The sequence below is a fragment of the Trachypithecus francoisi genome, unplaced genomic scaffold (genome assembly GCF_009764315.1).
Source record: "Trachypithecus francoisi isolate TF-2019V2 unplaced genomic scaffold, Tfra_2.0 Lachesis_group4, whole genome shotgun sequence".
NCBI lineage: Eukaryota > Metazoa > Chordata > Mammalia > Primates > Cercopithecidae > Trachypithecus > Trachypithecus francoisi.
Window position 1 is genome coordinate 70,551,482 of NW_022681469.1, and position 72,063 is coordinate 70,623,544.

The following is a 72,063-nucleotide window of genomic DNA, read 5'->3' on the forward strand; positions in this document are numbered from 1 at the left end:
TTATGCCATCATAAAAATCAATCCCATGCATATTATTAATTTAAATATGAAAAGCAAAGCATTTGTACTTTAAAAAGAACATCAGAAGAATATCTTTCTGATCTTGGGGTTGAGAAGGACTTCTTACACTAGACACAAATAGTGCTGACCATAAAAGAATAATTAATACATTTGACTACATTAAAATTAATGTCCTGTTAATCACAAGACACTATAAAGATAAAAAATAATTATATTCTGAGAGAAGATATGTTCAGCACTTATAATCACAAATGAATTGAGAGTCAAGATAGAAGACCCATCGAATCAACAAGAAAAAGATAAACACAATAATAGAAATCTCAGCAATAACCATAAAGAGGCATTTCACAGATTAGGAAACATAAATTATGAATAAATACATACACACATTCATTATTTAATTGCAAGCAGGAAAGTGCAACAGCGTTAATGAAAATGTGACTCTAAGGGTTATATGGTAAAGCAAAAGCCTAAGATAGCTAAAATTCTCCAAAAGAAGGCCAGACTCAGTGGCTCATGCCTGTAATCCCAACATTGGGGAGGCTGAAGCAAGAGGATTGTATGAGCTCAGGAGTTCAAGAACAATCTGGGCAACATAGTGGGGCCATGAGATGTGAACTTGTACCTATCAGGTCAAACATTAAGAAGTCTGACAATTTCAAGTGTTGGGGCCTGGGTGTGGTCGCTCACGCCTGTAATCCTAGTGCTTTGGGAGACTGAGGCAGGAAGATCACTTGAGGCTAGGAGTTCAAGACCAGCCTGGGAAAGGCCCCTACTCCACAATTTTTTCTTTTTAACTGGGCTGAGTATGGTGCCATGTGCCTGTAGTTCCAGCTACTTGGGAGGCTGAAGTGGGTAGATCACTTGAGCTCAGGAGTTTGAGGTTACAGTGAGCTATGATCCCACCACTGCACTCCAGCCTGGGTGATGTGAGACCCCAACTCAAAAAATATCAAGTGTCAAGTGTTGTTGAACGTATGAAGAATATTAGTCAGGGTTCTCCAAAGAAACAGAACCAATAGGATCTGGCTAGCATATGTATATATTATATTTTATATAAAGATATATATATGAAGAGATGTATTATAAAAAATTGGTTCAAGTGATTATGGAGGCTGAGAAGCCCCACAATCTGCCATCTGCAAGCTAGAGACTTAGGAAAGTCAGTGGTATAGTTCCAGCCTGAGTCCAAAGCCCTTAAAATGAGGAAAGCTGACAGTGTAAGTTCAAGTCTGGGCCTAAAAGCTTGAGAACCCGGACAGCCAATGGTGTAAGTTCAGTGTGAGAGCTGAAGAAGACTGATGTCACAGCTCAATCAGCCAGGGAGAATCAGTAAATTCTTCCTTCCTCCACCTTTTTGTTCTATTCACATCCTGAGTGAAACGGATGATGCCTATACAATGAATTGGCTGATGGGGAGGGCAATCTGCTTTATTCAGCCTGCCAATTCAAATGCTAGTATCATCCAGAAACACACTCATAGACACACCCAGAAATAATATTTAAACAAATATCTGGGTAACCCATGGCCAGTCAAGTTGATACATATAACTAACCATCACATGAGGCAGTAGGACTCTTGCAGAGTGCTAGGAGGAGCATAAATTGGTACAATTCAACTAGAACACAAACTGGCACCATATTCTAAGTCTGAACAAGTATGTAACTTGCAATAAGTTTTTCAATCCCAGGAATATATCTTGAAGAAATTCTTGCAAATAGGTGACAAGCGACATACCCTAAAGTGGCATATTCATGGTAGCATTGTTCACAAAAGCAAAAACATGGAAAAAATAAAAATGATCACTAACATAATAGATAAATTAAGTGTGATATATCCAACATTGCAAGATGTTATTTGGCAGTGAAAAGGAATAGAGTACAGCTATATGAGTTACAGATTTTAAATAAATGAATTGCTGAAGATATCATTTTTATAAAGTTAAAAGACAAGCAGAATTAAACCATATATTCTTTACAAATACATACATTTGATAAAGCAGTTTTAATAGTAAAGAAGTAATTCACACAAATTCGGGAGAGTGGTTGTTTGGATGCACAAGGAAACAAGATCTGAAAAGAATTCATAGAGAGCCTCTACAGATAGTGATTTCATTAGTCTTCTTATGCCTATGGTTTCTAACTATATATGTTAGAATATTTAGAATATGTATAACATGTATAGGATCTATCTGTTAGAATATATTTTTTCTATTATCAAATAATGCATAATAAAACATTTAGAACAATGACAGAAATGACATATTTCAAAGATAGAAAGATAAAACACGGGCCGGGTGTGGTGGCTCACACCTGTAATCCCAGCACTTTGGGAGGCCGAGGCGGGCGGATCACAAGGTCAAGAGATCAAGACCATCCTGGCCAACATGGTGAAACCCCGTCTCTACCAAAAATACAAAAATTAGCTGGGCGTGGTGGTGCGTGCCTGTAGTCCTAGCTACTTGGCAGGCTGAGGCAGGAGAATTGCTTGAACCTGGGAGGCGGAGGTTGCAGTGAGCCGAAATTGCGTCACTGCACTCCAGCATGGGGACAGAGTGAGACTTTGTCTCAAAAAAAAAAAAAAAAGAGAAAAGAAAGAAAGATAAAACATGGTGATTTATCGCATCGATATGAGATGGAGCTAAAACAAAACAGAATGAATGCTTTCAACATACCTGCTTATGGAGTGACATTGACAAATATGAAAGATTGAAAGGAAGATGATTAGTAGGGAGAATGAATTTGATTTAGGATGTGTTGTATTAGAGTTAATTCTGGATCTTCTGGAGTATGTAAAATTTATCTAGAAATATAACTAGCTTGAGAGGTCTCTGTTTTGACAGAAAATTAGTGCCGCAGTTCGAGACCAGCCTGGCCAACATGGTGAAACCCCATCTCTACTAAAAATACAAAAATTACCCGGGCATGATGGTGTGCGCCCGTAATCCCATCTACTCAGGAGGCTGAGGCAAGAGAATTGCTTGAACCTGGGAGGCAGAGTGCAGTGAGCTGAGATTGTGCCACTGCACTACAGCCTGGGCAACAGAGTGTGACTCTGTCTCAAAAAAAAAGAAAAAGAAAAAGAAAAAAGAAGATTAGTGCCACCATGACAGTATACGTTGATAAAAGAAAGTTGAGATGAATATGAGAACTTATGCCCAAATTTAGGGGCTCATAAACTATAAATGGAATCAATGAAGGAAGAAGGGAAAGAATAATCAGCCTATGCAAACTCCAGGGTGATATAATGTCACAGAACCAAAGAGAGGATGTAGTTGAAGAACCAGAAGACTGCTGTAGGGCCAAACACTTTTGAGAGGGGTAGGAGAATTGGATTTGATATAGATTTTTCATTTGGCAAAATGGAAGAGAAGCAGCAAAACTCAGAAGCATACAACACGTTAAAAGAGTCATGATAAATTTATGTAAATGTTTAGATTTTACAGTTGGTTATTTATAAAGTCAAGTGTATTATCTAACAAATCCACCTAATTTATCATCATGGTCCAAACAAGGCATCTAACTAAGCAAGTATGTTTTCCAAGCCATGCATTTTTTTAATTAGAATCGCCTTCACAAGCAGCAAAGTATTCACCATCATCCCATTCCTAGAATATTTCTATTATCCTCAGACATCATCTATGAGTTATATCATAGAGCATCTCTCTCTTTATCTCTGTCACCTGACCCAACTCTGAAGCTCGTTCTACATAATTCAGATTTACCTCTGCAATTGAGTGTCTATATTCACTATATTACTTGACATCAATTTTTGAATGACTATAATATGTTGTCTTTCTTCCATGAGAGCATATAATGCTCTCCTACAAGCTTATAAAAATAATGTCTTTATTTCACGTTTTTAATGACTGGTATATAGTACAAAGGGCACAATAAATATTTTTAGCTGATTTCTATTTCATATCCATGCTATTGCCCCCTCTGATGGAGTTTTGTCAGCTTTCCACCAGCCACACCCCTTAATTCTTTCAGAACTCCAGTGTTGCCTGAGATTTCCAGGTTTAATCAGACCAGTAGCCTATTCATTTGTCCACATGCTTCCTACTTTCCAATCACTTAGTGCAGTTTTGTCACATTTGTGTTAATCCAACTTCTCCTTTATTGAGCATGCTTCTCCAGGAAATATTGCCATCATCACTCCCCACAAACTCTAGAAGGTCACTCCACACACCATCAGAACATGTTGACTGACTAATGCTGCTGAATACCTACAAAAAGAATAATTTTTCAATTCATTAACTTTTTGACTCAGTATAATGAAAGACATTAATTTGAAACATCTACAATTGCAATTGCCTCTAGTAAACTTTAATAACAATGCATTTATCAAAGTGTGATTCAATCACCTTGGGGAGAAAGAAAGCAGGAAATGAAGTTGAAACAAGTAAGTACCCTTCAGAGAAAACAAGCACTTATTGACAGCTGACTAATTGAAGAGAAAGAGGGCATTCTTTTTTCAGGAACACAGGAGACAAAGATGAACAAAAGACTGTCTCAGAGACAGGAAAAAAATAGTTCAGGAGGGAAGTGAAAAAGAGATCACTAGTCCTTACCTCTTCCAAAAAGGATGATTAGTAGAAAATATTTTGTCATTGTTTAAGAACAAGAAATAAAAGTTTATCCTAGGACATAAAAACAAACACAAAAGATTGTATATTCTAGGATCATCATTTTCCTTATTTACATAATTTTTAGCGGTTGTTCTAAGGATTGCAATATATATCCTTAATATTTCAGACTACTTAGAGTTAATATTGAATCAATTCATTTAAAATGTAGAAATTTTGCAAGGTATGAGTTCATTTACTCACCTTTTCATCCTTTTTGCTATAGTTGTCAAATGCATTACATTTGTACACATTATAAATCCCATGATGCAATGTTATCATTTTCAGTGTTCTTTATTTTTTGTTCCTGGACCTGATTTTCCATCTGGTTGTATTTCTCTTCAACCTGAAGAACTTCTTTGGTATTTCTTGTAGTACGTGTCCACTGGCTACATATACTTTTAGTTTTCTTTGTCTGGAAATGTATTTTACTTCACCATCATTCTTTTAGAATTATTTTCACTGGATATAGAATTTAATGTAGTTTTTGGTTTTGTTTCATTCTTTAAAGGTGCTGTTCCACTGTCTTCTGGTCTTCATTATTTCTCTGATGAGAAGACATCAATCGTTCAAATCACAATTTCCTTATATGTAATGTGTCATTTTACTCTGACAGCTTTCAAAATATCTTTAGTTTTCTGCAATTGCTGACAATGTGCCAGTTGTGTGCAATGAAATTCTGACATTACCTAGAGTTAGGTCAAATTTCACAAGTTAAGGGTACAGTTTTCCATAAGAGCTCCCTTATTTTGTTACAGGTAGTTAGATAGGCATGAGCAGGGCAGGTGAGGGCTCTTCCCTAGCCACTAAGAATGTCAGGTGATGGTTCAGCAATTATCACATTGACTCTCTAAAAGCCAAACATTGGTAGCCAGTGCAAGGGAGAGGCCATTTCCTGATGTTCCACAGCTACGTCACTGAAGTATTCACTGAATATAGATGCCAGAGAGAAGGAACTTCCTGGGCATGCACATTAAGAGACAAAATGGCAGAGTATGATCTTCCAAGGGCACAGCACCAGAAAAGGGAAGAAAGCCTTAGATGAGCATGTGTACAACTAAACACACTGCACACGCTCACTTCCCAAGCATAAGGAGTGCACTGCACATGCAGGCAGCTCACTCTAAAGGAGAGGTGACAGACAATGTGCTAGCAGCCCTCACTCTTGGCACCTCCTAGGCCTCAGTGTCCATTCTGCCGGGGCTTAAGGAGCCCTTCAGCCCACCACTGCACTGGGGGAGCCCCTCTCTGGGCTGGCCGAGGCCAAAGCCGACACCCTCTGCTTGCGGGGAGGTGTGGAGGGTGAGGCGCGGGTGGGAACTGGGGCTGCACGCCACAGCTAACTGGCCAGTGTGAGTTCAGGCGGGTGCAGGATGTGGGCTCGGTGGGCCCTACACTTGGAGTGGCCAGCGGGCACCACTGGCCCAGGGCAGTGAAGGGCTTAGCACCCGGGCCAGCAGCTGCGGAGGTTGCCCAGGGTCCCCGAGCACTGCCAGCCTGCATGCACTGCGCTGCAATTCTCCCCGGGCCTCAGCCACCTCTCCGCGAGGCAGGACTCAGGACCTGCAGCCCACCATGTCTCAGCGCCCCCCCCAACCGCCCCCGCCTCCACAGTGGGCTCCCACGCGGCTCTAGCCTCCCCGATGGGCGCCACCCTCTGCTCCCTGGTGCCCAGTCCCATGGACTGCCCAAGGGCTGAGGAGTGCAGGTGCAGCTTGGACTGGCAGGCAGCTCCACCTGCAGCCCTGGTGCCGGATCCACTAGGTGAAGCCAGCTGGGCTCCTGAGTCTAATGGGGACTTGGGAGAACTTTTATGTCTAGCTAAGGGATTGTAAATGCACCAATCAGCACTCTGTGTCTAGCTCAGGGTTTGTAAATACACCAATTAGTACTCTGTATCTAGCTAACCTAGTGGGGACTTGGAGAACTTTTCTGCCTAGCACTCTGTGTTTAACTCAGGGATTGTAAACACACCAATCAGCACTCTGTCAAAATGGACTAATCAGCTGCTCTGTAAAATGGCCCAATCAGCTCTCTATAAAATGGACCAATCAGCAGGATCTGGGTGGGGTTAGATAAGTAAAAGCAAGTGGCCCTAGCCAGCCCAGGGCAACATGCTCAGGCCCCCTTCCACGCTGTGGAAGCTTTGTTCTTTTGCTCTTTGCAATAAATCTTGCTTCTGCTCTGTCTTTGGGTACACACTGCCTTTATGAGCTGTAACACTTACCGCGAAGGTCTGCAGCTTCACTCCTGAGGCCAGCGAGACCACAAACACCCCCGGGAAGAATGAACAACTCCAGACGTGCCGCCTTAAGAGCTGTAACACTCACCATGAAGGTCTGAGGCTTCACTCCTGAAGCCAGCCAGACCGTGAACCCACCAGAAGGAAGAAACTCTGAACACATCTGAACATCTGAAGGAACAGACCTTGGACATACCATCTTGAAGAACTGTAACATTCACCGCAAGGGTCCCTGGCTTCATTCTTGAAGTCAGTGAAACCAAGAACCCACCAATTCCGGACACAATGGGAAAGGGACCAGCCTATAGAGGAAGCAACTCAGATAAAAGACAGGTACGTTTCCAGCTTTAAGACTAGAAGGGTCAATTTCTATATTTAATCAAATAAAACCATCTGGGGATCTGTTGCATCAGTTTGAGAATCATTGGTCACATGACTGAACTGAATCCCCAGCCCTCCCCACACCCACCACCCTACAGCTTATATCACATGTAATAACATAGTTGGTCATTCTGATACGGTCAGCCCCCAGCCTGAGTCATCTCATTTGCATAAACTCAAGTGTGATCCCAAGGGCCCATCAAGGATAAAAGACAATTCTATCACTCCAAAAAATTCTAAGGATTTAGAGGTCATCTCCCAGGAACCAGGGACAGAGGTCAAATTCTTTACAACAATGTGGTTTTCTTTGTATTTATCCAACTTCTTGGGGTTTGCTGAGCTTCTTGTTATTTTATTTTTTTTAAGACAGGGTTTACTCTGTTGCCAGGTGGGACTGCAGTGGCATAATCAGAGCTCACTGTAGCCTCGAACTCCTGGGCTCAAGCAATCCTCCTGCCATAGACTTCCAAGTAGCTGGGCGTACAGGCGTGCACCACTACACCTAATTATTTTTAATTTTTTGTAGAAACAGGGTCTTGCTTTGTTGCTCAGGCTTGTTGCGAACCCCCATTGTATCTTGGAAGTAACTAACTTGTTTTGTATTTTACTTAGGTGGAAGAGACTTGCCTTGTCTCAGATAAGAGTTTGGACTTGGACTTTTGAGTTAATGAGAGAATGAGTTAAGACTTTGGGGGACTGTTGGGAAGGCATGATTGTGTTACAAACGTGAGAAGGACATGAGATTTGGAAGGGGCCAGGGACAGAATGAGATTTGGAAGGGGCTGGGGCGGAATAATATGGTTTGGTTCTGTGTCCCCAAGTAAATCTCATGTTGAATTATAGTCCTCAGTGTTGAAGGAGGGGCCTCGTCGGAGATAACTGGATCATGGGGCAGACTTCTCCCTTACTGTTCTTGTAATAGTGAGTGAATTCTCATGAGATCTGGTTGTTTAAGGTGTGTAGCACTTCCTCCTTTGCTGGCTCTCTCTCCTGCTCCACGATGTGAAGATTTGTCTGTTTCCCTTCACCTTCCACCGTGATTGTCAGTTTCCTGAGACCTCCACAGCCATGCTTTCTATACAGCCTATGGAACTATAAGTCAATTAAATCTTTTTATTCCTAACTTACCCAATTTCAGGTAGTTCTTTACAGCAATGTGAAAATGGACTAATAAAGGAAGGAAATTCTGGGGAGCACAGTTGCAGTTGAATTGGAACGGTACAAAATTGCCACAGTCCTGATCTTTACCAAACATACCATGATAAAAAAGAGAGTGAGTAACCCTGACGCCACCATGGACCTATTTAAAAAGATACGAAGTGAGGTTTCAGGAATTTAAGACCTACAGAATGTAATAGAACAAAATAATTCAATAAACTCAATTTTCTGGTTCTGACCACTTAACTCCACCTGAAATTCTCAGACATTATGACTAGTACTAGCACGGCAGATGTCTTTTTTTTTTTTTTTTTTTGGTGGGGCAGGGTGACTACTGTTTTTAATAAAATGCTAGGCTGGATGGCTTTGACTCTGGTAATTCCTATGTGACTTCGTAAATAAAATGGGCAAGATTGCTCAATTTTATGTCTTAATTCTGCTGTAGCCTTTTATATTTAGCCTCATAGTAATATTCTCTAAGTAACCTTTGTTTGCTTTCTGTTGCAACACTTTAATATCTTAGAAGGAAGGGATATGAAATTGATGTAATTATTGGTTTTTCTGCTGTGTGAACTGTAAGTTAATTTCAGTACGTTGTTTTAATGTCGCTTTCTTTTAACAAAAGAGTTGAGCTTCAAGTCAGTGACAAGTAAATATAGAACATAAAATTTTAAAAAATAACAAAAAGAGTGTTCATCAGCTAATAAGACACTTTTTTTCTTTGTTAAAAGATAAAACTGTATTTCATCTATGAAAGAATTTTCTATCAGAAATCTTACATGGCAAGATTGACAACAATAATATTTTTTCTAAGATGAAAAACATTTTCAAATGAGAGATGAACTCCTTAATAAAGACGCAATCAGTCTTGTCAGGGAGAAGATTTACACAGTAAGTAAAGAGAAGTTCAAATTTGAAATTAATGGCACACAAGAGAACAGTTCTCATAGTCCAAGAGCAGTCCTCAGACATTTACGTGAAGAATTAATATTTCCTTTACATTTTGGAAGAAAAAAGTATAGAAGAAGTAGGAATAAATATCAGTTATTATAATAGAAAGGTTATAAAGAGAAAAAAATTCATACTAACATCTTCTCCAGCTCACCTATACTAAATTGTTAACTAAAAAGAGAAATGACGAGTTTCAGATCATGCAGAGAAGCAAGAAAGAACAGAAAATAATGTATCACATTCAATTTCAGCCTCTAATTTCGTTTTTCCCCTAAAAGGAAATATCTCAGGATACTGAATTACAAGTTCTAGCTAACACATCAAGATGAAGCAGATGCTTTATACCAAGTAAGGTGCCAGACCCAAACTCAAATTTTTGAAGGAAATAATCACAGAATTCTTAGACCTCTTACATTTTCCACTCAGTGAAAATGGAATGGAGGGTGCCTGATCTCTTTCTTCATGCTCATTTGGATGGGCTGGGACCTCCACCAAGTCTACTGATACTGCTTATTATGTTATTCCTGCAGTGGTAAGGCATAATAACTGCATTCTGATTCATATCCAGGGAAATCAAGAGATGGAGAAATTGGTCCACCAATCACTTTGGTGGTAAAGGAGGAGAGTTTCCTTTGTGATTGGCCCGCACTCCTAAATTTGCCCAAGTAAAATCTACATGAGTGTTTCCCATGACTTGGAGGTGGATTGCGTATGAGGGTGAGTTCACCTTGGATTCAGTCCAATAGTGCTACTGAAAGAGATCAAGTGGGCCCCATTCACAAGGATGAAATTTAGGTGTATGCCGGATTGCTGGAGGTAGTAAGAGTGGAGAGATTCTAAAGCCACCACTCAAATAGAGACCTGTCTACTAGGGAACCAGAGGTGAGAGACTTCAGTGATGGAACTTAAGTGCCCACAAAAGCAGTATGAGAGAGTTAGCCCTAAATATCTGCCAGTTCCAGGAACTCAAATCTGGCCCACCAAAGACAAGTTAAAGTAAGCATTTCCATATTACCTTTCTCTTCTTCCCTCCAGTGCTCCAAATCTAGAGTCCCCTGAAGCTATGGTAAGCTGGCATCTAAAATCAGCACTAGCTGAAGAAATGACATAACTTTAAATTGAGAATTTCAATTATTAAACAGAAACCAACACTCTGATTTCTGAATCTAGACAGTGTTTTGGGCCTTAAAAGGTCCTTAGGACTGCTCATTATCTAAATGTGAGCAGAAAATCTTGGAACTCAAATTTAATGATGGGTAAAACCTTCCACCACTGAAAAGATTTAAGACGCAATGATAGACCAAAAAAAAAAAAAAAGTTTTATTAGGATTTATGCTTAGGGCTTCTTCAATGTAAAAGTAATATAAAAATCACCTTCACATAAACCTTCTACCAACTCCATCCTATCAGGCTCCCTAGAGAAAACAACTTGTTATTTACTTTCTCTAAATAAGGACTTATCCTCTCCTTTGTTCATCAGAAACCTTATGGACATTTTGTTAGACCTCGGTGGTGATTGGGAGGTGATGCTTAGGTATAGGCATTTGTATAGGAATACATGCTTGGTGGCCTTTTTCCTCCCAACATTTGTTACATACTGAGGTTTTGGTCTATTTTTTTTCTTACCAAGAATTAGACTTAAAATTTATATAAACTCAAAAGTTACAGGGATTATACTATCTTTTGATATCTTCATTTTTTCTCCTTTGTTAGCATTTAGGGCATACCCTATCACTCCAATTGCCTCACAAATAGACATTTCCCAGTCAAATAAGATATGGCCGGAGGAAATGGCACAGTAAGTATAATTTTAGTGAAATAAGAACAGAAACAAAGTTCTAGTGGGTTGAAGAATAAATGGGAAATATGGAAATGGATATAAGAAATGAATACCAAAATTTCTGGAAGCTCCACAGTAAACAAATGAGGAATTCAGTGCTGTTGCAAGAACTAGATTGAATGAAAAAAATAAAGTTAAAGGCCAAATATAATTATTACAGACCTAATTTTTAAAAATTATGACTCTTTTTAGCACTTATGATGCTTAAAAAATATTTTTAAAATCTGTATTTTTATGTTCTATGTAACTCACGTAAAATGAGTTCTCATTGAACTTCATTTTTACTTATACAACCATGTCTTCCAATAAGTATATGTTCTATACCTTCTCAGAGTATACTCTCTGTTATGTGTTGTATGTAGAATATACAGTGGGAATAATTGTGCTCAATTACTATTCTGTCCAAAGCTGTAGTTTTCTGTCCAACGCTGTAGTTTACCATATATAGAGTGATAGTCTATAATATATGCATAGGACAATGACTAACATATTCTTACAATATCTCCTTTGAAGGGGAATATTTTGATTAATTTATGATGTGGTAGTAATGAATACTTAAAATAACACATGAACACACTAATATCAGCACTGATTTCATTATTTTATTTTATTTATTTATTTAAAGACAGAGTCTCACTCTGTCACCCAGACTGGAATACATTGGCATCATCATGGCTTGCTGCAACCTCAGCCTCCTGGGCTCAGGTGATCTTCCCATCGCAGCCTTACAGGTAGCTTAGACTACAAGTGTGTGCCACCATGCCCAGCTAATTTGTTGTGATTTTTGTAGAGACAGAGTTTTGCCATGTTGCCCAGGCTGGTCTCAAACTCCTGGACTCAAGAGATCCACCTGCCTTGGCCTCCCAACGTGCTGGGATTACAGCTGTGAGCCACTATGCCTGGCTTTTGTTTCTTATTCATAATATCTAAGAATTCTAATTTACTGTCAATGGTTATTGCTTTATGAAATCTCAGTAACAAGAAGCAAAGAAAATGAGTTTGGTAAATGAGAATCCTGAATACATTACCAGCTCTTCTGCTCATAAGTCCTCTTGTTTGAACAAACAGGAAGCATTATCATGAAAGTCTCTTCTGATGATAATTCCACTGTCATTCTAACATCTATCAATGATTGAAATAAAGTATAAAAAATGAGAGTAACCGATGACTTAATAAGATAGTAGAAGACCCTTAAAATATTTTTATTCCTCTAGCACAGGTGGTTGACAATGGTGGTCTTAAAAAAATGATTCTACTAATTCTCAAGATTTCTAGAAATGCTTCTTAAGAAGTAACCTTTACGTTATATCCTTCAAATTAAAAGCAAAGTGCCTTAAGAACGAAGCAAAATCGTGTTCCATAGGAATAAGTTTCCTCCACTCACCTGTATGAATACAGGTATCAGAAAGATTAAAATTTGCTTCTTTCTGTCGTTGACACAACTACTCTGCTTATTCTTGCTTAGTTATTTCAGTACCCATGACGGTGTTCCAGCACATAGCTGAGTATGTGGGACAAATCAAGAACACAGAAATTACTATATTAATGAATGAATAAATGATGAAAAGTTGAGGTGCAAGTTCCTAGGAAGAAAGGCAATAAGATAAATCGCGGTGGCTCAAGCCTGTAATCCCAGCACTTTGGGAGGCCGAGACGGGCGGATCACGAGGTCAGGAGATCGAGACCATCCTGGCTAACCTGGTGAAACCCCGTCTCTACTAAAAAATACAAAAAACTAGCCGGGCGTGGTGGTGGGCGCCTGTAGTCCCAGCTGCTCGGGAGGCTGAGGCAGGAGAATGGTGTAAACCTGGGAGGCGGAGCTTGCAGTGAGCTGAGATCCGGCCACTGCACTCCAGCCTGGGTGACAGAGCGAGACTCCATCTCAAAAAAAAAAAAAAGATATATCCACTTTTTTTTCCCTCACATAGGCCTTGTTTGAAGACAATAATTACATGGCCTGAGGCCCTCTCTTTGACAATACTTCATTGTTACTTAAAGAGGTCTTACCTAGTATGTAAACCTCATTTGTCTGATCCATTTAACCTCATAATTTGGGAGATACAATGGTTCTCAGAATTGTAATATTTTGATGGCATGAAACTAAATATTTGATACATCTGAAGGATTATAAGGCTAATGAGTAAGACTCTATGCTCTACTTCAGGTGATTTGTATGATATAGGAGTTAGCAATCTAGTTCTTGTCTTTTGTTTGAGTAAGTTAACAAATATTCCTACAGTATCTACTGAGTACAAGGCCTGAGCCAGATGGACCCTGTTAAGGACTCTTGAACAAGCAGAACCAAAAGCATGATAGAAAAAAGGTAGAAATCTAAGAGCAATTGAGATGGTGACACAAGATCAATTGAAATATTCTTGGCCGGGCACCGTGGCTCAAGCCTGTGTCCAGCACTTTGGCAGGCCGAGACTGGCGGATCATGAGGTCAGGAGATAGAGACCATCCTAGCTAACACAGTGAAACCCCGTCTCTAGTAAAAAATACAAAAAAACTAGCCAGGCAAGGTGGCAGGCGCCTGTAGTCAGTCCCAGCTACTCCGGAGGCTGAGGCGAGAGAATGACGTAAACCCGGGAGGCGGAGCTTGCAATGAACCGAGATCCGCCCACTGCACTCCAGCCTGGGCGACAGAGCGAGTCTCCGTCTCAAAAAGAAATATTCTGCAAAGCCGAGAATGAAGTTAGACACTTTTCATTTTAGTCTGCTGACAAAATTAAGCAATATAACATCACAAAATATTAGATTTGTTAATTATATATCTGTCTATTTTATGCTTAAGTGTATCTACACTAAATGTTAGATTAAATGCAACGTGGTGTTAGTATTAGACGGTGGAGTAAAGTCATAGCTGAAAAACCAGTGAAAGCAAATAGAGTCTATAGTTTAGTTAATAATATTCTAGCAATATTAATTTTTTTCGTTTTGAAAAATGGTTATAAAAGACGCTAACATTCAGGCAAACTGGATAAAGGTTACATGGGATCCCTTTTGACTATTTTTGTAACTTTTCCGTAAATTAAAAATTTCTTCAAAATAAAATTATTTAAAACTAATTAGAACAACTCTATATTAAACTTTTTTTCATAACCCTCATTACTTTGTATTAAAATATTTTTAAAACCAAATTGTGAGTCATGTCAGTGGCTTTTTGGGACTTTATTCAAGACTCTTTAATGCCACTGAATTTAATGGTTTGCCCATATATCAAACTGAGCAACCCTGAGAAGACATCCTTTCCTCGTCATGGCAAAAGTACTAGTATTTTCCCACAATGACTTCTGCCTTAGGTCTGAATAGTGTCCTAAACATTTTGCCTCATGTTCATTTTAGCTGCACATTTTAAAGGGGACAGTTTCCAGTTACACAATGTTTCTTTTACTATCTGGTAATGAGATTTATAATAAATACTTCAGGCTCTGACCACATTTTGTCAGAGGTAAATATTATGCTTTCTTCTTTGTTTACAGTACACAATGATCCTCATCATTTTGAGATATTTCTATATCAATCTCTCTTTTTTTTTTAGTTGCTGTGATCATTTCCCCATGTTTGTGTTACATGAAAGAAAAGTATTCGAGATTGTGTTCACTAACAAGAAATAGGCATTGGAAAATAAGTACATTGGGCTCAACACTATTCTGACACAATAGGAAGACCTAGTAAGATAGTAATCTTAATGGCAGCAAATGTTATTAACATTAAATTAAAAACATCTACACAGCAACAACCTAATGTTCTGATTAATGAGAGGTATGAACACTGATGGAAATCAACATCTGTTGCTGGTGTTACTATTCAACATTAATCCACAGAGGGAAAATACAACTATTGCAGGTTAAATGACAACTACCGCTTTTCTGATTAGTGATTGTAAGCAGGAGGTCCAGTAGCAGCAAAGTAATCAAGATGGGTTTTCACATCATGTCTTTCCAAATAATCACTGTCCTAAGTGAGGGGTGGAAGACACTGTCACATTGAGGTATTGTAGCAGGACGAGCTGCAAGCAAAACTTCTCAGACACCAAGTTGTAGAAGGAACTGCTTTATTCAGCTGGGAGCATCAGCAAGCTCCTGCCTTAAAATCCGAGCTCCTCAAGTGCACAATTTCTGTCCTTTTTAAGGGCTCACAATACTAAATATTTCATATGAAAGGGTTGTGATTGATTAAGCAATTTAGGGGATACTGACAGGGGTTTCATGCACTGGTAGAGAGAAACAGAACAGGGCAGGGAGTTTCACAGTGTTCTTCTATACAATGTCAGGAACATCAGTTTCTAAGTCATAAGTTGATTTTTAACTATTGGGTTTAGGCCAGGCAGACCCAGGCCTGGGGCCGGGCTGCCTGTCTTTGGTTTTACTTCATTGTTTGTTTTTTAAAACAGGTACTGAGTATAAAACAATACGAGAGGGTCTCTTTCTTTCCTCAGTATTAGTCAGTTTTCAGTGTGCTATGAAGAACTGTGCAGACTGGGTAATGTATAAAGGAAAGAGGTTTAATTGACTCACAGTTCCACATGGCTAGGGAGGCCTTAGAAAACTTACAATCATGGGGGAAGGGGAAGCGGAAACAAGCACCTTTTTCATATGGCAGCAGAAGAGAGAACGAAGGAGTGACTTTCAAACACTTATAAAACCATCAGCTCTTGTGTGAACTCCATTATCAGGAGAGCAGCACGGAAGAAACCGCCCCCCATGATCCAATCACTTCCCTACCTCCACGGTGGACATTACAAATTAAGATGAGATTTGGGTGGGGACACAGAGCCATATCATATCAGGATGTGAAAGGATTCTAGGAATTATTCGTTTGGGTTGTTAAGAGTTATACAACTGGCAGCGTTGTGCAGGGCCGTTTACTTCAGCTGCAAACGTTTTTTCGCTGCATGAGGGGCTGGTGAGAGCTACTCTCTTCTGGTCCTGAAAAATAATCAAGACAGAGCGGGGTTTTCACATCGTGTCTTAGTTCTCACAAAGGCACACTTCAAATGACAAAAAACAAGTCTTCCCGACTCCAAGAAACTTCTTTCTCTTACTGCACAGGAGAGTCCTCTTAACAGAACTCAGATCCTGACATTATTTTCAATAAAATTTTGTGCCGCCGCAAGTTTTAAATTTATTGTCTCCTGGAAGCTTTGGCTGAAGACTACTCAGCTCGTCACTGAACTAACGGCTTTTGGGGGTTCTTTTTCCCCAGTTGAGTTTCTGTGTCTTTTATGCGTTTGGTTTCATGGTCCGTTGGAGGTTTTTTCACGCTGAGGGTGAAGATTCTTAGTTTCTTCAATTAACATAAAAGCTGCTCCAAGGCCGCTGGGTCTTCAGTTCCATTCTATTCAAAATGTTAATTCCTGAGGCACGCAACCTGCGCCCTACTGTCCTTTGTCCCACCGCTTCTCGAGATTATCTTCGTGTTTTAAGAGAAAACGCCTTCTCGCCACACCCGTGGATTGCACCGCACAGCGCATGCCGCTGTTCGCTCTCGAGAGCACCACAAAACGCATGCGCCAGTCCGCCGGTGTGGGCGGAGGAGAAATCGCGTCGGCGCCCGGCGGTGACGTCAAAAGGCCGCGCTGTACTTGGGCTTGTGCGGCTTCCGCAAGAAGGTTTCCTGGCCTGTTGCAGCCATGGTCCATTGCAGCTGCGTGTTGTTCAGAAAGGTACGTGCGGGTCCCCTCAACCTGGTCCCCTTAGCGCTGACGGCTGTGGTTCTCCCTTGCTCACCTGTCTCTCCACTACTTTCTTTGTGGCGGCCTCTTGCTTGCTTGGTTTTCCCATAGACTTCTCCGCCTCTCCTGTAGTCGCGCTTTGCCAGTAAGCGGTGATAATGGTGTGTGTACCTGGCGTGGTGAAGACGGTTGTTTGGGGACAGGGTTTGAAGTTCTTTAGAGACATCGTGTGCACGTGGCATGAGGAACTGGGATACCTGCCTGCTGTGGCCCAAATGTTGTGGTTTTTTCTTCCTTTAAGTAATATCCACAGCCTGTTTTTATGTATTTCTCCTTGAGTGCACTGTTCAAGGTTTTTCTAATGGATTTTTATGAAGACACGAAAGCTTTTAATTGATGTGCCTTTTTGCAGAACATTTAGGTCGATTTTTGTGTACTGTCGGTATTAAGAATCGTTTCCGAAAAAATTTACAACTGCTTTGAATTAAAAAAAAAAAAAAAGTACCTACTAGTAATGTTTTGTGAAACGTTGCCTGCGTTATGTTTTGGCCATTACTTTATTTCTAACGACCGGAGTAAAATGCTCCTTTTAAATAAGGCTCCTAAGCCCCTGAATCTGATTTATCTAGAGCAGGAAAAAAGTGTTATATATTTAATGGAACTGTAGAAACTCTCCTCGAGTATATCAGAATGCTCAATATTTCAACTGTTTTGAAAAAAAAATCCCAGATGTTTTTGGTAATTGCTATCCTAAATGACTAGAGATGTGGATTATGAATTTAAGAAATTGCTCCCTAAGTTATTTTAACAACCTAAGAAGTTAATACATAAGTCCTTTACCTACAAGAAATTCTTGGCCGGGCGCGGTGGCTCAAGCCTGTAATCCCAGCACTTTGGGAGGCCGAGACGGGCGGATCACGAGGTCAGGAGATCGAGACCATCCTGGCTAACATGGTGAAACCCCGTCTCTACTAAAAATACAAAAAACTAGCCGGGCGAGGTGGCGGGCGCCTGTAGTCCCAGCTACTCGGGAGGCTGAGGCAGGAGAATGGCGTGAACCCGGGAGGCGGAGCTTGCAGTGAGCCGAGGTTGCGCCACTGCACTCCAGTCTGGGCGACAGAGCGAGACTCCGCCTCAAAAAAAAAAAAAAAAAAAAAAAAAAAAAAAAAAAAAAGAAATTCTTGAGTCAGTGAAGGAAACAGGTAAACACTAAATGCAGCGTAAGATTTATAAAGGTGTAAGATAGAGATTTAATCAAATTGCTGGGAGAGCCAGCAAAGTCAGAGAATTGATTAGAGGAATTTAGAAAGACATTAGTAAATATGACATTTTGGTGGATTTATGATAGGAAAAACAAATGACATTCTAAGTAGAGGAAAAGCATGAGCAGAATGGCATGTAGAAATGGTAGTATTTCATGTAGTACAGAGCAAAGAGGAAGAGAGGAAGGGTTGAGCAAAAGAAAAGGATACAGGAAGGAGCTAGGCATGGTACGTGAACCTGCTGTTCCAGCTATTTGGGAGGCTGAGGTGGGAGGATCCCTTAAGGTCAGGAGTTCAAGACCAGTCTGGGCAACATAGCAAGACCCCATCTTTAAAACAGTTGGGGTGGTGGTGTGGTGCCTGTAGTCCCAGCCATTCCAGAGGCTGAAGTGGGAGAATTGCTTGAGCCCAGGAGTTTGAGGCTGCAGTGAGCTATGACAGTGCCACAGCACTCCAGTCCAAGCAACAGAACCAGATCCTGTTTCAAAAAAAAAAGAAAAAAAGATAACCAGAAGTGTATTTAGTAGCTTTGAATATGCAGTTGACCCTTCAAGAACATGGGGGTTAGAGGTGCCCCCCCAGTTGAAAATCTTCATATAACTTTCAACTCCCCCCAAAAACAACTACTACTAATCTTTTGGCTGGAAGCCTTACTGATAACATAAGCAATCAGTTGACACATATAGGTTATATATATAGTATATACTGTATTCTTACAATAAATTAAGCTAGAGAAAAGAAACTGTTACTAAGAAAGTCATAAGGAAGGGAAAATATATTTACTGTTCATTAAGTGGAAGTGAATTGTAAAGGTCTTCATCCTTATAGTCTTCATGTTCAGTAGACTGAGGAGGAAGAGGGGGAGTTGGTCTTGCTATATTGGGTGGCAGAGGCAGAAGATGAGGTGGAGGAGGTGGAAGGGGAGGCAAGACAGGCAGACACACTATGTATAACTTTATGGAAGTACATCGCAATTTTTGTCATGCTTTTGCTTTTCTCTTTTCCCCCCCAAAAATGTTTCTATAGGGTACCAGTACCTCTTCCACCATTTGCTTTAGTTTCAGTGCCTGTTTCACAGAAGGATCCACGTCATGAAAGAAGTCAAAAGCAGTCCTGAATAATAGGAGCCCTCCTGCCAGATTGTCTGATGTTAGTTTTTCTGGTAGTTTATTCTGTGTTTTCTTCCTTGTTATCTGGTACTGGATCTGAAGCACTCATCAAGCTGTCTTGTGTTAATTCCTCTGGTTTGTCTCTTAGCTCTTGAGTTTCTTCAAGATCCATGTCATGAAGTCCTTTACCCACTCTTCCGCCGTTTTTGGCATATCCACAGTCTCTTTCATGATTTCCTTAATTGACTCTATTGTAAATCCTGTGACGTTACAACATAACACCTAGACGAAGTTTTCCCCAGCACGAACTTAATTGTTTTGGGCTTATGGCTTTCATGGCTTTTTCAATAACAATGACATTTTCAATGGTGTAATACTTCCAGACTTTCCTGAAGTTTTCTCTATCGGTGTTCTTTTCCATAGCTGACAATCCTTTCCATAGAATATCATATGTTTAATGAGCCTTAAAGGTCCTTGCGACCCCCGATCTAGAGGCTGATTTAGAGACATTGTGTTTGGGGGCAAGGACACCACTTCGGTGCCTTTGGTGTTGAACTCATGGGGTTCTGGGTAGCAGGGAGGGAAGGCACTGTCCAATATCAGAAGAACTTTGTAAGTCAGTTTCGTATTGGGAAGGTACTTCCTGACTTCAGGGAGAAAGCATCCATGGAACCAATCCAGAGAAAGCGTTTTTTGTTCTCTAGGCCTTCTTGTCCAACAAAGACTGGCAGCTGATGTTTATCTTTCCCTTTTGAGATTGAGGGGTTAGCAGCTTCATAGATAAGGACAGTCCTGATTATAAACACAACTGCATTTGCACAATACAATAGGGTTAGCCTGTCCCTTCCTGGCTTAAATCCTGGTGCTCACTGCTCTTCCTTACTAATGTCTTTTGTAGCATGTTTTCCACAATTGGGTACTTTTGCTAGCATGAACAACCTGATTTGGGAGAGATTCTTTCTCCTCAGTGATTTTCTCAATGGCGTCTGGGAACTCATCTGCTGCCTGTTGGTTGGCAGAACCTGCTTCTCCTGTTATCTTGATATTTCTAAAGCCAAAGCCAAACCGATTTCTTCTTCTTTTTTTTTAAATTATACTTCAAGTTCTAGGGTACGTGTACACAATGTGCAGGTTTGTTATATAGGTATACATGTGCCATGTTGGTTTGCTGCTCCCATTAACTTGTCATTTACATTGGGTATTTCTCCTAATGCTATCTCTCCACAGCCCCCCACCCCATGACAGGCCCTGGTGTGTGATGTTCCCCTCCCCGTGTCCAAGCGTTCTCATTGTTCAGTTCCCACCTATGAGTGAGAACGTGTGTTTGGTTTCTGTCCTTGTGATAGTTTGCTCAGAATGATGGTTTCCAGCTGCATCCATGTTGCTGCAAAGGACATGAACTCATCCTTCTTTATGGCTGCATAGTATTCCATGGTGTATATGTGCCACATTTTTTTTTTTTTTTTTTTTTTTTTTTTTTGAGACGGAGTCTCGCTCTATTGCCCAGGCTGGAGTGCAGTGGCTGAATCTCAGCTCACTGCAAGCTCCGCCTCCCAGGTTCACGCCATTCTCCTGCCTCAGCCTCCCGAGTAGCTGGGACTACAGGCGCCCGCCACCTCGCCCGGCTAGCTTTTTGTATTTTTTTAGTAGAGACGGGGTTTCACCGTGTTAGCCAGGATGGTCTCGATCTCCTGACCTTGTGATCCGCCCGTCTCGGCCTCCCAAAGTGCTGGGATTACAGGCTTGAGCCACCGCGCCCGGCCTATGTGCCACATTTTCTTTTTTTTTTTTTTTTTTTTGAGGCGGAGTCTCGCTCTGTCGCCCGGACTGGAGTGCAGTGGCCAGATCTCAGCTCACTGCAAGCTCCGCCTCCTGGGTTTCCGCCATTCTCCTGCCTCAGCCTCCCAAGTAGCTGGGACTACAGGCGCCCGCCACCTCGCCCGGCTAGTTTTTTTTTTTTTTGTATTTTTAGTAGAGACGGGGTTTCACCGTATTAGCCAGGATGGTCTCGATCTCCTGACCTCGTGATCCGCCCGTCTCGGCCTCCCAAAGTGCCACATTTTCTTAATCCAGTCTATCGTTGATGGTTTGGTTCCAAGTCTTTGCTATCGTGAATAGTGCCACAATAAACATATGTGTGCTTGTGTCTTTATAATGGCATGATTTATAATCCTTTGGGTATATACTCAGTAATGGGATCGCTGGGTCAAATGGTATTTCTAGTTCTAGATTCTTGAGTAATCCCCACACTGTCTTCCACAGTCAAACGTCTTTCTAAAATTATCACATCATCCTTTGCTGGCAACTAATTATTTAGCTTTAGATCCTTCACACTTCTTTTGCTTTTAAATTGTCATACAGTAACTTTACTTTTTCCTGAATTGTATGAGTCTGTGTTTTTAAAATAGCAATCCTGCATCTACATAAAAGTTGCATTTTCAATACAAGATAAAAAGTTAATTTACAAAAAGTGCAAGGTTTTCACACCTCTTGGCACAGCTGCAGCAGTGGGTTATGAAGTTTTTTCTTCTTTTACATTGATTTTTATTCTGGATTCATTTATCTTGAAATAGCAGGCCATCGCAGCTACAGATTTTCATCTGTGGTACGTATCAAGCAATTCGTCTTGTTATTGTAATGTCACGACTTGACTTCTTGAGAGCACTGCCAGCATCACTAGTGGCACTTTGTATGGGTTCCATGGTGTTGTTCAAGGTTTACAGTGTAACACTGAACATGATGAAAAATGCGAGAGAACTGTGAGAGATCACTTTTTACTGACTTACAAAATTTACTGGCAAGATAAACTGCCCATGGAGAGATAATTAGTATCCCATGGCCTTTTTGGTGGCAATTTGGGACACTTGAGCTCACTGAGATAGCTACAGGAGGTAACCACGAAATTATTACAGTATTCCAGGATGTACTACAGTTAATTTTATGCAGTTATGATTTAATACTGCATTTTTACATTTGCTGACATTTCTCTTGACTGCAAATGCTGCCCTCTCTGCAAGTGTGTTTGTAAGTTTTGATACATTTTAACTTTTTATAATAGATGTGTGGCCAGGTGCAGTAGCTCATGCCTGTAATTCCAGCACTTTGGGAGGCCAAGGCAAGACGATTGTTTGTGGCCAGGAGTTTGAGACCAGCCTGGTCAACACAGCAAGACCCCATCTCTCGTTTTTTAAAAATTAAAATAGATATGTATATATTTTATGGAAGTAAATGACAAAATAAATTAGTATCTGTATATTTTTTGCACTCATGACACAACTTTTCTTAATTTTTTTCAGGATTTCCCATCTATGTGGTTTGTAAGTTTTTTCAAATTGTTGCAAAGCTCAAAATTTTCTAATGTATTTATTGAAAAAAATCTGTGTGAGGCCAGGCGCGGTGGCTCAATCCTGTAATCCCAGCACTTTGGGAGGCCGAGACGGGCGGATCACGAGCTCAGGAGATCGAGACCATCCTGGCTAACACGGTGAAACCCCGTCTCTACTAAAAAATACAAAAAACTAACCGGGCGAGGTGGCGGGCGCCTGTAGTCCCAGCTACTCCGGAGGCTGAGGCAGGAGAATGGCATAAACCCAGGAGGCGGAGCTTGCAGTGAGCTGAGATCCGGCCACTGCACTCCAACCTGGGCGACAGAGCCAGACTCCGTCTCAAAAAAAAAAGAAAAAATCTGTATATAAGTGGACACACACAGTTCAAACCAGTGTTGTTCAAGGGTCAACTGTAGTACTAAGAATTTTTTACTTTATTTCATAAGCATTTTTTTAAATGCATGGTTTTTGAGTAAAGGAGAAACGTAATTAGAGATCAGATCAATTTCAGAAAAATACTTCAGGCAACAAATTGGAGAATGCAATAGGGAAAAAATGATTAGACACTGAAAGGAGCTCATGTGGTGCAGGTACTAGGGCAGTGGTACTGGAGAGAAGAGAGTAGGGCTTTGGGACAAGAAACAGGTGTAATCTGAAAGACTTCCATTTGTGTAGTCTCAATGAATAGATAAACCGTGGTTCCATTATTTGAGAGAACATTGGAGGAACAGATTTTACCTGGGGAAGAGTTTGGTTTTGTTATGTTAACATTTATTTTTGAGGCAGCTAGTATTTATTCAACTGATATGTAAGAACAAGTTATATATTAGGGGATTTCACATATAAATTAAATACACATTCTGCTCACATTGCTTTATCCTATTAAAAGATTTCATCCTGATGGAAATGTCCGACAGATTGGACATAGAAGATATCTCATCTAGGTGATGGTTATTGGTACAAGCAGAAATTACCCAGGGGAGAAAGCGTAGAATGAAAACAGGGCCAAGTCAGAAACCTTCAGGATGGGTGGGACAATAATTGATAACTGAAAAAACTAAAAGGGACTTAAGAGAAATAATCAAATGGGAAAGGGGGTCAAATCAGACATGTGGAGATGAGCTAAGAAGATGTTACAGAATTGGCATATAAGAAGCTATTAACGATTTTTTAAAAAGAAGTTTTAGTGGAAGAAAGAACTAGAAAGGGGTTCCAAGTTGATACACTTGGTATACAAATGTTTTTTCTCTTTTTTTTTTAAGTATGGAAATTTCATCGATAACCTAAGACTCTTCACCAAGGGAGGACCCGGTGGAATGGGTTATCCTCGTTTAGGTGGAGAAGGTGGAAAAGGTGGTGACGTCTGGGTTGTAGCCCAGAACAGAATGACTTTAAAACAACTTAAAGACAAGTATCCTCAGAAACGGTTTGTGGCTGGAGTAGGAGCAAACAGCAAGTAAGTACCGAGTGACTTAAATTTTAGAAAATCAAACCCTTCTGGAAATTTTTTTTAAGCTATAAAATAAAAACTTAATTGTTCATTTGAAGTAAATTATTTCCTGTATTTATAACTGAGCAAAAGCCTAAAATGTCTCAACTCATAAAAGACTGATACTAAAGAATATTTCAGAGTTTTAAAACGTTTTGCCCGTTTCTTTTCCCAATGTCTATCTGTATTCTTTTTGCACTTTCCCTGTTGAAACCGAAAATTATCTGAATTCCCACTGTTTTCTTCTAAAATTATCTTTGACAACCTTTAAGAAAACTTTCTCAGTCTTAACCATGCTACTCCACCCCACTACCATTAGAAGGCAAGATAGCCACTATTAACCTTTTCTTGACTTTTCTAAGACTTTCTGTGTGTTTACACAAATGCAATTATATGCATAAAATTTTAGAATACAAAAATGAGAGTACAATATTTTACAATCTGCTATTTTTACTTTTTTTCCAATGTCAAAATTGTTCAGAATACCTGCATAATAAATAACAATGTATTTTGTCGTTTGTCTATTTAGGTTATTGTTGATTTTTTTTTCGATTATACGTACAGTACAGCATCCTGTGTAAAAACATCCTATTTTACATGTTTGTTCAATTATTATTTTGATAAATTCCCAGAAGTAGAATTACTAAAACGTTTGTACTAATTTTTTCTTTTATGAGCAGTTTAAGAGTAGCCAGATTTGCCTTCTTTAATGTAAGTACTCTCCTTCGAGGTTAGTTTTTTAGAAGCTTTGCTATTTGGTGGATTTTTTGTTTTTTTATAGATTCATTTTTTCTTTTTTTTTGATTCTGTTGCCTAGGCTGAGTGTAGTAGGCACTAGCACAGCTTACTGCAGCCTCTACCTTTCAGGCTCAAGTGATCCTCCCACCTCTGCCTCCTAAGTAGCCGAGACTACAGGTGTATGCCACCATGCCCAACTAATTTTTAATTTTCTTTTCTTTTTTTTTTTTTTTTTTAGTAGAAATGGGGTTGTGCTTGGTGTTCAGGCTGGTCTTGACCTCCTGGACTCAAGAGATCCTCCTGCCTCAGCCTCCCAAAGTGCTGAGATTATAGGCGTGAGCCACCATGCCTGGCTTTTTCTACCTTATTTGTATTGTAGCAATAATCTCTTCATTTCATGGTTGCAATATTTTAGTTTCAGGTTAAAATGACCTTTGGTGGCTAGCTTAGTGACTTAAATCATTACCCAGTGCCATTTTAGTGGGATATAATGTCTAAAATATAAAGAAATGATTAGGGATAATTTTAGTTTTTTTAAACCTTGTGTTTGACCATTTAACATCTGCATTAACCAGAGAATTGATTGCTACTGTTCTTTGTAACCATTTTGTGTGTGTGTGTGTGTACACACACTAGCATACATATATATATATGTATACTTTTTTTTGATAGAGTTAGTGCACTGAAAGGCTCCAAAGGAGAAGACTGTGAAATCCCTGTGCCTGTGGGTATTTCAGTAACTGATGAAAACGGTAAAATTATAGGTGAGTGTACTATAACTTCGAAGGTTGTAAAAATGTGCACATTTTCTAAAATTAAACAATGGAATAGCTTCTCTTGAGTTTCAGAAGTTTTTTAACTAACAATTTTAGTTACTACTCTATAAGAGAGCATTTTTAAAACTTGACAAAAGTTAAAATGACTACTAGATTTAAGATTGTTTTAAAGATGTTAGAGTTCTTGCTTGGTCTTAAAATATATAACTAGGCTCTTTTCAATTGCTTACTGAAGTGTTTTTCTGGGGTCAAACTTTCAATAGATTTGTAAATTGGAATTTCCTGGACTGTTTTCTGAAAGAACAACATTCCATTAATGATTCTACTTATTATAGATTTGTAATTGAGAATTTCCTGGCATGTATTTTTGAAAGTAAAATATTACATTAGTGATTCCACCTACTAATCTATAGATTTGTAATTTTGAATTTCTTTGCCTGTATTTCTGAAAGAAATAGATTGCATTAGTGATTTCACTTATTGATCTTTAATGTAAATACTTCTCTCTCTCTTTTTAAGGAGAACTCAATAAGGAGAATGACAGAATTTTGGTAGCTGAAGGAGGTCTTGGTGGTAAATTACTTACAAATTTCTTACCATTGAAAGGCCAGAGACGAATAATTCACCTTGATCTAAAAGTTATAGCTGATGTAGGCCTAGTAGGGTAAGTATCGTTCATTTTTTATTATTATACTTTCAGAGAGATAGTTCTTGAATAGGAAATAAATGTAAATGGTAATTTGGGGCCATAATTTCAAATTTATGGAATTTGGTTGTTGTGTATGTACTAGAAAAATATGCTGCTAAATATTGTTTTCAAATTACCAACATAGAGTTTCATAGTTATTGCTTATTTGTAAAATTAAGACCAGAGCAATTGAATAGATCAGTGGAAATGTTAGAGAATGCATAAAGAAAAATCAATCAAATGCAATAAGAAGGTTAAATAATATTACCAGATATTAAAGAATAATAAATCCAAACAAACCATATTATTATTAAAAGTATATAGAAGGAAATAAAAAGGGAAAAAATGATTGACATAACTCTTTTGGGTCTTTTTTTTTTTTTTTTGATGCAGAGTCTCACTCTGTCACCCAGGCTAGAGTGCAATGGCGTGATATCGGCTCACTGCACGCTCAGCCTCCTGGGTTCACGCCATTCTCCTGCCTCAGCCTTCAGAGTAGCTGGGACTACAGGCACCCGCCCCCACACCGAGCTATTTTTTTTTTTTTTTTGTATTTTTAGTAGAGACGGGGTTTCACCATGTTGGCCAGGATGGTCTCATTCTCCTGACCTTGTGATCCGCCTGCCTCGGCCTCCCAAAGTGCTGGGATTACAGGCGTGAGCCACCGCGCCCGTCCTCTTTTGGGTCTTAATAGAGACATTAAAGTATCATTAGTCAAATGGCTAAAGACCAATATAAACAATCTCAGTCCTCAGACTTATGCACTGTTGCTGCCAAATTGAATCCTGCTATGACTGTTTGTATATCCTTCTTGCCTCTGCATAGGATCTATCTAGTCCCAGTACTGTAGACCTCAGAAGAGTGTCTTCTTCCACCAGCCTCCATTCTTTCATTAAATAATGCTGTTTAGCTGTGGAGTTGCAGTGCGGCTTCTACACTGGAAGGGGATAGATAGCAGGATACAGAATACATAAAGGGGCCGGGTGCGGTGGCTCACTCCTGTAATCCCAGCACTTTGGGAGGACGAGGTGGGCGGATCACGAGGTCAGGAGATCAAGACCATCCTGGCTAACCCGGTGAAATCCCGTCTGTAGCTGGGTGTGGTGGCGGGTGCCTGTAGTCCCAGCTACTCGGGAGGCTGAGGCAGGAGAGTGGTGTCAACCTGGGAGGCAGAACTTGCAGTGAGCCGAGATCGTGCCACTGCACTCCAGCCTGGGCGACAGAGCCAGACTCCGTCTCAGAAAAACAACAACAACAGCAACAACAACAAAAAAAACAAAGGAAGAGAAAACTTAAATTTGCATTTGCTGTCTCTCCCCCATCCCTGCTCTCTCCTGCCCTCTTCTTCCGGCCCTGTCACGGTATTACACAGTTATTCAGATGGAAAGTTTAAGAACAAGATAAGGAAAACTGCCTTGTTACCATCCTACTTCAAATTCCTAGTTCTGTTTTTGCTTCCCCATAGCTTCTTTCTAAGTTCTTTTCATCTTCCTCTTCAGGCATCCTACTGCTTCTTTACCAGACTCTTAAGTCTGAATCCCTTGCCTTTTGCCCTGCCTGACCAGCCACTAGAGCTTACCGCCATTGGTTTAGGGTTCACAGAGGCCCCGTTACTGCTAAAATTATAACAAGGAAAGATGTGATCCTGGCTTTCCATTCACATTTTTTTTTCAATAAAGCACAGTTATGAGAGTTATTAGATATAAGTTCTATAATCCTCTATATTTTCAGGAACGTTATGGGCTTAATAGGGTTTTGTGGGCAAGCCTGGCAGTCCAGCGAATCACAGTTGCATTTGGCATAAAAATGTGTTTCATGTTCTGAAGAGAAAACTTTACAGTCTAAGAGGAGCCTAGCATGGCTTAGTCATAAAAGTGGAGTGGCATGGAGGACTCAGCTTAGACTATTTAGGTTAGGATCTCAAATCCTGTGGAGGCTGGCCAGCTGGTCTTGGGTAAATTATACAGCCTCTCTAAGCCTTTGTTTTCTCTTCTTTTTTTCCTTTTCTTTTCTCTCATTCTTCCTTCACTGTAGTTTTTTTTTTTTTCCGCCACCACGTCATTTGTTTTCTCATTTTTAGTAGTGTATGGAGATAGGTCTTTCCTTAAAACGTTGATGGGTAAGATAATGCATTTACAGCAGAAGACATGGTTTGCATTTTTGTACGTTCAATGAATTGTAGCTGCTGTCTTCATCATAATTATATTGCCAGCTTACTGGAAAACTGCATATAGTGATATACTAAGCTTTTCAGAAGTAGGTTTGAAATTTGTCAGTAATTAAAGCATCAGGATTCTTAAGCATATGAAAAGAGAATGGGGGAAAAGATTTTTAAATGGAATGTTTAATATGTTTTCTAGTGTTTTTAAATTAGGCAACTGTTCTTCAAGAGTTACTACTATGAATACTGGCATAAGTAGATATCCTTTTAGCTGCTTTTGGAAATGGACTGAATGAATCATAGAAGAAAGTTATTGTACAACTAACAGATTTGTGCTGCTGTTGTCAAATCTGATCTTTGCATAGGCTGGATTTTAGCCTCTAAAATTTTCACTGGGTATTTTTCAAGAAAAATTTCAAATATCTGTTCTTCAGTCATTAGCATCATCTTTCTATTCATGCTTTGATCTTCTTGGAAATAGTTGCTTGTGTTATGTGCTCAATCATTATGAAAATATGAGGATGTTGGAAACCAGCAAGTCCAGCTAGTAATAATTATGGATAAAAATGGCTACAATTTGCTTTTCAAAAGCTCTAAGAACCTGGATGAAACAGGATATGAAAAAAACATATGTTCCAGGAGAAACAAGTCATTAAGAAACCTCACATAATTTTATTTTAAATTCATTACAGAAAGATTTTTTTTAAATGAGGGAAATTGTTGAAATACCTCCAGCTTATAAGTTTTTATAGAATTCTAAATTAGTATTTGCAGAATATTCCACCATTATTCCAAGTGAAAGTTTGGCAGAGTTTTTGAAATACCTTCTTCAAATTTGAATAAGAACTCTGTGAAGGCAGGAATCATTTTGTCTCATTGCTTAGTATGTTGCCTGATACAAAGTCAGTGCTCAATAAATACTTGTTGGATAAATTTAATGAAAATATATGAATGAGATTTAGGAATGAATGTTTTAAGTAACCGCCATTCCTAGTACTGTCTTTCATACATGGTGGGCCTTTCTTGAGGGAAATTTAGCAGTATAATCAAAAGCCTTTAAAATGAGCTTATATTTTATCCAGTATTTCTTCATGTAGACATTTATTCCAAGAAAGAAATCAAAGATGTGTGCAAAGAGAAGTCTTAGCCAGAAAAATCAGGCGAGAGAAAAAAAGGGCATTCAGATAGGAAAGAAGGAAGTCAAACTATCTGTTTGCCAACCATATGATCTTATACCTTGAAAACCCTAGAGACTCCTTCAAAAGACTCCTAGATTTGATAAATGAATTCAGTAAACTCTCAGGTTACCAAATCAGTATATACAAATCAATAGCACTGCTATACACCAACAGCAACCAAGCTGAGAATTAAATCAAGACCTCAATCCCTTTTACAACAGCTACAAAAAATAAAATACCTGAGAATATACCTAACCAAGGTCGTGAAAGATCTCTACAAGGAGAACTGCAGACACTGCTGAAAGAAATCGTAGATAACATAGACAAATGGAAATACATCCCATGTTCATGGATTGGTAGAATCAGTACTGTGAAAATGACCATACTGCTCAGAGAATCTACAGATTCAATGGAATTTCTGTTAAAATACCAGTATTATTTTTCACAGTATTAGAAAAAACCCTAAAATTCATATGGAATCAAAAAAGCCCGAATAGCCAAAGCAATCCTAAGCAAAATGAACAAATCTAGAGGAATCATATTACGTGACTTCAAATTATATTACAATGTTATAGTAACCAAAACAGCATGGTATTAGTATAGAATTAGGTACATAGACCAATGGAAGAGAATAGAGAGCCCAGAAATAAAGCCAAATACTTAAGACCAACTGATCGTTAACAAAGCACACAAAAACATAAACTGGGGAAAGGATACCCTATTCAAAAAATGATGCTGGGAAAATTGGATATCCAAATGTAGAATAATGAAACTGGATTCATATCTCTCATTGTATACAAAAATTAACTCAATATAGATTAGGTTTCAGTCTAAGACCTGAAACTATAAAAATTCTAGAAACATAGGAAAAACCCTTCTGGACATTGGCCTAGACAAAGAATTTGTGACTAAGATCTCAAACCAAATGCAACATAAATAAATAAATGGGACCTAATTAAAGTAAAAATCCTCTGCACAGCAAAAGAAAGAATCAACAGAGTAAACAGCCTACAGAATGGGAGAAAGTATTTGCAAACTATGCATCTAACAGAGGACTAATATACAGAGTCTACAAGGAACTCAAATCAGCAAGGAAAAAACAATTCCATTAAAAAGTGGACAAATGACATGGGCGTTTCTCAAAAGAAGATATGCATACAAATGGCCAAGAAGCATATAAGAAAATGTTCAGCATCACTAATACTTAGGGAAATGCATATTAAAACCACAGTGATTTACCAACTTAGCCAGAATGGTCATTATGGAAAAGTCAAAAAACAATAGGTGTTGACATAGATGTGGTGAAAAGAGAACTCTTACACTTTTTTTTTTAAATTTTTTTTTTTTATTACACTTTAAGTTCCTGGGTATGCACAACATGCAGGTTTGTTACATAGGTATCCATGTGCCATGTTGGTTTGCTGCACCCATCAACTTGTCATTTACATTACGTATTTCTCCTAATGCTATCCCTCCCCCAGACCCCCACACCCTCACAGGCCCCGTTGTGTGATGTTCCCCACCCTGTGTCCATATGTTCATTGTTCATCTCCCACTTATGAGTGAGAACATGCAATGTTTGATTTTCTATCCTTGTGGTAGTTTACTGAGAATGATGGTTTCCAGCTGCATCCATGTCTTTGCAAAGGACATGAACTTATCCTTTTTTATGGCTGCATAGCATTCCATGGTATATATGTGCCACATTTTCTTAATTCAGTCTATCATTGATGGACATTTGGGTTAGTTCCAAGTCTTTGCTATTGTGAATAGTGCCGCAATAAACATACGTGGGAATGTGTCTTTATAATGGCATGATTTATAATCCTTTGGGTGTATACCCAGTAATGGGATTGCTGGGTCAAATGATGTTTCTAGTTCTAGATCCTTGAGGAATTGCCACACTGTCTTCCACAATGGTTGAACTAATTTATACTCCCACCAACAGTGTAAAAGCGGTCCCATTCTCCACATCCTCTCCAGCATTTGTTGTTTCCTGATTTTTTAATGATCGCCATTCTAACTGGCATGAAATGGTATCTCATTATGGTTTTGATTTGCATTTTTCTGATGACCAGTGATGATGAGCATTTTTTCGTATGTCTGTTGGCTGCGTGAATGTCTTCTTTTGAGAAGTATCTGTTCATGTCCTTTGCCCACTTTTTGATAGGGTTGTTTTTTTCTTGTAAATTTGTTTAAGTTCTTTGTAGATTCTGGATATTAGCCCTTTGTCGGATGGGTAGATTGCAAAAATTTTCTCCCATTCTGTAGGTTGCCTCTTCACTCTGATGATAGTTTCTTATACTGTGCAGAAGCTCTTTAGTTTAATTAGATTTCATTTGTTAATTTTGGCTTTTGTTGCCCTTGCTTTTGGTGTTTTAGTCATGAAGTCATTGCCCATGCTTATGTCCTGAATGGTATTGCCTAGGTTTTCTTCTAGGGTTTTTATGGTTTCAGGTCTTACATTTAAGTCTTTAATCCATCTTGAGTTAATTTTTGCGTAAGTTGTAAGGAAGGGATCCAGTTTCAGCTTTTTACATATGGCTAGCCAGTTTTCCTAGCACCATTTATTAAATAGGGAACCCTTTCCCCATTGCTTGTTTTTGTCAGGTTTGTCAGAGATCAGATGGTTGTAGATGTGTGGGGGTATTTCTGAGGCCTCTGTTCTGTTCCATTGGTGTATATATCTGTTTCGGTATCAGTACCATGCTGTTTTTGTTACTGTAGCCTTGTAGTATAGTTTGAGGTCAGGTAGCATCATGCCTCTAGCTTCGTTGTTTTTGCTTAGGATTGTCTTGGCAATGCAGGCTCTTTTTTGGTTCCATATGAACTTTAAAGTAGTTTTTTCCAATTCTGTGAAGAAAGCCAGTGGTAGCTTGATGGGGATGGCATTGAATCTATAAATTACCTTGGGCAGTGTGGCCATTTTCACGATATTGATTCTTCCTATTCATGAGCATGGAATGTTCTTCCATTTGTTTGTGTCCTCTTTTATTTCATTGAGCAGTGGTTTGTAGTTCTCCTTGAAGAGGTCCTTCACATTCCTTGTAACTTGGATTCCTAGGTATTTTATTATCTTTGTAGTAATTGCAAATGGGAGTTCACTCATGATTTGGCTCTCTGTGTGTCTGTTATTGGTGTATAGGAATGTTTGTGATTTTTGCACATTGATTTTGTATCCTGAGACTTTGCTGAAGTTGCTTATCAGCTTAAGGTGATTTTGGGCTGAGACGATGGGGTTTTCTAAATATATAGTCATGTCATCTGCAAACAGGACAATTTGACTTCCTCTTTTCCTGACTGAATACCATTTATTTCTTTCTCTTGCCTGACTGCCCTGGACAGAACTTCCAACACTATGTTGAATAGGAGTGGTAAGAGAGGGCATCCTTGTCTTATGCTGGTTTTCAAAGGGAATGCTTCCGGTTGTTGCCTGTTCGGTATGAGATTGGCTGTGGGTGTGTCATAAATAGCTCTTATTATTTTGAGATACATTCTGTTGATACCTAGTTTCTTGAGAGTTTTTAGCATGAAGGGGTGTTGAATTTTGTCAAAGGCCTTTTCTGCATCTATTCCGATAATCATGTGGTTTTTGTCATTGCTTCTGTTTATGTGATGGATTAGGTTTATTGATTTGTGTATGTTGAACCAGCCTTGCATCCCAGGGTTGAAGCCAGCTTAACTGTGGTGGATACGCTTTTTGAAGTGCTGCTGGATATTTTGCCAGTATTTTATTGAGGATTTTCACATCGATGTTCATCAGGATTATTGGCCTAAAATTCTTTCTCTCTCTCTTTTTTTTTTTTTCTTTTTGTATCTCTTCCAGGCTTTGGTATCAGGATGATGCTAGCCTCATAGAATGAGTTAGGGAGGATTCCCTCTTTTTCTATTGATTAGAATCATTTCAGAAGGAATGGTACCAGCTCCTCTTTGTACATAGATTCGACTGTGAATCTGCCTGGTCCTGGATTTTTTTTGGTTGGTAGGCTATTAATTATTGCCTCAATTTCAGAGCCTGTTACTGGTCTATTCAGAGATTCAACTTCTTCCTGGTTTAATCTTGGGAGGATGTATGTGTCCAGGAATTTATCCATTTCTTGTAGATTTTCTAGTTTATTTGCGTAGAATTATTTATAGTATTCTCTGATGGTAGTTTGTATTTCTGTGGAATCAGTAGTGATATCCCCTTTATCATTTTTTATTGCATCTATTTGTTTCTTTTCTCATTTCTTCTTTGTTAGTCTTGCTAATGGTCTATCTGTATTGCTGATTAAAAAAAACAGCTCCTTGATTCATTGATTTTTTTTTTTAAGGGTATTTTGTGTCTCTGTCTCTATCAGTTCTGCTAGCTTTTGAATTTGTTTGTTCTTGCTTCTCTGGTTCTTTTAATTGTGATGTTAGAGTGTCAATTTTAGATCCTTCCTGCTTTCTCTTGTGGGCATTTAGTGCTATAATTTCCCTCTACACACTGTTTTAAATATGTGCCAGAGATTCTGATACTTTATATCTGTGTTCTTATTGGTTTCAAAGAACATCTGTATTTCTGCCTTCATTTCATTATTTACCCAGGAGTCATTCAGGAGCAGGTTGTTCAGTTTCCATGTAGTTATGTGATTTTGAGTGAGTTTCTTAATCCTGAGTTCTAATTTGATTGCACTGGTCTGAGAGACAGTTTCTTGTGTTTTCTGTTGCTTTGCATTTGCTGAGGAGTGTTTTACTTCTCATTATGTGGTCAATTTTAGAATAAGTGCAGTGTGCTGAGAAGAATGTATTTTATTTATTTATTTTTTTTGAGACAGAGTCTCGCTCTGTCGCCCAGGCTGGAGTGCAGTGGCGCCATCTCGGCTCACTGCAAGCTCTGCAGTGAGAATGGTTCACACCATTCTCCTGCCTCAGCCTCCCGAGCAGCTGGGACTACAGGCGCCCACCACCATGCCTGGCAAATTTTTTGTATTTTTACAAAAAATACAAAAAAGAGACGGGGTTTCACAGTGTTAACCAGGATAGTCTTGATCTCCTGACTTCGTGATCCGCCCACCTCGGCCTCCCAAAGTGCTGGGATTACAGGCGTGAGCCACCGTGCCCGGCCGAAGAATGTATATTCTGTTGATTTGTGGTAGAGAGTTCTGTAGATGTCCGTTAAGTCCAATTTGTCCAGAGCTGAGTTCAAGTTCTTGATATCCTTGTTACCCTTCTGTCTCATTGATATAGTATTGACAGTGGGGTGTTAACATCTCCCACTATTATTGTGTGGGAGTCTAAGTCTCTTTGTAGCTCTCTAAGGACTTGCTTTATGAATCTGGGTGCTCTTGTATTGGGTGCATACATATTTAGGATAGTTAGCTCTTCTTGTTGAATTGATCCCTTTACCATTATGTAGTGGCCTTCTTTGTCTCTTTTGATCTTTATTGGTTTAAAGTCTGTTTTATCAGAGACCGGGATTGCAACCCCTGCTTTTTTTTTTTTTTTGCTTTCCATTTGCTTGGTGGATCTTCCTCCATCTCTTTCTTTTGAGCCTATGTGTGTCTTTGCACATGAGATGGGTCTCCTGAATACAGCACACCAATGGGTCTTGACTCTTTATCCAATTTGCCAGTACAGGTCTTTTAATTTGGGCATTTAGCCCATTTACATTTATTAATATTGTTATGTGTGAATTTGATCTTGCCATTGTGATATTAACTGGTTATTTTGCCCGTTAATTGATGCCATTTCTTTGTAGCATCAATGGTGTTTACAATTTGGTATGTTTTTGCAGTGTCTGGTACCGGTTGTTCCTTTCCATGTTTACTGCTTCCTTCAGGAACTCTTGCAAGGCAGGCCTGGTGGTGACAAAATCTCTCAGCATTTGCTTGTCTGTAAAGGATTTTATTTCTCCTTCACTTATGAAGCTTAGTTTGGCTGGATAGGAAATTCTGGATTGAAAATTCTTTTCTTTAAGAATATTGAATATCGGCCCCCACTCTCTTCTGGCTTGTAGGGTTTCTGCCGAGAGATCCACTGTTAGTCTGATGGGCTTCCCTTTGTTGGTAACCCAACCTTTCTCTCTGGCTGCCCTTAACATTTTTTCCTTCATTTCAAACTTGGTGAATCTGACAATTGTGTGTCTTGGGGTTGCTCTTCTCGAGGAGTATCTTTGTGGTGTTCTCTGTATTTCCTGAATGTGAATGTTGGCCTGCCTTGCTAGATTGGGGAATTTCTCCTCGATAATATCCTGCAGAGTGTTTTCTCACTTGAATCCATTCTTGCACTTTCAGGTACTGAACACCAATCAGACGTAGATTTGGTGTTTTCACATAGTCCCATATTTCTTGGAGGCTTTGTTTGTTTCTTCTACTTTTTTTTGTCTAATCTTGTCTTCTCACTTTATTTCATGAATTTGATCTTCGATCACTGATATCCTTTCTTCCACTTGATCGAATCGGCTATTGAAGCTTGTGCATGAGTCACGAAGTTCTCGTGTTGTGGTTTTCAACTCCATCAGGTCATTTAAGGTCTTCTCTACACTGTTTATTCTAGTTTGCCATTCATCTAACCTTTTTCAAGGTTTTTAGCTTCTTTGCAATGGGTTAGAACATTCTCCCTTAGCTCAGTGAAGTTTGTTATTACCGACCTTCCGAAGCCTACTTCTGTCAGTTCAGCAAACTCATTCTCCGTCCTGTTTTGTGCCCTTGCTGGCGAGCAGCTGCAGTCCTTTGGAGGAGAAGAGACTCTCTGGTGTTTGGAATTTTCAGCTTTTCTGCTCTGGTTTCCCCCCCATGTTTGTGTTTTTATCTACCTTTGGTCTCTGGTGTTGGTGACCTACAGATGGGGTTTTGGTGTGGATGTGCTTTTTGTTGATGTTGATGCTAATCCTTTCCGTTTGTTAGTTTTCTAACAGCTTCTTAGCTGCAGGTCTGTTGGAGTTTGCTAGAGGTCCACTCCAGACCCCGTTTGCCTTGGAATCACCAGTGGAGGCTGTAGAACAACAAATATTGCTGCCTGATTCTTCCTCTGGAAGCTTCATCCTAGAGGGTCACCCACCTGTATGAGGTGTCTGTTGTCCCCTACTGGGAGGTATCTCCCAGTCAGGCTTCACAGGGGTCAAGGACCCACTTAAGGAGGCAGTCTGTCCTTTCTCAGAGCTCAAACGCCATGCTGGGAGAACCACTGCTCTCTTCAGAGCTGTCAGACTAGGACGTTTAGGTCTGCCAAAGCTGTCTGCTGCCTTTTGTTCTGATATGCCCTGCCCAGAGAGGTTGTATCTAGAGAGGCAGTAGGCCTTGCTGAGCTGTGGTGGGCTCCACCCAGTTTGAGCTTCCAGGCCTCTTTGTTTACACTGTGAGCACAAAACCTCCTACTCAAGCCTCAGCAATTGCGGATACCCCTCCACCTGCCAAGCTGCAGCTTATGGCAGGTCAGTCTTAGACTGCTGCGCTAGCAGTGAGCAAGTCTCCACTGGCTTGGGACCCACTGAGCCAGGCACAGGAGGGTATTTCCTGGTCTGCCGATTGCGAAGACTGGGGGAAAAGCGCAGTATTTAGGCAGGAGTGTACGATTCCTCCAGTACAGACTGTCACGACTTCTCTTGGCTAGGAAAGGGAAATCCCCCAACCCCTTGCACATCCCGGGTGAGGCGACGCCCCACCCTGCTTCGGTTCGGCCTCCGTGCACCGCACCCACTGTCCTACCAGTCTCAATGAGATGAACCAGGTACCTCAGCTGGAAATGCAGAAATCATCCATCTTCTGCGTCAGTCTCCCTGGGAGCTGCAGACCGGAGCTGTTCCTATTTGGCCATCTTGGAACTTAACTTTTACGCTCATAAAGTCATACAGAGTGGTATAATGGACATTGGAGACTTACAGGGAGGGAGGATAGGAGACTCAATGGGAGGGAGGATAGAAGGGCAGTGAGGGATGCAAAATTACCTATTGCGTACAGTATACACTGCTTGGGTGATGGGTACACTAAAATTCACTGGTGAGTGAGAATGTAAATTAGTACAACCTACATGGAAAACAGTATGGAGATTTCTCAAAGAACTGAAAGTAGAAATGTCATTTCATCCAGCAATCCCACTGCAGGATATCTACCCAAAGGAAAAGAAGTCATTATATCAAAAAGATACCTGCACACATGTCTATCACAGTATCATTCAGAATTGCAAAGACATGGAATCAACCTGAGTGCCCATCAACCAGTGAATGAAGAAAATTGAGTGTCTGTGTGTGTGTGTATCTATATATACACACACCATAGAATACTACTCAGCCATAAGAAAGAATGAGGATATCTTCCTAAGGAAGTAACTCAGGAACGGAAAACCAAGTGCCACATATTGTCACTTATAAGTGGGAGCTAAGCTTTGGGTACACAGAGGCATGCAGAGTGGTATAATGGACATTGGAGACTTAGAGGCAGGGAGGATAGGAGGACTGTGAGGGATGAAAAACTACCTATTAGGTACAATGTACATTACTTGGGCGATGGGTACACTAAAATCCCAGACTTCGCCAGTACACAATCTGTCCATGTAACAACAAAAAAATCACTTTTACCTGTAAAGCTATTGAAATAACAACATTAAAAGAAATAGGCCGGGTTCAGTGGCTCATGCCTGTAATCCCAGCACTTTGGGAGGCTGAGGCGGGCAGATCACAAGGTCAGGAGATTGAGACCATCCTGGCTAACATGGTGAAACCCCGTCTCTACTAAAAATACAAAAAAAATTAGCCAGGCATGGTAGCGGGCACATATAGTCCCAGCTACTAAAGGAGCCTGAGGCAGGAGAATGGCGGGAACCTGGGAGGCGGAGCTTACAGTAAGCTGAGATGGCGCCACTATACTCCAGCCTGGGCAACAGCGAGATTCTGTCTCAAAAGAAAAAAGAAAAAAAGAAGATATGAGCCATTAAGCCATGAAAAGATGAAAAAAAGTTGCAAAGGTTTAAACATAGTCATTGCATTGTTTAAAGTTATTTAGAAAAAAAAAATAATACACACTTGTTTGCATAAAGAAAAAGGTATCTATGAGTTCCACCACCCAGGAATGACTATTAACAGTGTCTACCTGTATACGTATTTTTTACAGTGTTATTTAGAGTTGAAAATTGTAGACAACGTAAATGTCTGTCAATAGGAAATTAGTTAAGTAAATTACACTTCACCACCGAAAAGTGTTCACCTTATATTATTCAGTTTAGAGAGTAGGCCAACCAACTATAAAGTAGTTTTCCCCTGCTTCCTTCAAAAAAATATTAAAACTTGAACATGTTTAAGACTCTGTAACAACTGCCAATTTTTTACAGAAAATACAGGGAAAAAGAGCATGTTAAGTGTCCATGTAGGTGCCAGTAGAAAAATGAAGACTTCAGAAAAGAAACTCTAGGACAAATGACCCAGTTTCTTTAAAAATAAAATTGCAGATGGGAAACAAGGTGGAAGGGGGAGCTTAAAAAGAGATTTGAGACACATCAGGTATTTGTAACGTATAGACCTTATTTGGGTTTCTATTCAAACCAAATTTTAAGACGTGTATTGCCAATGTATTAATATTTATTGAAGCTGGGTGATGGCTAAATGGAATTCATTACACCTCTCTACTTTTGTATATATATGTTTGAAAATTTCTGTAAAAATTTTTTTAAAGCAGTTTACAAAACTGTAATATTTTGTCAGTGTTTAGCTGGAGATAGTAAGTTGCAGGTGTTTTTCTTTTTTTTCTTTAATTTCTTTCTGTTTTTCTATGACTTCTAACGGGTTTTTATTTTTAAATCATAATTAGAATAATTAGTATACACTTTCAGTACTGAAACATCTTCAGTGTCCAGCATGAATTTATCTTTACCTTTTTGGTAAGTGTATGTTCTCAAGTTTTTCAAGATTATTTATAATACATTTATATTCTACTTTTAATCCCAAATATATTCAAGAAAACTACTTGAATTGTTAGGAAATCAGAGATAATAATATTGACATTTGTGTATAATTTTATATTCTTGTTTCAGATTCCCAAATGCTGGAAAATCCTCTTTGCTAAGTTGTGTTTCTCATGCAAAACCTGCAATCGCAGATTACGCATGTAAGTATAATTTGATTGTATATTTTAATGAGTGGAGGTAAACTTTTAAAGACTAATACTTCTCTGAGAATGAATAAAATGACAACTCTAAGGGTATCCTTAGTTGGAAAACTTTTGGCAGATAGACTGCTGTTGCACAGGCCAAAGTGCAGTTGCATGATCATGGCTCATTGCAGCCCAGGCTAAAGCCATCCCCCTGCCCCAGCCTCCCATGTAGCTGGGACTACAGGTGTGTGCCACCATGCTAAGCTAATTTTGTGTGTGTGTGTGTGGAGCGGGGGGGCAGGGTGGGGACAGGGGTTTCCTTATGTTGCCCAGGCTGGTCTTGAACTCCTGGGCTGAAGTGATCTCCCACCTTGGCCTTCTAAATTGCTGGGATTACAGGCATGCGCCACCCTCCCCAGCCATATTTTCCATTAATCTTTGAAACCTCTGTACCCCTCAGCAAAGTTTCTTAAACAGGTTAGACACTTTATTGCATTTATTTTTCTGTTGCATAGTAGTTTATTTGGTTTAGTTAGGATTTTATGAACCACTTACCCTTTATCAGGCACTGTGATAAGTACCAGGAAGACTGAGTTGAATACTTCCATTCATTTAGCAGATACTTATTTTTAGGAGCCATATTAGGTTCTGGGATTCCAGAGACTGATAAACAGAAACAGCTCCTATTTTGACTTTTACTGAGTTTGTAGACTAGTGGAGTAAGGCATATATATTACTGATAAATATAAGGGAATATAAAAGGACACTATGAAAGAGTGTAGATGACTGCTTTAGGCTTCCTTAAGGATGTGTGATTTTGGACTGATATATGAGGGAATCATTATGAGTTAATTAGTAAAATAGAGTGGAAGGTGAAGGGTCTTTAATCAGAGGAAATAGATTTGTGTGTCTAGAGAACATGAAGTAAGGGAAAGAATTGAGATGAGCCTGGAGGTGTAAGAGAGCATGTCACATAGACCGTTTAGGCTGTATTTGATTTTTGTATCTTAAGAGCAATTGGAAGCATTTAAGCAAGGGATAAAATGCTTAAGTTTACTCCTCACAGAGATCTCCGCCTATAATATAGAAAATGGATTGGCGTGGGACATGAAGGGGTCTGAGAAAACCAGTTAGTAGGCTCTTGTGGTAGCTAGATGAGATATAAAAGCAGCTTTGGTTAAAAGCAATGAGTATGATAAGATCTCTGCCATCATTAAAAGGACAGAGAATGCCATTAACTTGGAAAATAAAATCAAGCCATTCTAAAATTAGACTGTGACGAAGTAGAGTGAAGTTTGGGCTAATTGCTATAAATCACAAGGCCAATATTTGTTATAATGTGTAGGACTTGAGAAGGAAAAGTTTTTAGTCATAGGAAAGAGGCTAGTGTGGGATTGATGAGGCTTAAGGATAACAATGAGAAGGAACTAGAGGATAACTGAATGAGAAGGAACTAGAAAAATTTCACCCACAGATCCAGTAATAGAAACCTAATATCTGACCCTCCTGAACATCTATCACACACCTTAAAGTGCAATAGAAGAACGTTGAGGTTCAGTAATTACATTAGGCCTATGCAGATTATAAAAATCTGTATTTATCTTTTTCCAAATACTATGTATTTATTTATTTTTCTATTTTAGAGACAGGGTCTAGCTCTGTCACCCACGCAGGAGTACAGTGGCATGATCATCATACCTCACTGCAACTTTGAGCTCCTGGGCTCAAGCAGTCCTCCCACCTCAGCCTCTGGGGTAGCTAGGACTACAGGTGCACTGCCATGTCTGCCTAATTTTAAATTTTTTGTAGAAACAGGGTCTCACTATGCTGCTCAGGCTCATCTTGAACTCCTAGCTTCAAATGATCCTCCTGCCTTGACTTCCCAAAGCATTGAGATTACAGACATGAACCACAACACTTGGCCCTCCAAGTACATGTTAAATAGCAAAGATAATAATAGTTTCCATTTTAGCAAATTAGAACAAAATCTGAATGGAAATATTGTTTATTCCATACATAATGCCAAGACAGTTTTGAGAGTACCAGCCCTAAAATAAATTATACTCTTAATTTATTGCTGTGTTTTCTTTTAGTTACAACATTAAAGCCTGAACTTGGAAAGATTATGTACCGTGATTTCAAACAGGTAGGTGTTTTTAAAGTAAAACACTATATTAGAAGTCAGAGTACTTGGTTTTGGTACTTACTTGGATTTTATAGTATTTGCCTGTTTCTGTGGTGTTAGGGGAGAAAAGGTAACAAGATTTTGTTTATAAGTGAAACTGGTCAGATTAATTCTAAGCACTATCATAATAAAATATTTAATTTCTTCTTTCAAAGGTTAGGTCCAGTTTATCCCTACAACATTATGTCTTCTTCTTGGTCTTGGTTTCTTCTTATTGCAAGTCTTCCTTTTACTACTATATTGGATTATTTGTCTTCATTTTTTAAAAATACTCTCTAAAGTTCATGGTAATAATTTTATTCCAACTTTCTTTTTTTGAAAAAAAAAATGTTTTAATGGAGTTTTGGTCTCAACCAGCTATTAAATTCATTTTTCCTTCATAAGTAACAACTGTGGATCTTCTGCATAATTAGAATAAAAACTAAAAAAAGGAAAGTAACAATATTTAAAATATAATGTACAATCTGGTAGGTGTGCTCCTTACGTATACGTAAAGTATGATACTATATAATATTTTCTGTTGCTGTAATAGTAGACACAGTATACATTTGTTAACATCCATAGAATGTACAGCACCAAGAATCAAACAATGTAAAGTATAGACTTTGGGTGCTAACGATGCATCAATATAGGTTCATATAGTTTTATGATGTAATTTAAAGAAACATTAAAAATTATATGCGATTATAATAGTGATATAACATTAAAATATAAAACTTCAGTTATAATATAGAATGTTAAATGTAAGTAAAATTGTATTAAATATAGGATAATATGAATATAGAGAACAATATTTAGAGGAAAAGAGTACATCGTTTATACCTAGTTTTTAAGGGAAATCAGTAGAGGAAATTTCAGGACATGAGACTTCTGTTATGCATGCTGCTTTGTCAGCTTCCTTTAAGACCCTGAATTCTTTATCTACACTGGGCAGGGGATGTTGAGTACTGCCTCTCATTCTTTATTGCACTTCAGAATTATCTGGGTGGTCTAAGAACAGCAATCATAAGTGATGCTTAGGCCCCAGAGATTTGAAACTAAATCTCTTGGGGGTAGGGCCTGGGCATTTGTAGCTTCTAAGAGTTCCCTACATGATTATGATGCACAGTGAGATTTGAAAAGCACAAGTGTGGCCGGGCGTGGTGGCTCACACCTATAATCCCAGCACTGTGGGAGGCTGAGGTGAGAGGATCACTTGAGGATAGGAGTTTGAGAGCAGCCTGTGTGAGATAGCGAGACCCTGTTTCTACAAACATTTTTTTTGTTAACTGGGCATGGCGGTGCACACCTGGCATCTTAGCTGCTTGGGAGACTGAGGTGGGAACATGGCTGAGTCCAGGAGCTCGAGGCTACAGTGAGTTAATGGTCACACCACTGCACTCAAGCCTGGGTGACAGCAAGATCCTGTCTCTAAAATAATAATAAATAAATGTTAAACTAATCTGTAAAATTCCTTGATTATTAGATTAATAGTAAATATGGGACTCTAATATCTGATAACAAGATTTTAATTCTTAATACTGTACATTAATTTTGCTTTTATAGTATCTTGACTTTTCAAAGATTTAGTGGTAATCATAAGTTAGGAACTGTTTATATTTGAAATATCTTGAGAATTTTTGGTTGTAATTGAACTTATGGTTTTCATACATTTTCCTTTTTCATTAACCATTTAACTTTGTATTAGATATCAGTAGCTGATCTTCCGGGTTTAATAGAAGGAGCACATATGAACAAAGGAATGGGCCACAAATTCCTCAAGCATATAGAAAGAACTAGACAACTACTTTTTGTTGTAAGTCATATGCATACTAATGTGATGTTCAAATAAATTGAAAACCAATGAATTTAGTTTTTCTAAGAATTTTTTTATAAATAAGAAAGAGGCCGGGCGCGGTGGCTCAAGCCTGTAATCCCAGCACTTTGGGAGGCCGAGATGGGCGGATCACGAGGTCAGGAGATCTAGACCATCCTGGCTAACGTGGTGAAACCCCATCTCTACTAAAAAAATACAAAAAAAAAAAAAAAACTAGCCGGGCGAGGTGGTGGGCGCCTGTAGTCCCAGCTACTCGGGAGGCTGAGGCAGGAGAATGGTGTAAACTCGGGAGGCGGAGCTTGCAGTGAGCTGAGATCCGGCCACTGCACTCCAGCCCGGGCGACAGAGCGAGACTCCGTCTCAAAAAAAGAAGAAAGTGGTAGCATATGTTACTCCACTAAGTCTTTTATAATACGGGGATGGAAGTGACATTGTTTACTATATCATAGGTAAGTTTGGCCATACTGGCCAACATGTATTTCCTTAAGATTTCCACATACTACCGTATTATATAGTATCATAGTGTCTCTTTCATTCTTCATTGATGGTGCTAGAGTTATATATGAGATTGTCTTTACTCATACAGATTGTCTTATCCTAGTTTTTTATTAATGACTGTAATTTTATCAGAATAATTAAAGTTATCTTAACAGCTGTATTTCTGTTAACTTATTTTGAATTACTAAATAACAAGTAGAATACAGAGAAATTGTCTTTAGCTTGAGAGAGTAAAACATTTTAAAACATAGAAATGTATAGCTATTATGTTAAAGGCTGTCTCTTTCCTTCTCTTTTTTTAGGTTGATATTTCTGGATTTCAGCTTTCTTCTCACACTCAATACAGAACTGCTTTTGAAACCATAATACTGCTTACAAAAGTAGGTTTTCTGTTTTACTGTGTTCTGTATTTGGTCTAATATGTAGGAATATAAGACTATATGAAATAACATAATTACAGCCTAAGCTTTGATGTCAGTTAAAGAATTACTTAAACTTGTTGTCTCCAGTTCCTCTACATTCATTTACTCCTCGAACTACTGCAATGGATAAAACACTCCTGGGCTTCCAAATCCCTATTACATACTTCCCAGACTTTTATCTTGCTTCAGCTTTGGCACGTTGTCTAATTCTTCTTGTTTCTCATTCTTAGTTTTGTGACCTGTAATCTTCTGGTTCTATTTCTACTCTTAACAGTATTTCTCAGTCTACTTTTTAGGCTCTTTTTTTTTCTCATCCTTTAAGTAACATTATTCAAAGTTCTGTCCTAACCTTATTTTGCAAATCCACTCTCATTGCTTTAGTTACGATTAATAATATTGATAACTGCCAGATCTGATACCTAGATCTTTTCATTGTTCTTTTTTTATTTGAGACAGTCTTGCTTTGTCTGCCAGGCTGGAGTGCAGTGGTATGATCTCAGCTCTCTCTCTCTCCCGGGCTCAAGCAATTCTCCTGCCTCAGCCTCCCAAGTAGCTGGGATTACAAGTGTGTGCCACCACGCCTGACTAATTTTTGTATTTTTAGTAGAGACGGGGTTTCACCGTTTTGGCTAGGCTGGTCTTGAACTCTTGACCTCAGGTAATCCACTCGCCACGTCCTCCCGAAGTACTGGGATCACAGGTGTGGGCTGCCGTACCCGGCTTTTGTTGTTCTTTATACCAGATGCCCACTGGACATCTTCTTTGATTGGATGTCCCATTAATCACTTAAACTTAATATGGATAAAAGTAAACTTTTTAAAAACTTTTCAGCCATCCCCATAACTTAGTGAATGTATAAGCTATGATACACTGATTCTTCTCACCACCTACACAAGTGCTGTCAGTTTTTTATCCTAAATCTCTCTGAAATCCATCCTCTTGTCTTCATCTACACTGTTATAATCATCAGTTCTTCTTACTGGAATATTGAATCTGGTCGTGTCCAGTCTCCCTGTGTCCTGCCTTGCTTCTCTCCAGTCCATTTTTTATATGGCAGCTAGAGTGATCTTTGTAAAAGCACCAGGCTGATGCTGATGTTTCCTGCCTAAAACACTTTGATATGGACCCCAATAGCTGTTAGGTTAAAGTCTAACCTGAGCATGATTTATGAAATCTGTAAATTTGGGCCCCCGCCTGGCAGTCCTCTGTAACCCTGTCCCCTAGATACTATATTTCAGCCATGTGATTTCTCTCTAAGACAACATGATGTTGCTTACCTCCAGGACTTTATAGATCCTATTTCATTTGCCACTTCTTGTCTGTAATGATTAATACTGGTGTGAACATTTGTGTATACGTTTTTGTATAGACGTGTTTTCATTTCTCTTGGATATATACTTAGGAGTGGAATTGCTGGATCAGATGGTAATTCTTTGTTTACCATTTTGAGGAACTGCCAAACTATTCCGAATTGGTAGCACCATTGTGCCATTTTACAGTCCCACCATCAATGTATGAGAGTTCCAATTTTTCCACATAAATGTCAACACTTGTTGTTGTCTGTCGTTTTTACTTTAGTCATCCTAGTGGGAGTGCAGTAGTATTTTGTTATAGTTCTTATTTGCATTTCTCTTAAGATTACTGATGCTAAGAATCTTTTTATGTGCTTATGAGCTATTTTTGTGTCTTTGGAGAAAAGTCTGTTCAGATTCTGTGTGCATTACTATTTGTATTATTTGTCTTTTAATTCTTCCGTTTTAAGCATGTTTTATATTTTTGGAGATAAGTCCTTTTTTTTTTTTTTGAGATGTCGCCTGGGCTGGAGTGTGGTGGCACGATCTCGGCTCAGTGCAACCTCCGCCTCCTGAGTTCAAGTGATTCTGCAGCCTCAGCCTCCTGAGTAGCTGGGATTACAAGCACATGCCACCACACCTGTCTAATTTTTTATTTTTAGTAGAAACAGGGTTTCACCATGTTGGCCAGGGTGGTCTTGAACTCCGGACCTCAGGTGATCCGCCACCTCGGCTTCCCAAAGTGCTGGGATTACAGATGTGAGCCACCATGCCTGGCCAGAAATAAGTCCCTTCTAAGATACATAATTTGAAAATATTTTCTCCCCTTCTGTGACTTGTCTTTTCACTTTTTCAGTGTATTTTTTGTGTCTTCTTTGTGGCAAAAAACATTTATTTATTTAGTTTTCCAGTTTTGTTAAAGTGTAATTGACATAAATTGTGTGTACTTGAAGTGTACAATTGATACTTGGATATATGTATATATGTATACATCGTGAAATGATTAAATCAAGCTAATTGACACGATCCGTCATGTTACCTTTTTTTGTGTGTGCTGAGAACATTTAAAATCTGTTTTAGCAATTTTCAAATATATAATACATTAACTATAGTCATCATACTGTACAATAGATATCCAGAGCTTATTCATCCTATTTAACTGAATCTTTGTTCCATTTGACCAACACCCCTCCATCCTTCCTCCCCCAAGCACCTTGGCAACCACCATTTTCTCTGCTACTATGAATTCAACCTTTTAAGATTCCATGTATAAGTGGGATTATGCAGTTTATTTGTTTTTCTGTGCTTGGCTTATTTCACTTAGCATAGTGTTCTCCAGGTTCATCCATGTTGTTGTAAATGACAATATTTTCTTTTTTTAAGGCCGAAGAGTATTCAGTTGTGTGTGTGTATATTACATTTTCATTATTCATCCATTGATGGACACTGAGGTTGATTCCATGTCTTGGCTATTATGAATAATGCTTCAGTAAAAATGGGAGTGCAGAGATCTCTTTGACATACTGATTTTATTTCCTTTGGATATATATCCAGAAGTGGGATTGCTGGATCGTTTGGTAGTTCTATTTTTAATTTTTTGAGAAACCTTTATACTGCCTTTTATAATGGCTGTACTAATTTATATTCCCACCCAACAGTGTTCAAGCGTTCTTCTTTCTCCATATCCTTGATAATACTTATCTTTTGTCTTTTTGATAATAGCCATCCTTCCAAATGTGAGGAGCTATCTCATTGTGATTTTCCTTTTCATTCCCTAATGATCCGTGATGTTGAACATTTTTTCATACACATATTCACATATTGGTCATTTGTATGTTGTTGAGAAATGTCAATTCAGGTTCTTTATCCATTTTTAAATCAGGTTTATATTACCCAAAGTGATCAACGGATTCAGCACAATCTGTATCAAAATTCTAATGGCATTTTTCACAGAAATAGAAAACAAATCTTAAAATTTGTATGGAACCACAAAAGACGCTGAATAGCCAAAACAATCTTGAGCAAAAAGAACAAAGCTGGAAGCTTCACATTACCTAATTTCAAAACCTACTACAAAGCTATAGTAATCAAAACAGCGTGGTACTGGCATAACAATAGACACATAAACCTATGGAACAGAATCCAGAGCTCAGAATTAAATCCATGCATTTACAGTTAATTTTCGACAAAGGAACCTAGAACACACAGTACGAAAAGGACAGTTTTCTTCCTCAATAAGTGATATTGAGAAAACTGAATATCCACTTGCAGAAAAATGAAATTAGACCCTTACTTCACACCATGTAAAAAATCAGTTCAAAGTTGATTAAAGACATAAACTCAAAGCCTGAAACCATAAAACCACTAGAAGAAAACAGAGAAGTTCCATGACATTTGTCTGAGCAATTATTTTTTTTAATGTGACTTCAAAGCACAGGCAACAAGAAGAAAAATAGACAAGTAGGATTGCGTCAAACTAAAAAGCTTCTGCACAGCAAAAGGAATAATCAGCAGAGTGGAGAGGCAACCAAGGGAATGGGAGAAAATACCTGTAAGTCATATATCTGATAAGTGGTTGATATCCAAAACATAAGGAAGCAAAACAACTCTCAATAGCAAGAAAACAACCCAAAATTTTTAATTTTGATGAAATGCCATTTGTTTCATTCTTTTCTTTCTTTTTTTTAAATTAAACTAAAGATTTTTGTAGAGATGGGGTCTTGCTATGTTGTCAAGGCTTGTCTTGAACTCCTGAGCCCAAGTGATGCTCCTACCTCAGCCTTCTAAAGTGCTGAGATTACAGGCATGAGCCACCATGCCCAGCCTTGTATATTTATTTATTTTTATTACAAACAGGGCCTTATTCTGTCACGTAGGCTAGAGTGCAGGCATGATCCTAGTTCATTGCAGCCTCAAACTCCTGATTGGTAGCCTTAAGCAGTCTTCCGCCTTTTATCTACTCTTTTAGTTGTGCTTTTCATGTTATATCTGAGAAACAGATGTTTAATCCAAGGAGACAAAGATTTATTCCTAAGTGCATTTACTTTTTCCAAGAATCCTACAGGTATAATGTTCAGTGATCATTACTGACTTCTGAATTTTATCTGTGTGAAGTCCAGATACCCATATTTGACTCCAGACGCAAAATTACAACTGTCTCTAGGATATCATTTAAGCTAAAACATACTAACACGTGACCTAACCAGAATCATTTTTTGAAATTCTTCCTTTTGTTTTCTGTTGTTGGGATTTATTGCATTTCAGTGACGTGAATGGGCTTTAGATCACCCAGGTCATTGATGACCAAATACGTAGTTTATACAGAAACCAATACTAAAATTATTGGGTTTTCTTTTTTCATTTAAAGGAGTTGGAATTGTACAAAGAGGAACTTCAGACAAAACCTGCACTCTTGGCAGTTAATAAAATGGACTTGCCAGGTGCCCAAGATAAGTTCCATGAATTGATGAACCAGCTCCAGAATCCTAAAGGTAAGCCTATTTATTCATTTAATTCTAATTTAAAGAATTGTTACAATGTACAGAGAATGTTGTTATAATCAGTGGAAAAGAAAACTGACAGTTTCTGCTCTTAAAAGTCACGTTTGAAGAAAGAATGTACAAAACATGTAAATAACATTGTAACATAATAATTATCAAATTCTAGAATGTTTGATATGGACAGTAAATTAAAGGAGACAAAAGAAAGATTAATTTGAACTAAAAAGGTCAGGCTTCGTGAAGAATAAAACTTAAATTGGGCCCATAAAGCATATGTGGGATTTGAATAAAAGGAGGAAAAAGTCAGCATCTACCCTGTGAAGTCTTTCATTTTCGTTAACATACTTCACAAGCTCTTCATTCCCCTAGTACTGTACATCATAAAATTAAAAACAGAAGAAGTTCTAAAGAAGTATGTTTCTTGGCAAAACTAACTCTATAGATAGTTTCTGAAGAGAATGAGTCTTCTGAAAAGAACTGCATTTTTCCTGTGTATGTGTGACACAGAAAAATAGAAGCTGTGACTCCAAAATGATTTATTTGTCTGGAATTTGCTTCTTGGACTATATGTAAAGTAACTTAAAGGGATTCTCCACAGTTTTGGATATTGACATTTTCAGAACACCTTGTATACTATGGCAATGATGATTTCATTCAGAGTCTAGTAGAGAACTTCATGCACAAATGAGGAAAAGTAGGGTGTATGGTATGTGGCTAACGTGTTTTTCGGTAATATGTCTCTTTTTATTCTTGGTAACAATTGTGGGAAAATAGGTTATAGTGTGCTAAGACTGTCAGACAGCTCCAGAAGGTCCTTTCCTCTCAAAAATCTTTCCCCTGTGTAATTTACATGTTGGAGCTGTCCTTGAGTTAATAAATTACTCATGGGATATAAATATTCCCTAATACTAAATAGTCTTCATTCCCAATGACATTTGCTTTATAAAGTCATTAGTTCTGTTTGCTAGTTGATCTTGCGGAGAAGGGAATTTTCAGAGGAAGTACCAAAAGTGGGGGTGACTCAGGAGTCCGTAGCTGTTCTGACCTATTGTGAAATAAAATATAGGCCCTTTAGTGATAATCCTGAGTTAGCCTCTCTGGACTTTCTTGGGGACCTTTGAATCTCAGAAAGCAAGCTCCATGTTGTCTTTTCCACCAGTCTGTTTCAGTTCAGCCTTTCTAGTTCATATCAGTTAATCCATCCAATCAGTATGCCATCTCCCCAGCCAATCAGTATGCCATGGTGACAGGGAAAAGGTAAAAGTAATATAACAATTGTTAGCCCATGTGGGGTGATAGATTGGACTCATCTGAAATTATCTTCCCTTGAATTCTCTATAATCCCTCTTCAGTTTTTGTATGGATCCTAGCATCATTGATGATAAACCTATACTTTCGGGAAGTTAAAGGTCTCCAGTGTCCTGAGGCCAAGTAGAATGTCTCAAATTGTAAATGATGTTACTATTTTTACAGAAAGTGTCTTTCAGAGAATCAATGCTGCCTTGCCTTATTTAACCCCCTACACAAAATTTATTACTTCCTTAAGTAAGTCATTTTTGTGATTCATCTTCTATTCATACTTAGTTTGGTTTAAAATATATTCATCTAACAAGTATATTTTGTGCCAAGAATCTTACCATAATCAATAGTAAAATCCAAAGCTCTGAGAACTTTAATTAGAGAGAAAAGGGGGAAAAAGGCATAAAAAATGCTAAGTTTTTGGTTCCCTGCTTCACAAATCAAACCAAAGTTTTAACTAACTTTCAAAAACAATGAAAATCTGCGTAGTTTGTGTTCTTTCTTTTAGATTTTCTGCATTTATTTGGAAAAAACATGACTCCAGAGAGGACTGTAGAATTCCAACATATCATCCCCATATCTGCAGTTACTGGAGAAGGAATCGAAGAATTAAAGAACTATATAAGAAAGTCACTGGATGAACAGGCCAACCAGGAAAATGATGCACATCATAAGAAACAATTGCTTAATTTGTGGATTTCTGATACAGTGTCTTCTAGTGAGCCACCATCAAAGCATGCTGTTACTACTTCCAAAATGGATATAATTTAAATATATTAAAAATGGTATTAATGGAATAGTATTTAATGCTTAAAAACAAGGAAATCCTTTCATCTGTGACAACCTGGAGGACATGTTAAGTAAAATAAGCCAGGCTTAGAAAGACAAATACTGCATAATCTCACTTGCATGTGGAATCTTAAAAAGTTGAACTCATAGAAGGAGAGAACAGAATTTGGTTATCAAGGGCTGGTGGGGCAGTGGAGGATTGAGGAGATGGTCAAAATATGCAAAATTTTGGTTAGACAAGGAAACTGAGTTCAAGAGATCTGTTGTACAGCTTGGTGACTATAATTAACAACAATGCATTTTGAAAGTTACTGAGTAAATTTTAAGTGGTTTTTTTCAAAAAGCACATAAGGTAATGCACACTAATTGGCTATATTGAGCCATTCCACAATGTATAGATATTTCAAACATGTTACACATGATAAATCCATAGTTTTTCTATGTCATTTTTAAAAATTATAATTAAATTTTTTATTTTGAAAGCTTCACAGATCTTTTTTTTAGTATTATTACCTTCTGATAGATGTGTCATTGTTCAAGAACCATACCTTTTAAAGTTATCATTTTGTAATTAAGTACATCAACAGTAAAAAGTAACTAGTGGCCAGGCATGGTGGCTCACGCCTGTAAACCCAGCACTTTCGGAGGCGGAGGAGGGCAGATCACTTGAGGTCAGGAGTTCAAGACCAGCCTGGCCAACATGGCTAAACCCTGTCTCTACTAAAAATATGAAGAATTAGCCAGGCATAGTGGCACATGCCTGTTGTAGTCCCAGCTACTCTAGAGGCTGAGGCGGGAGAGTCGCTTGAACGCAGGAGGTGGAGGATACAGTGAGCCCGAAATCATGCCACTACTCCAGCCTGGGTGACAGAGCTGGACTCCATCTCATAAAAAAAAAGCTAAAAAATTATATTTTACAAGTTTATGGCCAGCCCACCTATAATAACATTCTCTGATATTCCTTTACTTAGGATGTCCCTGTTGAGATCATGTTTTAAATTTATGTAAAGGATTCTGTAGATTATTATTAGAATGAACAATTCAGTTTTGTTTGTTTTTGAGCCTGTCTTATACCTGGTTGCACTAAATATATAATAGTTACCTTTTGTGGAGATCTTAAAACCCTAAATTTGAACACGTGTTCAATGATAATAAAGATACAACAGTAACTAACAGATAGGTGTTTGTGATTGGAGCTTTTGGAAAATTTTCTTTTCTTGAGTATAATATTTTTTCCTGAATTGGAGGAGGCCGATCTATATGTTTTGTTTTTCTTTTGTCCTAGTCTGTTTCACTTTCTTTTGTCCTAATCTATTTAATTTCCCACTTTGTTATTTTAGTAAAGAGAGAATAAATAGAAAGTGCAGGCCCAGCCATGGTAGTGCGGGCCAGACATAGTGGTACATGCCTGCAATCCTAGCACTTTGGGAAGCCAAGGCGGAAGTATTGCTTGAGCCCAGGAGTTCATGCCTGAGCAACATAGCGAGACCCTGGCTTTCTATAAAACAGAACGCAAACTTTAATGTTATCGACAATCAATGTAAGAGATTGCAATTTCTGAATTTCTACCTGTTTCACAAATACATATTGGACATTTTCCTTTTAAATGAGTTTTATTATAAAATGTACATATTGATTGTAAAAACAAAAAATTCAAACAGTACAAAAGCATATAAGTAAATAATAAAAGCTCCCTTCTTTGTGCATTAGGCCCCTCAGTTCTTCCCAGGGAAAATGATTGTTAATAGTTTACGTTCTTGCAGAAATTTTTATGCATAAATTTGTACCCAGATAAGTTAATTATATAAATTTTTTCCAACTTAATTTTTTTTTTTTTACGAAATAGTAACAAGTTAATGAGCTTTAAAAAAATTGTACTTCAGGCCAGGCATGGTGGGCTCATACCTGTAATCCCAGCACTTTGGGAGGCTGAGGCAGGAAGACCACTCGAGGTCAGGAGTTCAAGACCAGCCTGGCCAACATGGCGAAAACTCATCTCTACTAAAATACAAAAATCAGCTGGGCATGGTGGTGCATGCCTATAATCCCAGCTACTCGGGGGGCTGAGGCAGGAGAATCGCTTGAACCCAGGAGGCGGAGGTTGCAGTGAGCTGAGATCGCGCCATTGCACGATCTTGCCTGGAGGATAAGAGGGAGACTTCTCAAAACAAACAAACAAGAAAGTACTTCAAAAATTATTCTTCAATGCTGTTTTTAAATTAGAAATTATTTTGGAATTTAATGTTGCATACAGCCTGAGATAGGGCTATTCATCCTCTTGTATGAAAGAAAAATAATGCATTGTTCTCAGCTTAAATTTATTTCTGATTTGACAACATGAGTGACATTTTCCCAGTATTATTTCACTTGTATTTGTTTTATTTTCTGTTCCTGACTCCTACCTCCCATTCCAGTCCCCAAACTGGCTTTTGTATTTCTTTTTTCTTCATTGCTCACGTATTTATTGAGTGTCTCTCCTGTACCAGGCACTGTCCAAGGTGCTGTATGTAACATGTTCACAAGGACAGGACCTACTGCCCTTGTATATCTTGCATTTGATAACAGAAACTGCCAGGGATTGGAATAGCCTCTTTCCTTAACAGGAAAAGAATAAGAGTGAGGAAAAACGTTTGGAATTTGTAGTGATCACAGTGACCAGGTTTTGTATTGGGTATGTTTTACATTTGTAATTTCAGTGCTATTTTTTTTAAGCTCCATTATTTTCTAAATGTAAACAAGTGGCAATGTAAGGATAGTTTCATCAGGTGAATGTGTGGCAAAGGGTAGTAGATGTGTGTTCAGGATTATTTGCCCTGTCAGTAGTGCCCAGGGTGCCACTCCATGACTAACTGAAACATTTTATTATGTGACTCACTAAGATGTTCAATTCATTAGTATTTTCTGGTTACTGAAAGTGTACTCTATGTACCTTTTTTTGACCTTTGCTTTTTATTCTGATGGAGAAAATCAGATTCCTTTTTTATATTATAAAAAAGAATTTTGAAACATAAGGACTTATTTTGAAATAAGTCTTTTAACATTATCTCAGATACATTTTATTTTGTCCTTAAGTGAGACTTTTCATTTTTACGTTTCAAAATGCAATTTTCAAAATACGTACTTTTTTGAAACACTTATTACTGAATAACCAGAGTATTAAATTCAATGTATAGCAAATTTTTACAAAGTCGCAGTAGTTCTTGCAGAGCTTTCTATAATACCAGATTTATTTACCATCATGAAATAGAAGTTTATACAGTATTAAGTATATTGTACTATGAAGTTGGACCTGTGCACTGAAAAATTCCAAAATACCTATTATATTGTGCTTTTTGTGATATATATTCATATTATTTATTATATAGCAAGATGAACTTTTTTTAAAATGGTAAACATGTATTAGTTACATAATCAGGAAAAAAGTCATCTTTTATAATGAGAAAAATTAGGTCAAGGATATTTCGTTTCAGGTTTTGTCCAATTAGTTTTCTTGTAAAGTTATGTTTTTTCTTTTATCTCAGTGCTTATTTGCTCTGCAAGGATGGAGGTTAGAGATTCCTTTCAGTAGTGAAAGCTACAGACTTTTCTTGCTGAAAAATGTACATAAACACATAAAATATTTTCCAAGCAGTTTCACAGTGTTTGCAAAGTTCAGATTGAAAACCCAGTTTTACAAATCCCATCTAGAAATTTGCAGTGTCATTAAGGTATATTAAAAATAATTTTTCAAAGCAGTAGCATACGTGCACTTTAAAATTGTAGCTTAATAAAAATTAGCAATAATATAACTTGTGTAAACCTACACAAAAGATATCTTATTGCAAAAATATGACAACATTTTGTTTAAAGACCAAATAGTGAATCAAATTTAATGCATATCTTTAAATCCTTAACAGTATCTCAAATTTGGTTTAAATCTGTCTCTCCATACAGAATAGAAAGTGAAACAAATCCAGAAATCTTGTTTGAGTACATGCTCTGTGCTAGTAATCATATCTAAAGTGGTAATGTTACCATATGCTGAGTACTGTGCCGAGTAAATCACATATTTTAACTTATTTAAACACTGTCCTGTATTGCCTGCTAGCCATGTAATGTTTTTTAAGTTTGGTGGTGAATACATGACTTGTTTTTTAAACTCTTTTGGGATCCTAAAAAATTTGAATTTTATTTTATTTTATTTATTTATTTATTATTATTATTTTTATTTTGGAGGTGGAGTCTTGCTCTGTTGCCAGGCTGGAGTGCAGTGACATTATCTTGGCTCACTGCAGCCTCCCACTCCCTGGTTCAAGCAATTCTCCTGCCTCAGCCTCCCAAGTAGCTGGGATTACAGGCATGCACCACCACGCCCAGCTCATTTTTGTATTTTTAGTAGAGATGGGGTTTCACCATGTTGGCCAGGATGGGAAAATTTTTTTAAAGACATTTATTTTAAAAAAGTCTATGCCTTATCCGGAAACCCGGGAGGCGGAGCTTGCAGTGAGCTGAGGTCTGGCCACTGCACTCCAGTCCGGGCGACAGAACGAGACTCCGCCTCAAAAAAAAAAAAAAAAAAAAGTCTATGCCTTATCAAAGTTTATAACTCAAGAATTAATGAAATAAACAGTGGACAAAAAGTGTTGGCAGACAACATGTATAATTTTAATTGCAAAGTTAAGCAGTGAAAAATAAACGTATTTTTTTCTTACAGAGATTTCATATCTGTTTGTTTAGTTTTATTTTTTATTCTTTTTAAAGACAGGTTCTCTCTCTGGAGTGTGGTGGCATGATTGTAGCTCTCTGCAGCCTCAATCTCCTGGGCTCAAGTTATCCTCCTGCTTCATCCTCCCAAGTAGCTGGGACTACAGGTGTGTGCCACCATTCCTGGCTAATTTTTAAAAATTATTTTGTAGAGACAGGGTCTTACTATATTGCCCAGAGTGGTCTTGAACTCCCAGCCTCATGGAATCATCCCGCTTCAGCCTCTGAAAGTCCTAGGATTATAGGCATGAGCCATTTATGCCCAGCCAGTTTTCTTTTTTCTAATTGGAGCTTGGCAAGTAGAGGGAAAGGTACTAGAGAAATAGCTTTAGTTTTGAGTAGGTGTCAGTAGCTAACTGAAGAAAAAGCAAAATGAAATAGGTAGTAAAAATGAGAAAGGGAGAGAGGGAAGAAGAAAAAAATATGGATGTTGGAAAGTTGTTGTATGTCTCTCTGGATAGCTCAGAAGTATCAGGTGTGGTTATTGCCTCAGTTGGCTTTTGTAAGCATGAAAAAGCCAGGGGCGATTTCAACTACCATTTCTGACCATCATCAACCACAAATTTTAGGCAATTTGTTAGAATTGTTTAAAAATGTTAATAGTTGTTGGGTACCTGGAAGACTTCAGAGAAAGTAATCACTTTTGTATATATTATTAATTGTGTATAATAGAAATTAAATTCTTTGGGATGTACAGGTAAGATACCAAGCTATGTGAAGCATAGCTGTTATCCAAGTCATGTCCCTTTGAAATACTTGGAATTTGAAGAACAGGACATGCAGCTTATGTTATAACTAATTTGCGAGCAATATATGGCAAGATAGTCTTTTCCTATTTTCTAAATTCTGAGTGCATTGAAAGTTGAAAGCAAAGGACAAAAGCTTCCTTTGTTCATGGCCCATATTCCAGTATATTTTTCTGAAACTGCCAATATCTTCTGATTAGTACTTTCATTTTTTTATTTGGTTACCAAACACTATTGTATTATTTCTATATGAAAGGTTTTAAGAAAACTGTAGTATAATTTTCTTAAGAAAAAAGACATGATTATAAGCTAAAATATGCCTTCAGTTTTGTGTGCTACAAATTGAAGGAGATTGAGAATATTTTAAATCAAGGGCATACATTGAGTAAAAGCTTATGACTTTGGATGGATTTGAAACATGATTAAATGACACAGTACATAAAAGTCCTGAGTCAAGTGAATGCTAATGGGGGAAATAAAGACTATATAAAAATTGAACCTCTGTTTTGAAAACAAATCTTTCCAGGAAGTGGTAGTGGGGTCAAGAGAAATTGTTAGAACAATAAAATGAGCACACATGACCTTCCTTTCCTATAAAAATATGAAACCAGAAACCTCCCTCATGATTTCTTCATGTTACTTAGAATAGTGTGTATTTCAGAACTTTTCCATTTAATATTTTTGGATCACAGTTGTCTTTAAGTAACTGAAACTGAGGATGGGGGGAAGGGATGCTTAAAACCTTGGATAGTACCAAACCCTATATATATTATGTTTTTTTCTATCTATACACAGCTATGATAAAGTTTATAAATTAGGCACAGTAAGAGATTAATAATACTAAATTGGACCAGTTATAACAATATATTGTAATAAAAGCTATGTTAAATATGGTCTCCCTTCAAAATATCTTTACTGATTATGTGAGCTGATAAAATGCCTACATGATAAGATCATGTGAGGTGAATGACATAGGCATTGTAACGTACCTGGTATTAGGCTACTGCTGACCTTCTGCCAATACCTCAGGGGAATATTTTGCTTTGGGTGATCCTGGATCATCAAACCATGATGTCAGGATCAGATGATATCTACCCATGGTGAATGGGAGAGTAGCATATACAGCGTGGATACACTGGACAAAGAGATGATTCACCTCCTGGCAGGATGGAATGAGATTTCCTCATGTTATTTAGAATAGTGTGTATTTCTGAACTTTTCCATTTAATATTTTTGGGCCACAGTTGACTGTAAGTAACAAACTAAGGATGGCGGGTCGGGGGGGGCAAGGAAGGACTACAGTAAATACAAGTTTATAATACCTCATCAAAAACTCAACAAAAAATTTCTATTTAAAACTGTGAAAAAAATTAGTGGTGATGGTAGGAGCAGGTGGTAGGCATGGTAAGAGACAAAGATTTAAAGCACCTTAATGCAGTTATGGGCAAACACCTTTATTCTATTAATTGGCCAATTCTTCCATAAATCCTCTTCACTCTCTTCTTCCTTCTCCCTCTTCACTAAGTAGCTTTATTCAAGAATCTTAGAAGCAGATGTGCTATCAAATTTGATGATGCACTACAAATTTCTAACAGTTTGTAAAGTGACATCTCACTGTTTAATTTACTCAGAACCTTCTTCCCTTATTACTTTGCTAGGGCTGCTGTAACAAAGTATAGCACACTAGGTGGCTTAAACAATGAAATTTATTATCTCACATTTCTTGAGCCTGGAAGATCAAGGTATTGGCAGAGCTGGTTGCATCTGAGGTCCGTGAGAGAGAATCTAGTTCATGCCTCTAGCCTAGCTTCTGGTGATTTGGGGCCAGTTTTTGGCATTTCTTGTTTTGTAGAAGCATCATCCCAATCTGCCTTCATCTATACATGGCGTTCTCTTTGTGTGTGTGGTTGTCACCAAATTTACCCTTTTTATAAGGACATCAGTCAGATTACGGCCCACCCTAATGACATCATTTTAACTTGATTACCTCTATAAAGACATTATCTCCAAATATGGTTGGATTCTGAGGTAATGTTGATTAGGACTTCAACATACAATTTTTGAGGGATACATAAAACTTAACACTTCCCTATTTGATGTGGTTTGCATGCTCCCTCCAAATCTCATGTTGAAATGTGATTCCCAGTGTTGGAGGTAGGCCCTGGTGGGAGGTGATTGGATCATGGGGGCAAATCCTTCATGAATAGCTTAGCACTATCCCCTTGGTGATGAGTGAGTTCTTGCTCAGTTTACATGAGATCTGGTTGTTTAAAAGGATCCGGGACCTCCCCCTTCTCTCTCTTGTTCCCACTCTCACCATGCGACATACTTGCTCCCCGTCACCTTCCAGCATGATTGTAAGCTTCCTGAGGCCTCACCAGAAGCAGATGCCAGCACTATGCTTCATATAAAGCCTGCAGAAGCCCAGTCTCAGATTTTTTCTAGTAATTCAAAAACAAACTGTTTTCCCCTTTTCACTTCTCAACTAGCAGTGATAATATACTTTGCAATTACATTTTCCAATTTTGCAATTAATAGATAGTTTTTTTATTTGACAGGCTTTTTAAAAAAAGTATATGGGGAGTAATTTTTATTAATCTGTATTTGTTGAATTTCAGTCATGGACTTGGAAATGCTCTGGTGAGATATGACTAACAGAAAGGGAACAGTATCTGCAAGTTAGTTTACATTTTGGAGTTTATGAATTGTGTAAAGCTTAGAGAAGACACAAATATTCAGAGAAGGGTGAATGTACGTAAGATCTGGGTTAAAAAAATAGTGTAAGGCCATTCCAAGTTTAGGAATACCTGACATGAACATTTAGAGTAAATCTTAGAGACGGAAATCTAAAATAAGGAGATGGGCCTGAGTTTATAGAATTCTGAGCAATGACAGCAACCTTTTAGGAAGTCCACCACTTAATACTTCTTGATTTGGGGCATATTAATTACTCTGTATCTCAGTTTCTCTGCTGGTAATGTGGGGTTGTTGGAATTAAATAATCTGTGAAAAAGAGCCCACTGCTTAGTACGTAATAAGGTTTTCTGTTTTAAATTTAAAATAATAGACTGGACGCGATGGCTCACACCTACAACTGCAGCACTTTGGGAGGGCAGATGACTTGAGGTCAGGAGTTTGAGACCAGCCTGGCCAACATGGTAAAATCCTATCTCTACTAAAAATACAAAAATTAGCCAGGCATGGTGGCACACACCTGTAATCCCAGCTACTCAGGAGACTGAGGCAGGAGAATCGCTTGAACCCAGGAGGCGAAGGTTGCTGTGAGCCAGGTTTGCGCCACTAAACTCCAGCTTGGGTGACAGAGCAAGACTGTCTCAAAAAAACAAAACAACTGATACCAAAGCCTGGCAGAGACACAACAAAAAAAATTTTAGACCAATATCCGTGATGAACATCGATGCAAAAATCCTCAATAAAATACTGGCAAACCAGATTCAGCAGCACATCAAAAAGCTTATCCACCATGATCAAGTGGGCTTCATCCCTGGGATGCAAGGCTGGTTCAACATTTGCAAATCAATAAACGTAATCCAGCATATAAACAGAACCAAAGACAAGAACCACATGATTATCTCAATAGATGCAGAAAAGGCTTTTGACAAAATTCAACAGCCCTTCATGCTAAAAACGCTCAACAAATTCGGTATTGATGGAACGTACCTCAAAATAATAAGAGCTATTTACGACAAACCCACAGCCAATATCATACTGAATGGGCAAAAACTGGAAAAATTCCCTTTGAAAACTGGCACAAGACAGGGATGCCCTCTCTCACCACTCCTATTCAACATAGTGTTGGAAGTTCTGGCTAGGGCAATCAGGCAAGAGAAAGAAATCAAGGGTATCCAGTTAGGAAAAGAAGAAGTCAAATTGTCCCTGTTTGCAGATGACATGATTGTATATTTAGAAAACCCCATAGTCTCAGCCCAAAATCTCCTGAAGCTGATAAGCAACTTCAGCAAAGTCTCAGGATACAAAATCAATGTGCAAAAATCACAAGCATTCTTATACACCAGTAACAGACAAACAGAGAGCCAAATCAGGAATGAACGTCCATTCACAATTGCTTCAAAGAGAATAAAATACCTAGGAATCCAACTTACAAGGGATGTAAAGGACCTCTTCAAGGAGAACTACAAACCACTGCTCAGTGAAATAAAAGAGGACACTAACAAATGGAAGAACATACCATGCTCATGGATAGGAAGAATCAATATCGTGAAAATGGCCATACTGCCCAAGGTTATTTATAGATTCAATGCCATCCCCATCAAGCTACCAGTGAGTTTCTTCACAGAATTGGAAAAAATGGCTTTAAAGTTCATATGGAACCAAAAAAGAGCCCGCATTGCCAAGACGATCCTAAGTCAAAAGAACAAAGCTGGAGGCGTCACGCTACCTGACTTGAAACTATACTACAAGGCTACAGTAACCAAAACAGCATGGTACTGGTACCAAAACAGAGATATAGACCAATGGAACAGAACAGAGTCCTCAGAAATAATACCACACATCTACAGCCATCTGATCTTTGACAAACCTGAGAGAAACAAGAAATGGGGAAAGGATTCTCTATTTAATAAATGGTGCTGGGAAAATTGTCTAGCCATAAGTAGAAAGCTGAAACTGGATCCTTTCCTTACTCCTTATACGAAAATTAATTCAAGATGGATTAGAGACTTAAATGTTAGACCTGATACCATAAAAACCCTAGAAGAAAACCTAGGTAATACCATTCAGGACACAGGCATGGGCAAGGACTTCATGTCTAAAACACCAAAAGCAATGGCAGCAAAGGCAAAAATTGACAAATGAAATCTAATTAAACTAAAGAGCTTCTGCACAGTATAAGAAACTTATCATCAGAGTGAAGAGGCAACCTACAAATGGGAGAAAATTTTTGCAATCTCCTCATCTGACAAAGGGCTAATATCCAGAATCTACAAAGATCTCAAACAAATTCACAAGAAAAAAACAACCCAATCAAAAAGTGGGAAGGATATGAACAGACATTTCTCAAAAGAAGACATTCATACAGCCAGCAGACACATGAAAAAATGCTCATCATCACTCGCCATCAGAGAAATGCAAATCAAAACCACCATGAGATACCATCTCACACCAGTTAGAATGGCAGTCATTAAAAAGTCAGGAAACAACAGGTGCTGGAGAGGATGTGGAGAAATAGGAACACTTTTACACTGTTGGTGGGATTGTAAACTAGTTCAACCATTATGGAAAACAGTATGGCGATTCCTCAAGGATCTAGAACTAGATGTACCATATGACCCAGCCATCCCATTACTGGGTATATACCCAAAGGATTATAAATCATGCTGCTATAAAGACACATGCACAAGTATGTTTATTGCGGCACTATTCACAATAGCAAAGACTTGGAATCAACCCAAATGTCCATCAGTGACAGACTGGATTCAGAAAATGTGGCACATATACACCATGGAATACTATGCAGCCATAAAAAAGGATGAGTTTGCATCCTTTATAGGGACATGGATGCAGCTGGAAACCATCATTCTTAGCAAACTATCACAAGAACAGAAAACCAAACACCGCATGTTCTCATTCATAGGTGGGAACTGAACAATGAGATCACTTGGACTCGGGAAGGGGAACATCACACACCGGGGCCTATCATGAGGAGGGGGGAGGGGGGAGGGATTGCATTGGGAGTTATACCTGATATAAATGACGAATTGATGGGTGCTGACGAGTTGATGGGTGCAGCACACCAACATGGCACAAGTATACATGTAACAAACCTGCACGTTATGCAAATGTACCCTAGAACTTAAAGTATGATTAAAAAAACAAAGCAAAACAAAACAAAAATGTTGAATAATAATAAATTACTGGATTTTCTATTATTTTAAATTCACCATTACCTATGGAAATTGTTGCACCTATCTTGATCTAAGGAGGTGAGGCCTTGAATAAAATTGTGGTAATTATTTGTAGTGAATAAAGGGCAAGTGGATATTTCAAAGGAAGAATCAAAAGAATGTTTCCTCAGTAACTGACCCTAATGAGTTGGAGATATGTGAGCTCTCTGACCAAGAATTAAAAGTAGTAAAGAGATTCAAGGAACTCCAAGATAACACAGAAAAGCAATTCAGAAACTTATTAGATAAATGTAGCAAAGATTTAAATGTTAAACAAATCTTGTAACTGAGAAATACGTTTGCTAAACTGAAAAATTCAGCAGAGTGGATCAAGCAGAAGAATTAGTGAACTTGGGCCATTTGAAAATACACAGAGGAGAAAAAAGAAAAGAGTGAAAGGCAATGAAGATCACCATTTGGGAGTAAAGATATCTGAGGGGAAAAAGTCACCTAGAAGATATAGAAAATTACCTCCAAAGACCAAATCTAAGAATTATTGGTGTTCCAGAGGGAGTTGAGCAAGAGCAGGGGTAGAAAACTTATTCAAAGAAATAATAACAAAACTTGAGAAAGAGATAAATATCCAGGTCCTGGAAGGTTAGGGAACACCAAACAGATTCAGTGTAAAAAAGATTACCACAAGGCATGTAATAATCAAACTCTCAAAGGTCAGGGACAAAGAGAATCCTAAAAGCAGCAAAATAAAATAAGCAAATAACATAAAGGAGTTCCAGTTCATCTTGCAACAGACTTCTCAACAGAAACCGTATAGGCCAGGAGGGAGTACAATGACATTTTCTTTTTCTTTTTTTTTTTTTTTTTTTTTTGAGACGGAGTCTCACTCTGTCGCCGGGGCTGGAGTGCAGTGGCTGGATCTCAGCTCACTGCAAGCTTCGCCTCCCGGGTTCACGCCATTCTCCTGCCTCAGCCTCCCGAGTAGCTGAGACTACAGGCGCCCGCCACCTCGCCTGGCTAGTTTTTTTGTATTTTTTAGTAGAGACGGGGTTTCACAGTGTTAGCCAGGATGGTCTCGATCTCCTGACCTCGTGATCCGCCTGTCTCGGCCTCCCAAAGTGCTGGGATTACAGGCTTGAGCCACCGTGCCCGGCCACAATGACATTTTCAAAGTGCTGAATGAAAAAAAAACCTGTCATCCAAGTATACTGGAACCAGAAGTAATCCTTCAAATATGAAGGAGAGATATGTCCTTTCCCAGAATACCACCAAATCCATCTTACAAGAAATGCTAAAGGAAGTTCTGCAATCTGCAAGAAAAAAACTAACCATGCAGAAAAAAACCCTAACACATTTGAAGATATAAAATTCACTGGTAAAATTAAGTACACAGACAAATCCAGAATATGCTAGTATTGTAATTTTGGTGTGCAGTTTATTTATAACTCTAGTATAAAGCCCAAAAGTGAACTCTATCAAAAACAATAATAGCTACAGCAACCTGTTAAGAGGTAGGCAATATAAAAATAGGTAAATTGAGATAACTAAAAGTCAAAATATGTGGGACATGGAGTATACAAGTTTTTTTTTTCCCACTTTTTTTGTGATCTAAGTTGTCATCTTAAAATAACATTTTTGGTAAACCTCATGGTAATCTCACACAACAACCTGTAATAGATTTATTAAAAATGAAAAGCAACTAATTACAACATACAATGAGAGAAAATCATTTACCCATAAAGGAAGATAGGAAGAAAGAGAGGACTTACAAAACAACCATAAAACAAGCAAAAAAATGACAGTACTTATCAAATAATAACTCTGAATGTAAACAGATTCAGTTTTCCGATGAAAAGGCATAGAATGGCTGAATGGATATGAAACAAAGTATATTCTGCCACTTCACCTATGAGGACGCACATGGTGAAAGGGATGGGGTGGAAAAAGATATTCCATGTAGCTGGAAACCAAGAAAGAACAGGAGTAGCTATACTTAAATCAGATAAAATTGACTACAAATCAAAGACTGAAAAGAGACAAAGAAGGTCACTATATAATGATAAAGAGATCAATTCAGAAAGAGGATATAACATTACAAATATATCTGCATCCAACACTGGAGGTCCCAGATATATAAAGCAAACATTAATAGATCTAAAGGGAGAAATGGACAGCAATACGGTAATAGTAGGGTATGGGAACTCCCTGCTCTCGATAATGAACAGATCATCCAGACAGAGAATCAGCGAAGACGCATTGGAGTGAAACTGAAAATTAAGCCGAAAAATGTATCTGGTGAAGCAATATTGGTTGCCCTGGAGCCTCCAGAACTGAAAAAGAGCTGCAAGTGTGTGCTGCTATGAACATCTTTCCAGAGCCTTTTCTGCACAGCTGGTATTGGCGTCATACCAAAAGCAGTGTTCATCAAACTAGAGATTAAAAATCAAAATTCATTTTTGCGATAATGACAAATGCCCTGGACCTAACACACATGCACTCGTGTGAGACAAGGCCCATAGGTATCCCCACCTTCCCTCTCCCAGCTCTAATTAATTTTGAATAATTGTGTATTGTCAGAAAAGTGATTAGTATTAGTTTTTGTTTTGTTCCAAAAAATTTTTTTATTTTTTAATTTAATTTTTTGTTTAAAAGCAAGGCATGCTGTGTTGACTCTATAACAGATTAGTTTGAATTGTTAAAACTTCTCACTGGTTCTATTCTGGAGAGTAATCTGGGACATTTTAGTGAGTTTTTCCCCCTCTTTTTTGGGAGGGGGAGTATGGGAGGGGTTTGATTTTTAGTCTTGTTTATTTAACCAATGGGTAGCCCTTAAGGGGAGGAGGACAGATTGATTCCACATTTCCACTTCTTAGATCTCATTTAGAAAACATGTTCTCAATTTGGTGCTCTTAGGAAGAAGTATAGTAAATGCTTCATTTAATAAAGTGCTACTTTTTGAAAGTTGCCTTTTCTCTCTACCCTTGAATAGATCCAGTATTTGATGATACTCATGAAAGTGTGTGGAACCTGTCTTGTCCCTCCTCTTCTAGTATGCACTATATATGTGACTGTGACTTTCACAGACATTTGTTTGCCATTTCCTGATTTGGGGGGAAATTAATTCCTATCTTCTTTCACTAATAAATGAAGAAAAATATTGCACCTTTGAAATACACTAACTGGATTGAATATGTAATTTTTTTGGGGGGATGGAGTCTCGCTCTGTCACCAGGTTGGAGTGCAGTGGCACCATCTTGGCTCACTGCAACCTCCACCTCCCGGGTTCAAGCACTTCTCCTGCCTCAGCCTCCCCAGTAGCTGGGACTACAGGTGCATGCCACCACACCTGGCTAATTTTTGTATTTTTAGTAGAGATGAGGTTGCACCATGTTGGCCAGGATGGTCTCAATCTCTTGACCTCATGATCCGCCTGCCTCGGCCTCCCAGAATATGTAATTTAAAATAATTTTTTCTGTCAGTCATTGTCTTATATCCTTAGCATATATTTGCAACTCAGTAGTATATTTTATTCCTAGAATGAAGCTGGAGACCTGGTATGTATAGGAAATATGAGAGGTGGTGCTAGAAGACATCTATGGAATGATCCACATCCTTTCAAGTTATGAGACTGAAGGCCTACTCCATTAAGAAGCTGGGGGTGAGGTGAGGGTGAGGAGAACACTTAACAGCATTGGGAACAGTCAGGGAATCCCCTTATTTCTGTTTCACATATGAGGAACCCTAGAGCAGCCAGATGAGGCTCTCTAGTTTAATAAAATCATGGAAAGAGTCTTAAGAAGGCTCTTCATAAGTGGTAGTAGGGATTTCTCAGCTTGTTTTTATTTGAGTTCCCAATTTCTGAAAATGTTTAGGTAATCTTTTCCTTTCCCCAATCCTAATTCTTATAGATTCATTAGTGTTGAATCAATGATTTATCGTGTCTCAACTCTTTATATATACATTCTTTTCAGATGTATTACATTAAAAAAAGCCCTATGCATACACACATACACACACACCAGACTGAACCATGAAGAAACAGAAAGCCTCAATAAACCAAGAATGAGTTAAAAAAAAAAAAAGTCTCCCATCAATAAATAAAAAATAAGCCCAGGACCTGATGGCTTCACTGCTGAATTCTACTCAGCATTTCAAGAACTAACGCCAGTTCTACTCAAACTGTTCAAAAAGATTGAAGAGGAGAGAAAACATCCAAACCCATTTATGAAGCCAGAATTCCCCTGATACCAAAACCAGACAAGGACAGAATGAAACAAGAAAACTATAGGCCAATATCACTAATGAATATACATGTAAAAATTCTCAACAAATTTTGAGATACTGGCAAACCAAGTTCAACAATATGTTAAAGGCTGGGTGCAGTGACTCATGCCTGTAATCCCAGCACTTTGGGAGGCTGAAGCAAGAAGACCACTTGAGGTCAGGAGTTCAAGACCAGACTGGCCAACTTGGCGAAAACCCATCTCTACTAAAATACAAAAATCAGCTGGGCATGGTGGTTCATGCCTATAATCCCAGCTACTTGGGAGGCTGAGGCAGGAGAATGGCTTGAACCCGGGAGGTGGAGGTTGCAGTGAGCCAAGATCATGCCACTGCACTCTAGCCTGGGCGACAGAGCAAAACTCTTTCTCAAAACAAAACATTATAAAGATCACTCACCATAATCAAGTGGGATTCATTACAGGGATGCAAGGATGGTTCAATACATGCAAATCAATAAATGTGATACACCACATTAACAGAACCAAGAACAAAAACCATATGATTATTTAAATAGATACTAAACAAGCACTTGATAAAATTCACATCCCCTTTTGATTAAAAAAAAAAACCTCATCAAATTGGGTATAGAAGGAACATAACTCAAAGTAATAAAGGCCATGTATGACAAACCCATAGTTAACATCATACTGAACAGGGAAATACCAAAGGCCTTTTCTCTAAGATCTAGAACATGACAAGGATTCCCACTTTCACCACTTTTATTCAATATAGTACTGGAAGTCCTAGCCAGTGCAATTACGCAAAGGAAGGAAAGAGCATCTAAATTGGAAAGGAAGAAGTTGAATTAGCCTTGTTTACAGATGACATGATGTTTTACTTAGAAAAATCCACCAAAAAACTATTAGAACTAATAAACAAATTGATTAAAGATGCAATATACAAAATTAACATACAAAAATCAGTAGCATGTATATATGCCAAAAGCAAATGATTGAAAAAGAAATCAAGAATGGAATTTTATTTATAATAGCTCCAAAGAATATAAAACACCTAGCAATTAACTTAACTGAAGATGTGAAAGATCCATACAAGGAAAACTATAAAACACTGATGAAAAATTGAAGAGGACACACAAAAAAATGGAAAGATATTCCATGTTCATGGATTGAAAAATTAATATTGTGAACATGAGACTAACCACCGCTATTGACAGATTCAGTGCAATCCCTATCAAAATACTAATGGCATTTTTCACAGAAATTTAAAAAATTCTAAAATTTATATGAAACCACAAAAGACCCTGAATAGCCGAAGCAATCCTGAGCAAAAAGACCACAGCTGGAGACATCACATTACCTGACTTCAAAATTTACTATAAAGGCATAGTAACCAAAACAGCATGGTACTGGCTTAAAAAAACAGACACAGAGGCCAGTGGAACAGAATAAAGAACCCAGATATAAACCCATGCATTTACAGCCAATTCATCTTTGACAAAGGCACCAAGAACGTACAATGGGGAAAGGACAGTCTTTTCAATAAATGATGCCGGAAAATTGGATATTCATATGTTGAAGAATGAAACTAGACCTGTATCTCTCACAGTATACAAAAATCAAATATAAATGGATTAAAGACTTAAACCTAAAACGTGAAACTATGAAACTACTAGAAAAAAACATTGGAGAAACCCTCCAGGACATTGGTCTTGGACACAAGGATTTTTTGTATAAGACCTTAAAAGCACAATCAATGAAAGCAAAAATAAATAGGATTATATCAAGCTAAAATGCTCTGCACAGCAAGGGAAACAATCCACAAAGTGAAGAGACAACCCACAGAGTGGGAGAAAATATTTGCGATCTACCCATCTGACAAGGGATTAATAACAATAACATATAAGAAGCTCAAACAACAGCAAACACACATACACATACACACACACAACATGATTAAAATATGGGCAAAAGATCTGAATAGACATTTCTCAAAAGAAGACATGCAAATGGCCAACAGGTATACGAAAAAATGCTCAACATCACTACTCATTAGAGAAATGCAAATCAAAACTGCAATCTCTTCCCAGTTAAAATGACTTTTATCTAAACGGCAATAATAGATGCTGGCAAGGATGAGGCAAAAGGGAAACTCTTGTACATTGTTGATGGGGATGCAAATTAGTACAGCCACTATGGAGAATAGTATAGAGTTTCCAAAAAAGCTAAAAATAGTACTACCATATGATCCAGCAGTTTCACTACTGGGTGTATATCCAAAAGAAAGGAAATTAATATATTGGAAAAACATCAATACACTTATGTGTATTATAGCACTATTCACAATGGTCAAAATATGAAATCAACCTAAATGCCCATCAGTGGATGAATGGATAAGGAAAATGTGCTATATTTACACAATCGAGCATTATTCAACTATTACAAAAGAATCAAATCCTCATTTGCAGCAACATGGATGGAACTAGAAGCCATTATGTGAAATAAGCCAAGCACAGAAAGACAAATAACACGTTTTCACTCATGCGGGACATAGAAAAGTGAATCTCTAGATCCTTGAGGAATTGCCATACTCTTTTCCATAATGTTTGAACCAGTTTACAATCCCACCAACAGTGTAAAAGTGTTCCTATTTCTCCACATCCTCTCCAGCACCTGTTGTTTCCTGACTTTTTAATGATTGCCATTCTAACTGGTGTGAGATGGTATCTCATTGTGGTTTTGATTTGCATTTCTCTGATGACCAGTGATGATGAGCATTTTTTCATGTGTCTGTTGGCTGTATGAATGTCTTCTTTTGAGAAATGTCTGTTCATATCCTTTTCCCACTTTTTGATGGGGTTGTTTGTTTTTTTTCTTGTAAATTTGTTTGAGTTCTTTGTAGGTTCTGGATATCAGCCCTTTGTCAGATGAGTAGATTGCAAAAAATTTCTCCCATTCTGTAGGTTGCCTGTTCACTCTGATGGTAGTTTCTTTTGCTGTGCAGAAGCTCTTTAGTTTAATGACCATATGACTCAGCCATCCCACTACTGGGTATATACCCAAAGGATTATAAATCATGCTGCTATAAAGACACATGCACACGTATGTTTATTGCGGCACTATTCACAATAGCAGAGACTTGGAATCAACCCAAATGTCCATCAGTGACAGACTGGATTAAGAAAATGTGGCACATATACACCATGGAATACTATGCAGCCATAAAAAAGGATGCGTTTGCATCCTTTGTAGGGACATGGATGCAGCTGGAAACCATCATTCTTAGCAAACTATCACAAGAACAGAAATCCAAACACTGCATGTTCTCACTCATAGGTGGGAACTGAACAATGAGATCACTTGGACTCGGGAAGGGGAACATCACAAACCAGAGCCTATCATGGGGAGGGGGGATGGGGGAGGGATTGCATTGGGAGTTATACCTGATATAAATGACGAATTGATGGGTGCAGCACACCAACATGGCACAAGTATATATATGTAACAAACCTGCATGTTATGCACATGTACCCTAGAACTTAAAGTATAATAATAAAAACAATTAAAAATTAAAAAAAAAAAAAGTGAATCTCATGCAAATAGAGAGTAGGGTGGTGGTCACCAGAGACCGGGAAGGGTAGGATAGAAGAGGGGTTTGAAAAGAAGTTGATTGGTGGGTACAAATATATGGTTTGATAGAAGAACTGAGACCTAATGTTAGATCAGTATGGTGACCATAGTTTACAGTCATGTGTTGTATATCTCAAAATAGCTAGAAGAGAATTTAAATGGTTCTAGCATAAAGATAAATATTTAAGGTGATGAATATCCCAAGTACACTGATTTGATCTTTACAAATTATATGAATGTATTATATGATCATATCTACTTCTAAACACTATGTACATCTATCACATATCAGTAAAAAAGGAAAAAAAAAAAAAAACCCTGCTGACATCCTGATTTTAGCCCAGTGAGACCTGTGTCAGATTTTTGACCTCCAGAATTGTAAGATAATAAATTTATTGTGTTTTAAGCCTTTCAGTTTGTGATAATTTGTCACAGCAGCAATAGAAAGCTAACGCAGTGACCAAATGGGAATATCTGTAGAATTTTGGTGGTGAATGGTACATGGCAATGAATTTAAGATTTGACTTTCTCCTTAAAGACTCTCTAATGAGAAAAACAGGAAAGACAGGATTGTTAATTGCAGATCTAAATTCTTATCTAAAGTATTTTTGAGAATTATATTCCAATTATTTAACTACTGAACTCCAACAGGGTATTCAAGTATTCTGTTCCATCTTTGCTATGCCAGAGGCAGGCATTTTAGACCCCAGCTTGAACAGTAAGTCTAGGAATAGGGTTGTCTTTCCTTCCTTTTTGTGCTGTGATTTTTTAAATTATTGTAATCAATTGTCTGTACCTCCCAGCTAAAGTCCTCTAATCAGGCAGCATTCATCAGTGATTGGGAAATGTTATAAAATGATTTTGTACACAGTTGTTTGATTCAATTCAGCTTTATAGATGAGAGAACTGAAGTTCAGAGGAAATAAGTGATTATCCTTTGTCACATTGCTATTATCCATCTGCTATTGCCAGAGCTGGCCTGGAGCCCAGAAATCTTTTCACCACCCAGTGCTGTCTTTCTTCCTCATTATTACCTTTCCGGGTCTGGCTTTGGGATTGGATTGCTTCTGGCCTTAGATAACCTTATCTATCCTCTAAAGCAGTATCACACATAAGAAGGAGGTAGCAGTGGAGTGATAGTAGCCTCTCTACCCTCCCTTTTTGAAAAGTCTCTTGACAAATAGTCTGATTGTTACTAGAGCAACACAAAATGGAAAATTCTAATAGCAAACATATAGTCATTATGTGTCAGACACTGTTGTAGCCATCTCTATAGTAATTGATTTAATCCTCATCACAATTTTCTGATGTAGATATACTGTTACAGATGAGACCTTGAGGCACAAAGGGGT

The 72,063-nt window shown here is 38.3% G+C and overlaps 1 protein-coding gene across 2 annotated transcripts; it reads left to right on the forward strand.

Moving 5' to 3' along the window:
* The first annotated feature begins 16,177 nt into the window (after positions 1–16,177).
* Positions 16,178–51,485, forward strand: GTPBP10 (GTP binding protein 10). 2 transcript variants are annotated; one of them, XM_033192976.1, is made up of 10 exons: positions 16,178–16,889; positions 23,858–24,051; positions 25,495–25,586; positions 26,118–26,262; positions 39,613–39,686; positions 41,765–41,817; positions 43,544–43,651; positions 44,473–44,550; positions 49,252–49,375; positions 51,173–51,485. In XM_033192976.1, the coding sequence occupies exons 1-10, from the start codon at positions 16,857–16,859 to the stop codon at positions 51,322–51,324; spliced, it is 1,053 nt and encodes a 350-aa protein (XP_033048867.1). In that variant the 5' UTR covers positions 16,178–16,856; the 3' UTR covers positions 51,325–51,485. The 2 variants fall into 2 exon arrangements, with proteins under 2 accessions (XP_033048867.1, XP_033048866.1); XM_033192975.1 differs by having other exon boundaries at positions 51,192–51,485.
* Positions 51,486–72,063: the final 20,578 nt, after the last annotated feature.

What these genes read in the sequence shown, in the direction of transcription:
- GTPBP10 (XM_033192975.1), top strand. Translation starts at nt 16,857, where the DNA reads ATGGTCCATTGCAGCTGCGTGTTGTTCAGAAAG. An exon ending in GCTGCGTGTTGTTCAGAAAG is followed by an intron (nt 16,890 to 23,857) that starts GTACGTGCGGGT and finishes TTTTTTTTTAAG; the next exon opens with TATGGAAATTTCATCGATAA. An exon ending in CCAGCTCCAGAATCCTAAAG is followed by an intron (nt 49,376 to 51,191) that starts GTAAGCCTATTT and finishes TCTTTCTTTTAG; the next exon opens with ATTTTCTGCATTTATTTGGA.